This window comes from Bubalus bubalis, chromosome 16, assembly GCF_019923935.1.
Source record: "Bubalus bubalis isolate 160015118507 breed Murrah chromosome 16, NDDB_SH_1, whole genome shotgun sequence".
Lineage (NCBI taxonomy): Eukaryota > Metazoa > Chordata > Mammalia > Artiodactyla > Bovidae > Bubalus > Bubalus bubalis.
Window position 1 is genome coordinate 5,024,959 of NC_059172.1, and position 72,089 is coordinate 5,097,047.

The 72,089-nt window shown below is 38.2% G+C and overlaps 2 protein-coding genes and 3 pseudogenes across 2 annotated transcripts; all 5 read right to left on the reverse strand.

Annotated features, from left to right (window-relative positions):
• Positions 1 to 16,341: 16,341 nt before the first annotated feature.
• LOC102396535 (olfactory receptor 5W2-like) lies at positions 16,342 to 17,316 on the reverse strand. The gene has a single exon (XM_006072814.3). It carries the CDS (start codon positions 17,269 to 17,271, stop codon positions 16,342 to 16,344), a length of 930 nt encoding a protein of 309 aa, XP_006072876.2. The 5' UTR covers positions 17,272 to 17,316.
• A 17,449-nt stretch (positions 17,317 to 34,765) lies between these two features.
• On the reverse strand, positions 34,766 to 37,624 carry LOC112579609 (annotated as a pseudogene).
• A 2,607-nt stretch (positions 37,625 to 40,231) lies between these two features.
• On the reverse strand, positions 40,232 to 41,167 carry LOC112579413 (olfactory receptor 5I1-like). Its single transcript, XM_025265855.3, has one exon. It carries the CDS (start codon positions 41,165 to 41,167, stop codon positions 40,232 to 40,234), a length of 936 nt encoding a protein of 311 aa, XP_025121640.3.
• Positions 41,168 to 55,532: 14,365 nt separating this feature from the next.
• LOC102408002 lies at positions 55,533 to 56,492 on the reverse strand (annotated as a pseudogene).
• Positions 56,493 to 68,545: 12,053 nt separating this feature from the next.
• On the reverse strand, positions 68,546 to 69,494 carry LOC102408969 (annotated as a pseudogene).
• Between the last annotated feature and the right edge of the window lie 2,595 nt (positions 69,495 to 72,089).

Consider the following 72,089-nt stretch of genomic DNA (forward strand, 5'->3'; position numbering starts at 1 on the left):
GAGCACACAGAAAGGACTTGCCTCAGTAGCCCTAAAATAAACCCTACTCCGGTCACAACTAGCAAATCTACAAACCAAGACTCAGACGGAGCAAGCAATTTCCAAGCCACTTAATGGTGTTCCAGAGCAAAGCCCAAGAATATTTATAAGTATATGAAGTTTTATATATATACTTTATCATATAGTACATTTTATACTTATACCATAAAAGTCTATGAAAATACCTATAATTATATGAAGTTTTATATATATACTTTATGTATATAGTACATTTTATACTTATACCTATAAGTCTATGAAAATACTTACAAGTATATGAAGTTTTTAGAGAAGGCAATGGCACCCCACTCCAGTACTCTTGCCTGGAAGATCCCATGGACGGAGGAGCCTGGGAGGCTGCAGCCCATGGGGTCGCGAAGAGTAAGACACAACTGAGTGAATTCACTTTCACTTTTCACCTTCATGCATTGGAGAAGGCAATGGCAACCCACTCCACTGTTCTTGCCAGGAGAATCCCAGGGACGGTGGAGCCTTGTGGGCTGCTGTCTATGGGGTCGCACAGAGTTGGACACGATGGAAGCGACTTAGCAACAGCAATATGAAGTTTTATATGTATACTTTATATATATAGTACATTCTATAGTTATAACATATCAGATCAGATCAGTCGCGCAGTCGTGTCCGAATTTTGTGACCCTATGAATCGCAGCATGTCCATCACCAACTCCTGGAGTTCACTCAGACTCAAGTCCATCGAGTCAGTGATGCCATCCAGCCATCTCATCCTCTGTCATCCCCTTCTCCTTTTGCCCCCAATCCCTCCTAGCATCAGAGTCTTTTCCAATGAGTCAACTCTTCCCATGAGGTGGCCAAAGTACTGGAGTTTCAGCTTTAGCATCATTCCTTCCAAAGAAATCCCAGGGCTGATCTCCTTCAGAATGGACTGGTTGGATCTTCTTGCAGTCTAAGGGACTCTCAAGAGTCTTCTCCAACACCACGGTTCAAAAGCATCAATTCTTCGGTGCTCAGCCTTCTTCACAGTCCAACTCTCACATCCATACATGACCACAGGAAAAACCATAGCCTTCACTAGACGGACCTTGGTTGGCAAAGTAATGTCTCTGCTTTTCAATACGCTATCTAGGTTGGTCATAACTTTCCTTCCAAGGAGTAAGCCTCTTTTAATTTCATGGCTGCAGTCACCATCTGTAGTGATTTTGGAGCCCAGAAAAATCAAGTCTGACACTGTTTCCACTGTTTCCCCATCTATTTCCCATGAAGTGATGGGACCAGATGCCATGATCTTCGTTTTCTGAATGTTGAGCTTTAAGCCAACTTTTTCACTCTCCACTTTCACTTTCATCAAGAGGCCTTTGAGTTCCTCTTCACTTTCTGCCATAAGGGTGGTGTCATCTGCATATCTGAGGTTATTGATATTTCTCCCAGCAATCTTGATTCCAGCTTGTGTTTCTTCCAGTCCAGGGTTTCTCATGAGGTACTCTGCATATAAGTTAAATAAGCAGGGTGACAATTTACAGCCTTGACGAACTCCTTTTCCTATTTGGAGCCAGTCTGTTGTTCCATGTTCAGTTCTAACTGTTGCTTCCTCACCTGCATACAAATTTCTCAAGAGGCAGATCAGGTGATCTGGTATTCCCATCTCTTTCAGAATTTTCCGCAGTTTATTGTGATCCACACAGACAAAGGCTTTGACATAGTCAATAAAGCAGAAATAGATGCTTTTCTGGAAATCTCTTGCTTTTTCCATGATCCAGCGGATGTTGGCAATTTGATCTCTGGTTCCTCTGCCTTTTCTAAAACCAGCTTGAACATCAGGAAGTTCATGGTTCACATATTGCTGAAGCCTGGCTTGGAGAATTTTGAGCATTGCTTTACCAGCATGTGAGATGAGTGCAATTGTGCAGTAGTTTGAGCATTCTTTGGTATTTCCTTTCTTTGGGATTGGAATGAAAACTGACCTTTTCCAGTCCTGTGGCCACTGCTGAGTTTTCAAATTTTCTGGCATATTGAGTGCAGCACTTTCACATGCTCCTCTTTCACTTTCATCAAGAGGCTCTTTAGTTCTTCTTTGCTTTCTGCCATAAAGCAGGTGTCATCTGCATATCTCAGATTATTGATATTTCTCCCGGCAATCTTGATTCCAGCTTATGCTTCCACCCGGCCAGCGTTTCTCATGATGTACTCTGCATATAAGTTAAATAAGCAGGGTGATAGTACACAGCCCTGACGTACTCCTTTCCCTACTTGGAACCAGTCTCTTGTTCCATGTCCAGTTCTAACTATTGCTTCCTGACCTGTTTACAGATTTCTCAGGAGGCAGGTCACATGGTCTGGTATTTCAGTCTCTTTCAGAATTTTCCACAGTTTGTTTTGATCCACATAGTCAAAGGCTTTGGAATAGTTAATAAAGCAGAATTTTTTTTTTTTTTTCCTGGAACTCTCTTGCTTTTTCTGTGATCCAACGGATGTTGACTATTTGATCTCTGGTTCCTCTGCCTTTTCTAAATCCAGCTGAACATCTGGAAGTTTATGGTTCACGTACTGTTGAAGCCTGGCTTGGAGAATTTTCAACATTATTTTGCTGTCATGTGAGATGAGTGCAATTGTGCGGTAGTTTGAGCATTCCTTGGCATTGCCTTTCTTTGGGATTGGAATGAAAACTGACCTTCTTCAGTCCTGTGTGCACTGCTGAGTTTTCCAAATTTTCTGGCATATTGAGTGCAGCACTTTCACAGCATCATCTTTCAGGGTTTGGAATAGCTCAACTGGAATTCCATAACCTCCACTAGCTTTGTTTGTAGTGATGCTTTCTAAGGCCCACTTGATTTCACATTCCAGGATGTCTGGCTCTAGGTCAGTGATCACACCATCGTGATTATCTGGGTCGTGAAGATTTTTTTTTGTACAGTTCTTCTGTGTATTCTTTCCACCTCTTCTTAATATCTTCTGCTTCTGTTAGGTCCATACCATTTCTATTCTTAGTAGAGCCCATCTTTGTGTGAAATTTTCCTTTGGTATCTCTGATTTTCTTGAAGAGATCCCTAGTCTTTCCCATTCTGTTGTTTTCCTCTATTTCTTTGCATTGCACTGAAGAAGGCTTTCTTATCTCTTCTTGCTATTCTTTGGAACTCTGCATTCAGATGTTTATATCTTTCCTTTTCTCCTTTGCTTTTCACTTCTCTTCTTTTCACAGCTATTTGTAAGGCCTCCCCAGACAGCCATTTTGCTTTTTTGCATTTCTTTTCCATGGGGATGGTCTTGATCCCTGTCTCCTGTACAATGTCACGAACCTCATTCCATAGCTCATCAGGCACTCTATCTATCAGATCTTATATGGTATCTTATACAAGTCTATGAAAATACCTACAAGTATATGAAGTTTTATATATATACTTTATATATATATATATATATATATATATATAGTACATTCTATACTTATACCATATAAGTATATGAAAATACCTAGTAACACACTTGTTAAAATTCACATGCCTGTTAGCTAATACAAAATTGCCATACATGCCAAAAACCAGGAAAACATGCCATAAGGAATACAAAATTCAATTGTCAAAACCGACCAAAATTGCCAAAAATGTCAGAATTATCAATCAAGGACATAGAAACAATTATTCTAACTATGTTCCATATGTTCAAAAAAGACAAGTAGAGATGTGAAGGACAAGCTTGGAGCCATAGTGTCTGATGATTTTAAAAAATCAATTGCATTGAATGGGATTAACTAGAGATTAGACATTCCAAAAGAAATGGCTAGTGATCTTGAAGACCTAGTAATTGAAACTATTCAAAATAAGAGAAAAATGACTCAAAATGATAAATGAACAACAGAGCAGAGAATCGTGGAACACCTTCAACAAGGCACATATGTGTATAATTGGAATTCCTGAAGGACCAGAAAAACAGGTTTGGTATAAAAAAATTTTTTAATTAATGCTGAAAACCTTGAAATTTGATGAAACTATAAAACCACACATTCAATAATCACACACACACAAAAAAAATCTCAAGCAAAATAAACAGGCAAAAACTACACCAAGGCACATCATAATCAAATTTTCCAAAACCAGAAATAAAGAGGAAATCTTAAATGCATCTAGACGGAAAAAAGACACAGTGTGAACTATAGAATAAAAGTAAGGATAAAAACAGATTTTCTCTCATAATCAATGCAAGTGAAAACTGGGCTGCGCAGCATCTTAAAGTGCTTAAAGAAAAATATGCTTTTATAATAGACTAAATAGTTTCATATCCATCCTTTTTTTTTTAACACTCGTGCACACCCATGAATCCTTTTGACTTTCAGTGAGCTGGAAAAGTGCCCATATAATGTTAAATCACTTTTCACCTTTTATTTAAGTTGTTGTCCAGGTAATTGGTGGCTCAGTGGTAAGGAATCCACCTGTCAATGCAGGAGACCTGGGTTCAATCCCTGGGTCGAGAAGATCCCCTGGAGAAGAAAATGGCAATCCACTCCAGTATTCTTACCTGGGAAATCTCATGAACAGAGCAGCCTGGAAGGCTAGAGACTGGGGTCACAAAAGAGTCAGACACAACTTAGCAACTAAATGATAAATAACAGGCCAGGTGGCTTAATTTTGGAATCATTAAAAGCAAATCAAAATGATTGACAATGTTTATGTCATTATCCCACCATGATTAAAGCAAATCTAGTCCTTGATATTCTGGTATAACATCTTGTCCTGCTTCCCACTATCTTCAAAACTGCTTGAAAGAAGATACCAAACTTTATTCATTTATATACATTATAAACTTTTCTCAATGAAACATCTTGCATAAAGGTTGAATTGAAGCTAAATTATTGCTTATTTTCTTGCTGAAAGGTTACTTATAGCTGTGTCTTTATTTATCAAGATATTTGAAAGAAACAGAGATGACTTAGTTTGCCTTATGCCCCATTGACCAAATTCTTATTCTGACTTTAATAATAGAATGTCAGTTATAAGGTTATTGATGTTCATGAAGATAAGACTTCTAATGATTTATCAAATCAATGTATTGTTTTCTCATCTACAGGCAAATTCCTAAGCTGCCCATTGATACCCTAAAGCTATTTGTCAGAGCCAGACAGGAGAGGCTATAAGTGTGCTCCCATCTGAAGGTTTAGCAGTTCCTACTACAGTACGTAAAAATAGTAAACATTGCTAGTCAGCCCCAGATTTGGACATCATAACTCCTAGAACAACAGGTAAACCGCCATTATGAGCAGGGAGCACAACCTACTGGATATGCTGACCGCATAGAGCAAGGGGCTGCTGATGGCCTTGTACCGGTCATAGGCCATCACTGCCAGCAGGAGACACTCACAATCTATAAAGTTAGAGAAGACCAAAAATTGCAGAGCACAGCCATAGAAGGAGATTGATCTCTTTTTGGCTAAAAGATCCAACAGCATCTTGGGGCCAATAGATGTGGAATAGCAGAGGTCACAGAAGGAGAGGTGGCTGAGGAAAAAGTACATGGGTGTGTGCAGCTGGGGATCCATTCTAATCAAAATAATCATTCCAAGATTTGCCAAGAGGTTAATGAGATAGACAATAAAAAACATGATAAATAAGATAATCTTGACTTCAGGTTTATCTGTAATTCCCCACAATATGAACTCAGTTAAGGAGGAGCAGTTTCCTCTTTTCATTCTTCTGTCTTCTTGTCTAAACCTTTGAGGAAATGACCAAGAAAATGATACACATAAGGGAACCACTTTGGGGTTTTCACAAAATACCTACAGGGAAGAACACAATTTATTTCCGCAATGGTCTTTTTTTTTTTTTTTTTTTAATATTTTCAGCCTGGTTTCTCTAACATCAGTGTTTTTTGCACACTGTTTTGAAGATGTGATGAGATATCAGTTCATCCAAATATCCCTCTTGATACAAGGGAGGTAGTGCTCAGAGGAACTGAAGAGTTCATGACAACAACCAGTCAATCCCTAAAGGAAATCAGCCCTGATTATTCATTGGAAGGACCACCTGATGCTGAAGCTGAAGCTCCAATATTTTGGCCACCTGTTGCAAAGAACCAACTCATTAGAAAAGATCCTAATGCTGGGAAAGATTGAATGCAAAAGAAGAGGGAGCAGAAGATGAGATGGTTAGATAGCATCACCAACTCAACTGACATAGATTTGAACAAACTCCAAGAGACCGTGTAGGACAAGGAAGCCTAGAGTGCTGCAGTCCATGGGGTCACAAAGAGTCAGACACGACTTTGTGACTGAACAACAACAACACAGGCAGTAACATACCTCAGAAATTACATCTAGATTTACACAGAAGTTTCTCAACTGCCTATCTCAGGTATTTTTATTATTATCAGATTGATAGCAATACCTCTTTAAAGAATGCCCATTGATCAAGTCATTTTCTGAGTGTGTGCCTGCATGCATGCTCTGTCGCTAAACTCTGTATGACTCATTGCATTCTCATAAACTGTAGCCCTCCAGGCTCCCTATCCATGGGGTTTTGCAGGCAAGATTCTTAACCCATGGAGATTTTGTCTATTTCTAGATGTTCTTCCTGACTAAACTACTGCCATAAACTCTATAATTTCTCTGAGCACTGTATTCTTTGTATCGAGAAGGACATTTAGATGAATTGACATCTCATTACATTGCCAAAGCAGTGTGAAAAAAACACCGATGCTAGAGACAGCAGGCTGAAAGTATATGAACAGCCATTTACTATGCTGAAAAAATTCCTTGGATACAAAATTTTATTTTCATTATCATGTTGCACATAAAACATAATTTAAAATATTTATTATTAGTTTTATAATCTATTAGTATACCATGCACTGGTAGCAATGAAAATAATTGTTATTGATCCTAGTCTTTAGTATTTAGTGAGACATGAAATAAATAACATTGAAATCTTTCTCTAAAAATTCATCACTGCTTTGACACATGACTTATTACCTATTTATAGAGTTTCTGCTGCCAAAGGAGGAGTCTCTTGAACAAAGAAAAATACTAAAATGAAGTGAAAACCACAGAATCTAACCCCTAATATTACATCTCTTTGGATTTTAATGGACTTTTATATTATAAAAGTGGAAATAGGTTTAGGGACAATAAATGCTCCTGCGATACATAGGTTTCTCTGTCTAGTATGTATGCACTATGTGTCTGTCATATGTTTGCATGCAGATTACATGTCTCTGATGTATATAAAAACAGTGAGTGGGTAAGGAATTTTTTCTTTTGACTTTAGTAGTTATGGGGCTTCACATGAAGATGAATCTGCACATTTTAATTTTTAAATTCACTTGTACAGTATATTTTTAAATAAAAGAGAACAAACCCACCAAGCCCCCTTTAAATTCACCTATATGCTACTCTGATTATAAAAGAAGTAATATCTTTCCTATAAACCAGAATCAAAATAAATTAACTTAATAGTTATATTATGGATATTAACAAGTACAGAATCTGCCAGTTCTGAGAAGAAAATATTGTTCTTGAACATTAAATTACAGAATGTATTTAACTGAGTAAACAGGTATAAAATGTTTTATTTATAAATTGATTTTCCTCCAAATGGGAATGCTTTTGTCCTATGTTCTTTAAATCAGGACCTCAAAACCTACCTGAGATGAGCTGGTCTTAGGTAGCTGAACAGTAAGCAGATAGCATTTTATTTTACTATGTACATTGGGATTTAAATCCCTGGGCCACTGCCTTTGGGTTTTGGTGTTGTACAAACATGTCATTAACTATGGTTCTGCTTCTGCATATTGGCTCATGGATTCAGGGACAAATTTATCACAGGATGACCTTGTATACATCAATTATTTAGTGACCTTGTCACTAAATTAATCTAGCATACGGGGGGCTTCCCTCATAGCTCAGTCGGTAAAGGATCTGCCTGCAATGCAGAAGACCCGGGTTTGATTCCTGGGTCAGGAAGATCCCTGGAGAAGAAAAAGGCAACCCACTCCAGTACTCTTGCCTGGAAAATTGCATGGATAGAGGAGCCTGGCAAGCTACAGTCCATGGGGTCCCAAGGGTTGTGCACGACTTAGTGACTAAACCACCACCACCAAGGATTAAGCAGTATGAGCGCATATAGAGAGAAATGTTTCCATAATATGTGATGAAAATATTTGAAAACCATACATTTGTATATATGACAAAGAACTTGTACCCAAAATATATGAACTTTCATCAATAGTAAAAAAAAAAAAAAAAAAGTGAGCAAAAAAAAAAATTGAACAAATATTCTCAACAAGATAAATAAGCAAAAGGTTAATGCTTAAGAATTTCATTCTTATATGAATCAGTAGGTATTAAGGCAATGGCATGGAGAAGGCAGTGGCACCCCACTCCAGCACTCTTGCCTGGAAAATCCCATGGGCGGAGGAGCCTGGTGGGCTGCAGTCCATGGGGTCACTAAGAGTCAGACACGACTGAGTGACTTCACTTTCACTTTTCACTTTCATGCATTGGAGAAGGAAATGACAGCCCACTTCAGTGTTCTTGCCTGGAGAATCCCAGGGGTGGGGGAACCTGGTGGGCTGCGTCTATGGGGTCGCATGGAGTCCGACACGACTGAAGCGACTTAGCAGCAGCAGCAGCAGCAGCAAGGCAGTGGCAATAAAGCCACAATAAGATAACATGACCTAAATGTTAATGGACTGAAATTAAATACTGATCATAACTAATTTTCTGTTTCATCTGAATTCTCATTTGAGAAATACACAGGCTTTCTTATCAGTTTGGGTGTTTTCTCAGTTCTTTTCAATTTTTTTGTTTGTTTTTCTACTTTTTTTCATTATAAATCTGAGAAATTATTTATGCTAAAATTCATAAATGTAGTACATATATAATTTTGTAAAAGTGATTCTCAATTTTTTAAAATGCCTTTATATATGTCATTGTCATTCTTGCCTATGAGGAGCTCAACACTAAAATGTTACCTGTAACCTGTGGAGACACCATTGAGGCAAATCTCAAACCACAATATGATTGCTAATAATTCCCCACTAAAATTTAGAAGGGCTCCCAGGTAGCTCAGTGGTGGAGAATCCAACTACCAATGCAGGAGACTCAGAAGACAGATGCTCGATCCCTGGGTCAGTAAGATCCCCAGAGGAGGAAATGGCACCCCACTCCAGTATTCTTGCCTGGAAAATTCCATGGACAGAGAAGCCTGGCAGGCTACAATCCAGGGGTTGCAAAGAGTCGGACATGACTGAGTATGCACACACACATACACACACACACATGTGCACACACACACACACACACACAATCAAGAAACTGATTATGTTTCAAAAGTGTTTTGCTACCATTACTTCTCTGTTACACATATGGTGTATGTAAAATTGTTCTCAATCCCCTAATTCTACTCCTATCCACATTAATTTTTCCCTCAGGTACATCCCTATCTTCAGGGATGCAAAAATCCCTTGGGTTACATTTTGTTCAGCCAGAAGCAAGTGTTAATTTTTTAACAGGCCTGCTCCTCAAAAACATGTGAACTAACATCGTTTCTATCTTCCCCCACCTAACAATTTAAACCTGAGTTTGGGCAGCTACATTATAAATTGCAAGGTGGGTAACCTAAAATATCTCCCAATGGGGTTGGTGCTTCGTTAAAAATAGAGATTTTAAGTAATCAAAAAACATCTGAAGTAGAAAATGTATGCTTCAGACACAAGAGAGGAAAAAAAGTGATTAGGTTTTTCCCGTTGCCTCTGCTGACACGAAAACAATTTTATGTCGGCAAAAACTACCCAAAGGTGATCTTTTTTTTAATATAATGGTCAGTTCCTCAAACCTCGAGTAGTATGACACAGAGCTCATTGCATGGTCTGGTATTAAAGTACATTTGAGCTTCCCGCTGCTGTGAGAGTGACCAGGAGAGTCAGTGGGTGGACGAACGCAGTGCTGTTCTACAAGCAAGGCAGCGCTTTCAGTGATATAAAGATTAATAATGTATTGAGATACTCTGGTACTTATACTCTATATCAATTTCATAAGTCTATATGAATAATCATTTTATATAAGAAAATTTTAGACTTAAAAATACATATTAATATTTTTATAATCTCATAGAAAAAATAAAGACAGTGATTTTAAAGTATAATATACGTACAGAAAAAATTTCCATCTAAAAATATAGATTGCAAAAAATCTTTCAAAAATGGAAAGATTCATGCACCAAGAACCAAATAAAAAGAAAATTATTAGATTCTCAGAAACTGTCTCTACATCCATCAGAAATTGATTTTCCATATGATATGTGGGTTTATTTTTATTTATTTTTTTATATTTTATTTTATTTTTTAAGTTTACAATATTGTATTGGTTTTGCCATATATCAACATGAATCCACCACAGGTATACACGTGTTCCCCATCCTGAACCCTCCTCCCTTCTCCCTCCCTATACCATCCCTCTGGGTCATCCCAGTGCACCAGCCCCAAGCATCCAGTATCGTGCATCGAACCTGGACTGGCGACTCGTTTCATATATGGTATTATACATGTTTCAATGCAATTTTCCCAAATCATCCCACCCTCTCCCTCTCCCACAGAGTCCAAAAGACTGTTCTATACATCAGTGTCTCTTTTGCTGTCTTGTGTACAGGGTTATCATTACCATCTTTCTAAATTCCATATATATGTGTTAGTATACTGTATTGGTGTTTTTCTTTCTGGCTTACTTCACTCTGTATAATAGGCTCCAGTTTCATCTACCTCATTAGAACTGATTTAAATGTACTCTTTTTAAATTTTTAAGGTACATAGTAGTGAAATCATACAGGTTTTACACTCTTATGTCTGACATTTTTCACTCAAGATTATGTTTGTGAAGTCTTCTCATGCTCTTGTATGAGGATGTAGATATTCATCCTCATTGCTGTGTACTTTTCCAGCATACAAACTTATCATAAAGTCATTTGTCTAATCTAAAGCAGGAGTCAGTGAACTTGACCTGTTAATTTTTATTGGAGCTGTGACATACCATTTATTCATGTATTATGGATGGCTGCTTTTGTGATACAGGACAAAACAGTTCAGATGTACCAAGATTTTATGGTCTACAAACCCTAAAATATGCATTATTAAATACTTTCAGAAAAGTATGTCAAGTCTTGATCTAATGTATTAAAAGAAATGAGTTGCTTTTGATGTTATACTACTGTAATTAATACAATGGTGAACATTTCTATGAATGTCTTTTGGGTACATATTCATTCTATATGCTTGGGCATGCTTCTAGGAATGATATTTTTGGTCTTAGGACATTTATTTGTTCAGCTATAGGAGACTCAGACATAGAATTTTGCTAAGTGCAGTATCAAATCTCAATCTACTGTCAATGCATAAAAACCATGGTTGTTTCACATCCTCAACAATAGTAGATACTTGTTTACTATTTGGTGTGCAAACAAGTACTTTTGCCATTTGGTAAATGTCAACACAACTCTTAACATTTTATTTCACTTCCATTTACTTCAGCACTAATAAAGTCAGATATCTATCTGCTTCTATAATTGAAAGTTTGCAGCCTCAAGCCATGAGCTACTCCAGAATTTGTGACCTCCAGAGGAGAGGATTTTGATCTGGAGTCAGAGAGGAGGCTTGATCACTTGAAGTTTTTGTGTAACAAAGTTTTATTAAAGTATAAAGGGATAGAGGAAGGTCTGACATAGACATCAGAAGGGGGCAGAAAGAGTGACCCCCTTGCTAGCTTGTAGCAAGGAGTTATATATCTGTTAAAGGTACACGTGTATACGTGTGGTGGATTCATGTTGATATATGGCAAAACCAATACAATATTGTAAAGTTAAAAAAAAAAGAGTAAAAAAAAAAAAAGAATCACCTCAAAACGGAGAGAGTTGTATCAGGCCCCTCTCCCACAATACGCATTTTGAGACAGACCGGGGCACAAGGTGAGTCATCCCCGGCCATAAAACAATTGACATGAACCTTAAAGAAAAGCAGATTTCCAAGCAACTGCATAGTTTCATTAACATAGCTTAAGAGAACATTCCCATGAATAAGACATATGGATTTGTTGAGCCATTATCAGTTCAATGTTTGAGAAAAGTTAAGTCCAGGCTGAACCAGGGGTCTTCCTGACAACACAGAATTTTTTTTTAATATAAATTTATTTATTTTATTGGAGGTTAATTACTTTACAATACTATATTGAACAAACCTTCTTTTAATTTTGTACAGAGAAGGAACAAACAAAACAAACATACAAAAAACACCTGCCACTTGCAGTCTATTTCCTCTGGCTGGGGATCCCTAGCCTTCCTGCCTGTTATCCTCTCATAAGGAGTCCATGAGATATTGAAATTGGATAACAGGGCATGTAAAACAGCTGTTTTTAAAAGTTTTTGGCCTCCTAAAACTCACACTGTCTTAATGACTTCATGTAACTGACATTTCAGGTTGAGTGAATGAGTGAAAGTCACTCAGTCGTGTCCAACTCTTTGAAACCCCATGTACTATACAGTCCGTGGAATTCTCCAGGCAGAATACTGGATTGGGTAGCCTTTCCCTTCTCCAAGGGATCTTCCCAACCCAGGGATTAAACCCAGGTCTCCCGCATTTCAGGCAGATTCTTTACCAGCTGAGACACAAGGGAAGCCCTAGAATACTGCAGTGGGTAGCCTATCTCTTCTCCAGGTGATCTTCCCGACCCGTGAATTGAACTGGAGTCTCCTGCACTGCAAGTGGATTCTTCACCAACTGAGATACCTGGCCTATATGTTCAGATCAATTCTTTGACTGAATCTGAAGTGACTCTTTGTTTTTTCTTCATATTCTTTCCACTGATACGGATGGATTTACACTAGAGTTTTGGAGAAGACTCTTGAGAGTCCCTTGGACTGCAAGGAGATCCAACCAGTCCATTCTGACGGAGATCAGCCCTGGGATTTCTTTGAAAGGAATGATGCTAAAGCTGAAACTCCAGTACTTTGGCCACCTCATGTGAAGAGTTGACTCTTTGGAAAAGACTCTGATGCTGGGAGGGATTGGGGGCAGGAGGAAAAGGGGACGACAGAGGATGAGATGGATGGATGGCATCACTGACTCATTGGACGTGAGCCTCAGTGAATTCCGGGAGTTGGTGATGGACAGGGAGGCCTGGCGTGCTGCGATTCATGGGGTCACAAAGAGTTGGACACGACTGAGAGACTGAACTGAACTGAACTGAAAGCCATATTTTATAGAGGCAGATCATATCACCTGAAAAGAGCCTTGGAGGTAATATAGCTTAAATCCCTCTTCTACACAGGGTGATCTGAGGGATAGAAAGCAAGAGTGAGGTATTTAGAGTGGTGTTCCTGCCTGGTTTATAGCATGGTTCTAATGAAAGAGAAAGACATCCAGGGTGGTTAAAGATTTCTGCCTCTAGCTTTAACCCAGATCCTCCTACTTACTGGTGTGTTGAACATTACTGCTTTTCTATTTGTAACGAGTATACTTGTACAGCCTGTAACAGGTATGAGTCTATCTGCCCTCTGCATTAGACATTTACCAAATCTAACATTGTTTGCCATGATTCAGTTCAGTTCAGTCTCAGTTCAGTCTCTTTGCGACCCCATGGGCTGCAGCACGCCAGACTTCCCTGTCCATCCCCAACTCCCAGAGCTTGCTCAAACTCATGCCATTGAGTTGGTGATTGCCATGTTTATGCTAAAGTATTTCAGTGGCAAGGATGAAGAAAGAGGTCAAGATATAGGAATTTGACTGTAATATTAAAACATTACATATGTCATTGATAAATTGCATTTGCACCATGATATTTTCCATGAGTCATTCGTGCATGTATGAGGATAATGTGATGTGAAGACATTAAAATTGTAAAGAACAAAGAATACTGAAATTGACAGGCTAGAATAAAGTTTTTGATGTTTTGTTCCCTTTTTTTCACTGATTACTGTCAAGAAAGAAGAATCATTTTGTCCAAATTCCTATCTGAAATTCCTGTTTAGAAATTATCTAAAAATTTTTTTCCATAATTTCTCATTAATTTCTTCAATTTGAGGAGAGGAAGCCTACAATTAACTGAATCAGTCAGTTCTATTTTTGGAATTCCATTTAATGGGCTTAAAATATTCTTCTATTTACATATTCCCCACTAGATACAATAAAATGGGCTAGTATTCACGTTGAATTAGTCTTTAGATGGTGACATAAAACTGATCATATATATGAGGATGGATTAATTAGATCCATGTTTATTAATCTCTGAATTAATGGTAGTCCACTGACACCCTATTTTAACTATATTTCTGACTATATTTGTTGCCATTTTGCTGCTCATCAGCAACAAGTCAAAAGAAGTCTGGGTGAATTGATGAGGTATGCCAGGAGTATACATATTTAAGTCTTTTTTATTATGTAAGAATTATCCTAATTTTTTCACTATGAGAATTTTTCTTAACATAGCATAGTACTTTACAAATACCACCCTGAACAACAGAGGAATTATGTAGGCTTTATTTTTCCATTCTGAAATATTGTCACATAAGGTCATTTTACAATGGCAGCAAGAAAATTGAAGACCATCAGAGGCTTTTAATTTTATAATTGCAATGGATAAATATGTCTCTTTCAGTACATTATGGTATTTTAAATACATGGTCACATCCTAGCTTTCTCAACAAACTAATTTAGTGCTTTAGCCTTCAGGAAACCAGATCAAAAGCAGATGAAATAGTCAAATAGCAAGAACTTAGAGCTTATTCTTTCTAGTGAAATTAATAAGCATGTCTTTATAGTATATTATCTTAATGTCCAAAACTATTTTATGGACCTTCCAAACAAACATGTGTATATGTGTTCAATATGTTAACTATATTCTGATATACATTTTTAAGCTACTTATCAAACCCTCATTTAATTTTGTACTACTGACACATAATTAGCAGTGAAAAAGTGTTGTCTTTTATTTTTAGTTTATTATATATTTGTTTATTTGATCTTCCAGACAACATGTAGTGCTTTGTTTATATAATGCAATGCTCAGTCTTTAGCAAAGAACTCTGATAAACAGGGTGATATAAAGTAATATTTTAAATAGGTGGTTTTTTTGTGAACCACAAAGAGACAAAGAGGGGTATTTCATCAGAGCTAAGAGTAAGGAAAATGGGAAGGAAATTGGTGTGCAGAGAGTCACAGAAGAATCAATAGCTGATAATGAAGCACAATTATGTACTTTACCATGATTCTGTCCACTGTCCCTTAACTTCTTTTACTCTTTTTTTAAACTGTATTCAGATAAAATTGACAAATAACATGCTTATGATATACAGCATGAAGATTTAATATATGTGTACATTGTGAAATAATTACTACAATAAAGTTAGTTAACACATTCATCAATTTACGTAGCTATCACTTTGAGTGTGCATACCATGGAAACCCTTAAGAACTACTCTCTCAGCAAATTTCAGTCTTACAATACACAATTGTTAACTAGAGTTACAGTGCACATTAGACCCCCAGAACTTATTCATCAAGTAACAGAAAGTTTGTAAACTTTGATCATCACCCATTGCTCCCACCTTTCAGCCTGTAGCAACAGCCGATCTACTCTCTATTTCTATGTGCTTGACCAGTTGGATTCTATGTGTTTGTGAGACCGTGCAGTACTTGTCTTCCTCTGTATGAATTATTCCACTTAGCATATGCCCCTCATGGTTCTTCCATGTTGTAGCCAATATAACTTCTTCTAACAGGCATGGACTCGTACACTTCAAGATCTGAGTAACTGTCAGATCCTCTGCCTGCTATTTTTTCATCTCCCAAATTGAATCCTTTTCCGAATATCCAAAGATACCTTTCCTTTAGACTGGTTTTAGATATTTTTTACTTTTGAATAATAGACCACTATGTGTTATCTCATGATTAATTTCAGGCTTATTATGAATTACTTGACTGTTTAGTTAATACATTATTAAAACCAGCTTATATTTAGTAGTATTTAAGCTACAAGATGTATTGTAGTACATAAAGAACTGAAAAGCTCAAAGATCAATGAACAAAATGCACTATATATCTTAGTGTAATTTAAATAGTGCTTGACTAAAAACTGAACAAAATTAACATATTGAAAAAGTCAGAAACGTTTTTCCCAGAAACTAATACCACATACAAATTCTGGAAATATAAAGAAGCATGACAGGTGGGGGAAATAGAAATATACTTCAAATAGAAATTATGTTTGTCATGTAACCTCCCATTTAATTTTAATAAATCAACAATCACCATATATGCATGGATGTGTGTGTGTGCACATACACAAAATATAAATTTTTAAAACCATTTATCCTTCAATTTTTTCAGAGTCTGTTTCACATCCTTATTCCTTAGGCTGTAAATCAGAGGGTTTAACATGGGAATCACAAAGGTGTAAAACAAAGAGGTCATTTTTTCTTCATCTAGCGAGTAGGAAGAACTCGACCTGAAATACATGAAAATCATTGTTCCCTGGAAAATTGCCACAGAAGTTAGGTGAGAGATGCACATAGAGAAAGCTTTGAACCCCCCTTTGGCAGAGTTGATCTTCAAGACTGATAGGATAATATAACAGTAAGAGACAAGAACTCCTGAAATTGTACTCAGTTCAATGAAGCCAAAAGCAGTAAATATCAGTAACTCATTGACCTGTGTATCTGAGCAAGATAGCAATAGAAGAGGAGCAACATCACAAAAAAAGTGATTAATCTCATTTGACCCACAGAAACATAATTGGAATGCTAATATCATGTGTATCAAAGTCTCTGCTATACTCACCAGATAAACCCCAGCCAGGAGCAGGGAGCACACCCTGCTGGACATGCTGACCACATAAAGCAAGGGGCTGCTGATGGCCTTGTACCGGTCATAGGCCATCACTGCCAGCAGGAGACACTCGCAATCTATAAAGGTATAGAGCACCAATAATTGCAGGGCACAGCCATAGAAGGGAATTGATTTGTTCTTAGCCAATAGATCCACCAGCATCTTGGGGCCAACTGCTGTGGAAATGCTGAGGTCACAGAAGGAGAGGTGGCTGAGGAAAAAGTACATGGGTGTGTGCAGCTGGGGATCCATCCTAATCAGGGTGATCATTCCAAGATTTGCCAGAAGAGTAATGAGATAAACAAGGAGTAACATGGTAAATAGAATCACTTTGGTCTTGGTGTTATCAGTAATTCCCAAGAAAATGAATTCAGTTAAGGAGGAGCAATTCCCTGTGTCCATTCTTCTTTGTTCTTGTGTAAACTTTTGAAGAAAATGATACTTGCATGTGTGACACTTTTCAGCATCTACAAAATGTCAAAAGACAGAATATTTTTCCTGTAAATGTCTTTTTATACTTAGAAAACTATTCAGTATGCACCCACTTTTTAAAGAGGCATGGCTCTCTATTCTGCAATAATAAGAAAGTCTCTGAGAAAGACCTTTGAGAAATTGGATGTAAATCTAGATGTCATTCATGAGGTTTTTTTTACTTTCTATAAGCTCTTCTCTGGGTGTTAGTTTCTTCATCCCAGGGATCAGATTTAGAGAAATTTAACTCTTTAGCTCTTGAGAGAAACCTAGAAGAGACAACAGTGTTAGAGAGACCAGACTGTAAGACATAAGACTGAGCATTTATGAGGGCTGACAATAGCCACTTAGATACAAAGAATGATAACAATTTTTATGCTTCTCAAAAAAGCATGATTGGTTTCAGAAAATTTGATTTAATTCCAGAAACAGTGAGTATATCAATGACTAGTAATAAAAAATAGTTATATTCCTTGTTTTAGCTTATGTTATGATCAGTATTTGCTTGGACATGAATTAAGTATTATTGACCTGATTTTCTAGAAATTTATTCTTGCTTCCCCGCAATGCTCATTACCTCTTTGTGGAGTGGCAGTTGTCAAAAGGTGAATCTCTTTTAACGAGTGGGAAAAAAAGAGCTAAAAGGAAGTGAAAACAACAGAATTTATTGTCTGATTTGCATCATTTTAGATTTTAAATGGCCTGTTAGTTACTAAAGTGGAAATAAGATGAGGAACAATAATGTTTCTAAAATGCATAGACTTTCCTCTTTGTTATATGTGTATATGTGTATATGTGTTAACGTTTATAAGAATAGAATGGAAGCAATGAACTTTTTTCCCCCTCAGACCTAAGTAAACATGGCATGTGGTTCACATGGAGATGAATTTGTACATGTTTTTATTTTTACTGCGATACCTACTCTATTTTAATAAAGTAAAACATACTTTAAATTCATGTATACATTTTTCCAATGATAAAAAGAGTAAATATTTCCTGTGAAGAAAAAGCAAAATAAAATAAACAGTTGCATTCTGGATATTAACAAGTTCAGATTCTTGTGATTCTGGGATCGAAATATTTCTAGCCATTGATTTCAGATTTTCATGAGTAGGCAGGCACAAAATGGTTCATTTACAATTTTTTCCCTCAAAATGTTACATATTTTCTTCTATATTCTTTAAGTCAGGAACTGGAAACCTACCTGAGATGAGCAGGTCTTGGCTAGCTGAACAATAAGCAGATGGCCTCTTATTTTACCAGGTACATTGGGGCTTAAATCCCTGTGCTACTGCCCCTCTGCTTTGATCTTATGCAAACATTTCATGAATTATACTTCTGCTTCTGTATTTTCCCCTGAGAATTCAGGAGCCACTTAGCACAGGCTGCATTTTCATACTTCCCTGTTGTCATCAAATTGATCTATGGTAAAAAGAAAACAGCAAAATTTTTTTTGTATGATGTGCTTCACAGTTATCCTGAAATGGTTTCGTCCTTCTTTAGTTACAGAGTAAAGCTACTGAAACTCAAAAAGATCCTCCCTCCATTATTTCCATTTTGTTAGATTTGTTCATAGTGTTTTAGAGTCTCCTTCACATCTCATTTAAGGATATTACCACACTTGGTTCATGTTTTGTTTTTTGCTGAAATGTAATGTGTACATGGTTACATTCACCCTTCTAATGTATACAGTTCTTTGTTTTAACTATATTTTTAAGGTTTTTAGGTTATCACCAGTATTTACTTCCACAACATTTTCATTATTACAATAAGAAATCCATATTTATTAGCTATCACTTTCCCTTCCTTCCTCCCTGAGCCCTGGCAACTACTAATTTACTTTCTGATTCTTTGTGCTTTCCAATTCTCAGCCTCCTTTTAAACAGAAATATGCAACATGCTTTTTGTTAGTTTGTTTTTGTTGTTGTTATTCTTTTCATCAGCCTTCTTGTCTTCATTGAAACATATTCAAGGTTCATCTATATTGCATATTTATCCTTCTTTGAAATTTTTCCATACTTCACCTATTTTGACAAACAAAATTAGTGGAAATATTATAAGTCACTTCTGGGTCTTGTCTTGAAGAAGACAGTATGTGAAAGCCATGAATTACTGTTACAACTAGCCATCTGATTAAGCAGTGTGGCACGTTCTGAGATTACATGAACTGAAAGGGGAGAATTTGGGTTCATCTTTCTAGACATTCTCATCTAATGTCAATTATTAAAGTATTTGCAACCTAGCCAGTCTTTCCACTGAATATTTCATGCAACCTCAGTAAACACGAGAAAGAACAAAATAAGGAGTCAGTGGTCATTCTGTTAAGTTATTTAGTTTTGAAATACAGTTTATGTAGGAAGAGACAACTAGAACAGTGTGCAAAAATAAATAAGAGAAACATGCTTTTGAATATATATAAATGCATGTATATTCAAGGGTTTCCAAGGCGGCTCAGCAGAAAAGATTCTGACTGCCTAACAGGAGATGTGAGTTCCATCCCTGGGTCGGGAAGAACCCCTGGAGTAGAAAATGGCAACCCACTCCAGTATTCTTGCCTGGGAAATTTGGGTAGAGGAGCCTGGCAAGCTAACATCCATGGGGTCACAAAGAGTCAGACATGACTGAGCACACCTGGTCAGTGGTCCTTCTCAAGTTATCTAGTTTTGACATGCAGTTTATGTAGCAAGAGATTAGTGGAAGAGTGTGCAAAAATAAATCAGAGGAGCAAGCTTTTGAATATATATATAAATGCATGTATATTCAAAGATTGAGGGAAAATGTTTGAAAACTATCTATCTACTTATATATCTGACAAAGAACTTGTAGCCAAAGTATATGAACAGTCCTCATAGACATTAAGACAACAAGCAATCTAATAAAAATTGAACACATTTTTCAGGGAATGTTTAACAGGAGGATTCCTACGTGCTGTTTCTCACAAATCCTCTGTTCCTTAGTTTCTATTGTCAGAAACCAGTGGAGCAGCAAGCTGCTCCCAGGACTGAGGTCATGATATGAGACAGGCTTGAATCTCCTTCAGTAAACATTCACTTTACGGCAAAACTGCTTAGTTTCAACCTCTTTCTTGAGATATGGATTGTCTCCTGACCTTGTGACCATTATTAATCCCTTGTTCCCTTGGTAAAGGTTGCTATACATTTGGTTTTCTGATCTTTATCATTGTCAAAGAAATTTCGTGTACAACAGCCTATATATATCACAGGAAGATCATTAAAGCACCTTTGCTCCATCAGAGCTTGGGTCCCCATATATTTCCTTCTTTCTTTCTTTCTCTCTCTCTCTCTTCCCCTCCCTTTGGCTCTCTCTTTCACTTTCTTATCATCAACTCCAGACCACCAGGTTCCAGTCCATTAAATGACCCCAACACAAATTAAGTCTCATCAAGAAGATATACACAAGGAAACTCACTTCAGATCTAGAGACACATACAGACTGAAAATGAGGGGATATAAGAAGATACTCCACATGCAAATGAAAATCAAAGGAAGCTGGAAAAGCGATATTCATATCAGACAAGATAGACTAGAAAATAAAGAATGTTAAAAGAAACAAAGAAAGACACTACACAATGACCAAAGGACCAATCCATGAAGAAGACATAGCAATTGTAAATATATATGCACCCATCACAGGAACACTTCAATATATAAGGCAAGTGCTAATATCTATAAAAGGGGAAATTAGCAGTAACACAACAATAGTGGGGAGCTTTAACACTCAAATTGCACCAATGGATGGATCACCCAGGCAGAAAATTAATAAGTAAACCAAGTCTTAAATGACACAACAGACAGATAGATTTGATATTTGTAGGACATTCCATCTGAAAGAAGCAGAATACACATTCATCTCAAGTAAACACAGAACATTTTCCACAGTAGGTCATATCATGGATCACAAACCAAGACTTGGTAAATTTTTAAAAATTGAAATAATAACAAGCATCTGTTTCCAATGACAATATGAGAAATCCATTACAAGATAAAGCTGTAAAAAACACAAACATATGGAGGCTAAACTATATGTGACTTAACAACCAATATCACTGAAGAAAACAAAGAGGAAATCGAAAAATACTTAGAGACAAATGACAACAAAAACAAGACAATCCAAAACCTAAGGTGCTCAGCAAAAACAGTTCTAAGAAGGAAGCTTATTGCAATACAATCTTACCTCAGGAAACAAGAAAAATCACAAATAAACAACCTTACATTACACCTAAAGCAACTAGAGAAAGAATAAACAAAACCTGAAGTTAATAGAAGGAACCAAAATATAAAGATCAGAGCATAAATAAATGAAAAACATAAAGAAAATAATAACAAAAGTCAGTGAAACTAAAAGCTGGTTCTTTGAGAATATAAAGTTGATAAACCTTCAGTCAGACACATCAAGAGAAGCAAAGAGAAGACTCAAGTCAATAAAATTACAAATGAAAGACGAGAAGTAACAACTGACATTACAGATATTTTCCATCAGTCATTGGTGATGTGTAAGAGGGATGTGTTATGGAAAGAAGAAGAAAAGTTAGTGATGAGGACTGAAGTAGACAGCCTAGAATACGTCAGAGTCTTTTGATATGCTGTTCCCTGTTTTTGTGGAATTTCAAGAATTTTCACGGAACAGAAGCGTAACTCCATGCCATTGCCACAACTTGGATTTGAATTGTGAATTTCCTAAAAAACACTCAATTCTTCTTTAAGTTATCCAATTTCAGATGAGGAAGTCTATTTTAATCAAATGTTGTCTGCTGCAATACTATTTTTGACTTCCATTTAATTGGCTTAATTTTTTTTTCTTTTTTTTTCGTATCATATTTATTTGGACTAATATGTAGGTCACATCACTCTTTAGATGCTGTAATATACATCTTTTTGGGGTGTTAGTTCTAAAAGGTCTTGTAGGTCTTCATAGAACCGTTCAACTTCAGCTTCTTCAGTGTTACTGGTTGGGGCATAGACTTGGATTACTGTGATATTAAATGGTTTGCCTTGGGAACAAACAGAGATCATTCTGTTGTTTTTGAGATTGCATCCAAGTACTGCATTTTAAACTCTTTTGTTGACTATGATGGCATATCCATTTCTTCTGAGGGATTCCTGCCTGCAGTAGTAGATATAATGGTCATCTGAGTTAAATTCACCCATTCCAGTCCATTTCAGTTCACTGATTCCTACAATGTCGACATTCTCTCTTGCCATCACTTGTTTGACCACTTCCAATTTGCCTTAAATCATGGACCTGACATTCCAGGTTCCTATGGAATATTGCTCTTTACAGATTTGGACCTTGCTTCTATCACCAGTCACATCCACAGCTGGGTATTCTTTTTGCTCTGGCTCCATCCTTTCATTCTTTCTGGAGTTATTTCTCCACTGATCTCCAGTAGCATATTGGGCACCTACTGACCTGCGAAGTTCCTCTTTCAGTATCCTATCATTTTGCCTTTTCATACTGTTCATGGGGTTCTCAAGGCAAGAATACTGAAGTGGTTTGCCAATCCCTTCTCCAGTGGACCACATTCTGTCAGATCTCTCCACCATGACCTGCCCATCTTGGGTTGCCCCATGGGCATGGCTTAGTTTCATTGAGTTAGAAAGGCTGTGGTCCTAGTGTGATTAGATTGACTAGTTTTCTGTGAGTATGGTTTCACTGTGTCTGCCCTCTGATGCCCTCTTGCAACATCTACTGTCTTACTTGGGTTTCTCTTACCTTGGGCATGGGGTATCTTTTCATGGCAACTCCAGGAAAGAACAGCCGCTACTCCTTACCTTGGACAAGGGGTATCTCCTCACTGCCACCCTTCCTGACCTTCAACATGGGGTAGCTCTTCTAGGCCCTCCTATGCCCGCACAGCCACAGCTCCTTGGACGTGGGGTTGGTCCTCCTGGCTGCCGCCTCTGGCCTCGGGTGTTGGGTTGCTTTTCCTGGCCGCCGCGCCTGGCATGGGGTAGCTCCTCCCAGCAGCTGCCCCTGGTCTTGGGCTTGGGGACGTGGGGTAGCTCCTCCCAGGCACCGCCCCGACCTCAGACTCATGGTAACTCCTCTCGTCGCCACCCCTAACCTCAGACGCGGGGTAGCTTTTCATTATAGGGACTGAAATGCAAAAGTAGGAAGTCAAGAAACACCTGGAGTAACAGGCAAATTTGGCCTTGGAATACGGAATGAAGCAGGGCAAACACTAATAGAGTTTTGCCAAGAAAATGCACTGGTCATAGCAAACACCCTCTTCCAACAAAACAAGAGAAGACTCTATACATGGACATCACCAGATGGTCAACACCAAAATCAGATTGATTATATTATTTGCAGCCAAAGATGGAGAAGCTCTATAGAGTCAGCAAAAACAAGACCAGGAGCTGACTGTGGCTCAGATCATGAACTCCTTATTGCCAGATTCAGACTTAAATTGAAGAAAGTAGGGAAAACCACTAGACCATCCAGGTATGACCTAAATCAAATCCCTTATGATTATACAGTGGAAGTGAGAAATAGATTTAAGGGCCTAGATCTGATAGATAGAGTGCCTGATGAACTATGGATTGAGGTGTGTGATATTGTACAGGAGACAGGGATCAAGACCATCCCCATGGAAAAGAAATGCCAAAAAGCACAATGGCTGTCTGGGGAGGCCTTACAAATAGCTGTGAAAAGACGAGAAGTGAAAAGCAAAGGAGAAAAGGAAAGATATAATCATCTGAATGCAGAGTTCCAAAGAATAGCAAGAAGAGATAAGAAAGCCTTCTACAGCAATCAATACAAAGAAATAGAGGAAAACAACAGAATGGGAAAGACGAGAGATCTCTTCAAGAAAATCAGAGATAACAAAGGAACATTTCATGCAAAGATGAGCTCGATAAAGGACAGAAATGGTATGGTCCTAACAGAAGCAGAAGATATTAAGAAGAGATGGCAAGAATACACAGAAGAACAGTACAAAAAAGATCTTCATGACCCAAATAATCATGATGGTGTGTTCACTGACCTAGAGCTAGACATCCTGGAATGCGAAGTCAAGTGGGCCTTAGAAAGCATCACTATGAACAAAGCTAGTGGAGGTGATGGAATTCCAGTTGAGCTATTCCAAATCCTGAAAGATGATGCTGTGAAAGTGCTTCACTCAATATGCCAGCAAATTTGGAAACCTCAGCAGTGACCACAGGACTGGAATAGGTCAGTTTTCATTTCAATCCCAAAGAAAGGCAATGTCAAAGAATGCTCAAACTACCACACAATTACACTCATCTCACACGCTAGTAAAGTAATGCTCAAAATTCTCCAAGCCAGACTTCAGCAATATGTGAGCCATGCACTTCCTGATGTTCAAGCTGGTTTTAGAAAAGGCATAGGAACCAGAGATCAAATTGCCAACATCCGCTGGATCATGGAAAAAGCAAGAGAGTTCCAGAAAAACATTTCTGCTTTATTGTCTATGCCAAAGCCTTTGACTGTGTGGATCACGATAAACTGTGGAAGATTCTTTAAGAGATGGGAATACCAGAACACCTGATCTGCCTCTTGAGAAATTTGTATGCAGGTGAGGAAGCAACAGTTAGAACTGGACATGGAAAAACAGACTGGTTCCAAATAGGAAAAGGAGTTTGTCAAGGCTGTATATTGTCACCCTGTTTATTTAAGTTCTATGCAGAGTACATCATGGGAAACGCTGGACTGGAAGAAACACAAGCTGGAATCAAGATTGCTGGGAGAAATATCAAGAACCTCAGATATGCAGATGACACCACCCTTTTGGCAGAAAGTGAAGAGGAACTCAAAAGCCTCTTGATGAAAGTGAAAGTGGAGAGTGAAAAAGTTGGCTTAAAGCTCAACATTCAGAAAATGAAGATCATGGCATCCGGTCCCATCACTTCATGGGAAATAGATGGGGAAACAGTGTCAGACTTTATTTTTCTGGGCTCCAAAATCACTACAGATGGTGACTGCAGCCAGGAAATTAAAAGATGCTTACTCCTTGGAAGGAAGGTTATGACCAACCTAGATAGCATATTGAAAAGCAGAGACATTACTTTGCCAACAAAGGTTAGTCTAGTCAAGGCTATGGTTTTTCCTGTGGTCATGCACAGATGTGAGAGTTGGACTGTGAAGAAGGCTGAATGCTGAAGAATTGATGCTTTTGAATTGTGGTGTTGGAGAAGACTCTTGAGAGTCCCTTGGACTGCAAGGAGATCCAACCAGTCCATTCTGAAGGAGATCAGCCCTGGGATTTCTTTGGAAGGACTGATGGTAAAGCTGAAACTCCAGTACTTTGGCCACCTCATGTGAAGAGTTGACTCATTGGAAAACATTCTGATGCTGGGAGGGATTAGGAGCAGGAGGAGAAGGGGACGACAGAGGATGAGATGGCTGGATGGCATCACTGACTCGATGGATGTGAGTCTCAGTGAACTCCGGGAGTTGGTGATGGGCAGGGAGGCCTGGTGTGCTGCGATTCATGGGGTCACAAAGAGTCGGACAAGACTGAGGGACTGATCTGATCTGATCTGATCTGATGATGACGGGGAAAATGATACATATATGTGAACCACTTCTGGACATTCACAGCATATTTATAAGAAAGGACATAATTTATTTGTGCTATTTTCTTTTTACATTCAGAAAAGTCTTGATTAAAAGTCACTCTAAAGAGATATTGCTATCTATCTGATAATAATAAAAATATCTGAGATAAATGGTTGAAAAACTTCTGTCTGAATATACATGCTTTTCCCGAAGTATGATACTATCCATATAAGCTCTTTATCAATAACCTCAGATATGCAGATAATACCACCCTTATGGCAGAAAGCGAAGAAGAACTAAAGAGCCTCTTGATGAAAGTGAAAGAGGAGAGTAAAAAAGCTGGCTTAAAATTCAACATTCAAAAAACTAAAATCATGGCATCCTATCCCAACACTTAGCAAATAGATGGGGAAAGAATGGAAACTGTGACAGACTTTATTTTCTTTGGCTTCAAAATCACTGTGGACAGTGACTGCAGTCATGAAATTAAAAAACACTTGCTCCTTGGAAGAAAAGCTGTGACCAAACTAGACACCATATTATAAAGCAGAGACATTACTTTGTCAACAAAGGTCCATCTAGTCAAAGCTATGGTTTTTCCAGTAGTCATGTATGGATATGTGAGTTGGACAAAAAGAAAGCTGAGCACGGAAGAATTGATGCTTTTGAACTGTGGTGTTGGAGAAGATTCTTGAGAGTTCCTTGGACAGCAAGGAGATCCAACCAGTCAATCCTAAAAGAAACCAGTCCTGAATATTCATTGAAAGAAATGATGCTGAAGTGAAGCTCCAATACTTTGGCCACCTGATGCGAAGAACTGACTCATTGGAAAAGACTCTGATGCTGGGATAGATTAAAGACAGGAGGGGAAGGGAACGATAGAGGATGAGATGGTTGGATGACATCACCACCTCAATGGACATGAGTTTGAGCAAGCTTCGGGAGTTGGTGATGGAATAGAAGCCTGGTGTGCTGCAGTCCATGGAGTCCCAAAGAGTCAGATGTGTTTGAACAACTGAACCGAACTGAATTTTGGAATAGTGTTTATGTAGCAAAATATTCGGAGAAGGCAATGGCAACCCACTCAGTACTCTTGCCTGGAAAATCCCACAGCAGAGGAGCCTGGTAGGCTACAGTCCATGGGGTCCCTAAGAGTCAGACATGACTGAGAGACTTCACTTTCACTTTTCACTTTCATGCATTGGAGGAGGAAATGGCAACCCACTCCAGTGTTCTTGTCTGGAGAATCCCAGGGACGGGGAAGCCTGGTGGGCAGCCGTCTATGGGGTCGCATAGGGTCGGACATAACTGAAGCGACTTAGCAGCAGCAGCAGCAGTAAATGATTGGTTCTGGTGACACAGATAGTAAAGAATTCTCCTGCAATGTGGGAGAACTGGGTTTGATCTCTGGGTCTGGAAGATCCCCTGTAGAAGGGAATGGCAACCCTTTCCAGTATACTGGCCTGGGAAATCCCATGGTTAGAGGAGCTTGGGAGGGCTACAGTTATGGATCACAAAGATTCAGACATGACTGAGCAACTTTCACTCACTCACAGAAAAAAATAAATATAATCAGAGAGAAATATTTCCATAAAATGGAAAGTATTTCAAAACCATTTATCCATATATATGACAAATAACTTGTATCCACAATATACTAATAGCTTTCTTCAATAGGGTGGGACTTAAACAAAAAATGACCCCCCCCCCAAAAAAAAATAAAATAAAAATTAATCAGAAACTGTCAAAAAAAAAAAAAGAAGACACATAAGCAACAAGTTAATGCATGAGAGTTTGCTCAGCACCATTAATTTTTATGGTAATGAGGATAAAGCCACAACACAATAACATAACACAAATGTCAAATGGACTGAAATTAATATACTGAGCATAACAAATTCCCTAATTGATTGGAAATCTCATTTGGGAAATAACAGGGACTGGCTTTCTTATCAGTTTGGGTGTTTTTCTTTGTTCTTTTCCTTTGTTTGTTTTTCTACTTTTATTTTCTACAAATCAGTGAAATCATTTAGCTTAAATCCATATAATTATTTCATATTTAATTTTGGAAATGAGATTCTTAATGGCAACTTTTGACACCTTTTTATATGTCATTTTTTTTCTCCATTCTAAGGATCTCAACACTGAAATACCAATTGTACTCCTGTGGAGCTATTGGTGAGGCAAAGTTCAAACCAAAACTAATTGCTAATGTTTTCTCAGTAAAATCAAGAAATTGATGCATTTATTTTTCAGAAGAATTTTACTATCATTCCATTTCTCTGTTTCACATATGGTGTATGTAGAATTGTTCTTGGTCACCTAATTATGGTTGTTAGTTGCTCAGTTGTGTCCGACTCTTTGCTACCCTGTGGACTCTATTTGCCAAGCTCATCTGTCCATGGGATTCTCCAGGCAAGAATATTTTAGTGGGTGGCCATTCCCTTCTCCAGGGGATCTTCCTGATTCAGGGATCAAACCTGGGTCTCCTGTATTGCAGGAAAATTCTTTACTGTCTGGGCCACCAAGGAAGCTCTAATTATACTCTAATCCAAATTAATTTTCCCTCAGGAATCCCTGTCTTCTGGGGTGCAACTATTTGTTGCAACAACTATTTTGTTCAGCCAGAACCCAGCTTTAGCTTTTTAACAGGGCTGTTCCTCAAACACATGTAGATTAACATCCTTTCAGTATTCCCCAACCTAACAATTTAACTGAGTGTGGGTAACAACATTGTTATTACAAGCTGGGTAACCTAGTAGGGGGGAAAAGTCTTCCAAGGCATTTGTGTTTCATTAAAAATTAAGATCCTAAATAACTCTGAAACATCTCTTAAAGAGAAAGTATATTCCTTAGATATAAGCAAGTGAAAGAAAGGATCTGTATTTAGAGTTTTCCTGGTGCTTTGCAGACACTAAAGCAATTTTAGTCAGACACATACTACCCAGATGATCTTCTTCAAAATACAGCTGTCTGTTCTTCAAACCTATTATGACAGGGAGTTCATTGCATGGTATGGTACTGAAGTATTTTATAGCTCCCAGGTGCTGTAAAAGTGAGGGGAGAGCCAGTGGGTGAAAAAATACAGTGTTGTTTTACAAGCAAGGCAGCACTTTTAGTAACATAAAGATTAATAATGTACTGAGATACTCTAGAAAGTATGCACTATATCCATTACATAAACATAAACATTTTACAAGAAACTTTTAGAATTAAAAATAAAAATTAATAGTTTCCTACAATCTCATAGTGAAGCTACTGTGTTTATGGAATGCCATTTTAGATTATAATATACACAGAGAAAAATTTCATCTAAATCAGTACTATTTTTGTAATTCCATTTAATGGGCTTAAATTCCCTTCTTTTTATATCATTCCCACTAGATCCAATAAAATGAGCTGATATTTGCAATGCAGTCTTTAGTTGCTGAAATAAATACATATCATAAGCATGAAAGATGATTAATTAATGTGTTCATTAATGCTTAATGAATGGCAATCCATCGATTCCCTATTTTGCTTGACTTTAATATATTCCAGTCAATGTTTTATGCCATGTTTCTCCCCATAAGCAACAATTCAAAAGACATTTGGTTGAACTGATAAAATATACAAGTAGAAAATTTCAACCTTTTTATATTGTATAATTATTGTAAGGTGTTTCCACCTTGAGAACTCTTTTAAACATGCTATCAGTTCAGTTCAGTTCAGTTGCTCAGTCGTGTCTGACTCTTTGCGACCCCATGAATTGCAGCACGCCAGGCCTCCCTGTTCATCACCAACTTCCAGAGTTCACTCAGACTCACGTCCATCGAGTCAGTGATGCCATCCAGCCATCTCATCCTCTGTCATCCCTTTCTCCTCCTGCTCCCAATCCCTCCCAGCATCAGAGTCTTTTCCACTGAGTCAACTTTTCACATGAGGTGGCCAAAGTACTGGAGTTTCAGTTTTAGCATCATTCCTTCCAAAGAAATCCCAGGGCTGATCTCTTTCAGAGTGGGCTGGTTGGATCTCCTTGCAGTCCAAGGGACTCTCAAGAGTCTTCTCCAACACCACACTTCAAAAGCATAAATTCTTCAGTGCTCAGCTTTCTTCACAGTCCAAGTCTCACATCCATACATGACCACAGGAAAAACCATAGCCTTGACTAGATGGACCTTTGTTGGCAAAGTAATGTCTCTGCTTTTGAATATGCTATCTAGGTTGGTCATAACTTTTCTTCCAAGGAGTAAGCATCTTTTAATTTCATGGCTGCAGTCACCATCTGCAGTGATTTTGGAGCCCCCAAAAATAAAGTCTGACACTATGTTTCACAAATACCACTCCGAATAACAAAGGAATTTTGTAGGCATTGTATTTCCATTCTGAAATATTTTCACACAAGGGCATTTTACAATGACATCTAGAAAATTTAAGACTATCAGAGGTCTTTTAACCTTACACTTTTAATGGATAAATAAGAGTGTTCTTCAATACTTGATGGTATTTCAAATATATGTTTTTATCTTCACTTTCTGTGCTTTGGCCTTCAGTAAACCAGATTCAAGGTATACGAAGCATCAAATACCAAGAATTTATAATTTATTACATCTAGTGCAATTAATAAATATGTATGTCTTTATAAAAGTCTGTTAACTTTTTGTCCACAACTCTTTCTACACCTTCCCCAAACTGTTGTTATATGCATACAATAGGTATACTACATTGTGATATATAGGGCTTCCCTGGGGGCTCAGCTGGTAAAGAATCCACCTGCATATTGTGATAAATAAATAAATAAATATATATATATATATATATATATATATATATATATATTTAAGGCACTTAGCAAACTCTCAGTTAATTTTGTGTTTCTGAGATATAAGTAATAGCCAAAAAAGTTTGTCTAGTATTTTTTATTTATTATTATTATTTTTTACTTTACAATATTGTATTGTTTTTGCCTATATTTGCTTATTTTATGCTTCAGGCAACTGTCAGTGCTTTGGTTAACAAGGATGGAATGCTTTGTTCTTTACCAAAGAATGAGCACAAACAGTGTGGTATAAAAAAATGCTTTAGGTAAGTGGGTGTTTGTGAACTACAAAGAGACAAAAAAAGGAGCACTTAGGGCTGAGAATGAGAGAGAAGGAAGGAAAATCTTCTTGGAAGAAGTGTAGAAGAATTGATAGTTGATCATGAAAACACGACATTATATTTTAACAAATCTCTTTCTATATTTTCCATAGTGCTTTATAATCTAATCTTTAGACTTCTTTCCTTCTCATTTTTTAATATAGCTACTTCAAATGTAATTGATATATATAGTTATATATATATATAGTTATAAGGTATACAAAATGATGAAGTGATATATGTATACTTTGCGAAATGATTATCACAGTAAGGTTAATTAATATATGCATAATCTCACATAGTTACCATTTTGAGTGTGTGTATGATGAGGACAGTTGAAATCTACTCTTTTAGCAAATTTCAAGTTTATAATACAGTATTTTTAACTGGAGTCATCATGTAGATTAAATCCCCTAAACTTGTTCAATAAATAATACAAAATTTTTGCACTTTGACCAACATCATCCTTTCTCCTGTCTTTCAGCCCCTAGCAACAACCAATCTACTCTCTACTTCTATGAAATTTATTTACTTACTTAGGCTGCACTACAAGGCTTGCCAGGATCTTAGTTCCCTGACCAGGAGTCAAACCCAGGCCTGGTCATTGAAAGCACCAAGTCCTGTTCACTGGACTTCCAGGGAATTCCTGACATTTACCTTTTAGATTCTATGCATATGTGAGATCATGCAGCACTTATCTTCCTCTGTATGGATTGTTTTACTTAGTATGTTACTTCACGGTTCTTCCATGTTCTAGCACATATGACTTCTTCTAACAAACATGGTCTTGTATATTTCACAACCTGAATAACTGTCAGATCCTCTATCTACTATCCTTTCATCTCTCAAATTGAGTCTTATTTAGATTTCACTGAATATCTCTATTCAAAGATTATTTTATTTTGGACTAGATTTAGATATTTTTGCTTTGAAATTATACCCTGTATGTATATTTTCATGATGAATTTGAGGTTATAATGAGTTCAGATCAGATCAGATCAGATCAGTCGCTAAGTCATGTCTGACTCTTTGTGACCCCATGAAACACAGCACGCCACGCCTCCCTGTCCATCACCAATTCCTGGAGTTCACTGAGACTCATGTCCATCGAGTCAGTGATGCCATCCAGCCATCTCATCCTCTGTTGTTCCCTTCTCCTCTTGCCCCCAATCCCTCCCAGCATCAGAGTCTTTTCCAATAAGTCAACTCTTCACATGAGGTGGCCAAAGTACTGGAGTTTCAGCTTTAGCATCATTCCTTCCAAAGAAATCCCAGCTGATCTCCCTCAGAATGAACTGGTTGGATCTTCTTGCAGTCCAAGGGACTCTCAAGAGTCTTCTCCAAAACCACAGTTCAAAAGCATCAATTCTTCGGCCCTCAGCCTTCTTCACAGTCCGACTCTCACATCCATACATGACCACAGGAAAAACCATAGCCTTGACTAGAGGAACCTTTTTGGCAAAGTAATGTCTCTGCTTCTCAATATGCTATCCAGGTTGGTCATAACTTTCCTTCCAAGGAGTAAGTGTCTTTTAATTTCATGGCTGCAGTCACCATCTGCAGTGATTTTGGAGTCCAAAAAAATAAAGTCTGACACTGTTTCCACTCTTTCCCCATCTATTTCCCATGAAGTGATGGGACCAGATGCTATGATCTTCGTTTTCTGAATGCTGAGCTTTAAGCCAACTTTTTCACTCTCCACTTTCACTTTCATCAAGAGGCTTTTGAGTTCCTCTTCACTTTCTGCCATAAGGGTGGTGTCATCTGCATATCTGAGGTTCTTGATATTTCTCCTGGCAATCTTGATTCCAGCTTGTGTTTCTTCCAGTCCAGTGTTTCTCATGATGTACTCTGCATATAAGTTAAATAAACAGCATGACAATATACAGCCTTGACAAACTCCTTCTCCTATTTGGAACCAGTCTGTTGTTCCATGTCCAGTTCCAACTGTTGCTTCCTGACCTGCATACAAATTTCTCAAGAGGCAGATCAGGTGGTCTGATATTCCAATCTCTTTCAGAATTTTCATTTTCCAAATTTTCTGGCATATTGAGTGCAGCACTTTCATAGCATCATCTTTCAGGATTTGGAATAGCTCAACTGGAATTCCATCACCTCCACTAGCTTTGTTCGTAGTGATGCTTTCTAAGGCCTACTTGACTTCACATTCCAGGATATCTGGCTCTAGGTCAGTGATCACACCATTGTGATTATCTGGGTTGTGAAGATCTTTTTGTACAGTTCTTCTGTGTATTTTTGCCACCTCTTCTTAATATCTTCTGCTTCTGTTAGGTTCATACCATTTCTGTCCTTCATCGAGCCCATCTTTGCATGAAATGTTCCTTTGGTATCTCTGATTTTCTTGAAGAGATCCCTATTCTTTCCCATTCTGTGGTTTTCCACTATTTCTTTGCATTGATCACTGAAGAAGGCTTTCTTATCTCTTCTTGCTATTCTTTGGAACTCTGCATTCAGATGTTTATATCTTTCCTTTTCTCCTTTGCTTTTCACTTCTCTTCTTTTCACAGCTATTTATAAGGCCTCCCCAGACAGCCATTTTGCTTTTTTGCATTTCTTGTCCATGGGGATGGTCTTGATCCCTGTCTCCTGTACAATGTCATGAACCTCATTCCATAGTTCATCAGGCACTCTATCTATCAGATCGAGGCCCTTAAATCTACTTCTCACTTCCACTGTATAATCATAAGGGATTTGATTTAGGTCATACCTGAATGGTCTAGTGGTTTTCCCTACTTTCTTCAATTTAAGTCTGAATTTGGCAATAAGGAGCTCATGGTCTGAGCCACAGTCAGCTCCTGGTCTTGTTTTTGCTGACTGTATAGAGCTTCTCCATCTTTGGCTGCAAAGAATATAATCAATCTGATTTTGGTGTTGACCATCTGGTGATGTCCACATATAAAGTCTTCTCTTGTGTTGTTGGAAGAGGGTGTTTGTTATGACCAGTGCATTTTTTTGGCAAAAGTCTATTAGTCTTTGCCCTGCTTCATGATTTACTTGACCATTTAGTTAATTTGTTATTTGTTTTAGCTTATATTTAGTATTATTTAAACTGCAAGATCGGAGAAGGCAATGGCAACCCACTCCAGTACTCTTGCCTGGAAAATCCCATGGACAAAGGAGCCTGGTGGGCTGCAGTTCATGGGGTCGCTACCAGTTGGGCACGACTGAGCGACTTCACTTTCACTTTTCACTTTCCTGCATTGGGGAAGGAAATGGCAACCCACTCCAGTGTTCTTGCCTGGAGAATCCCAGAGATGGGGATCCTGGTAGGCTGCAGTCCATGGGGTCTCACAGAGTAGGACACGACTGAAGTGACTTAGCAGCAGCAGCAGCAAAATGCAAGATGCGCTACAATAAACCAATTCAATATTGTAAAGTACTTAGCCTCCAATTATAATAAATAAATTTATATTAAAAAAAAGAATCTACATGCTCAAAGATCACTGAATAAATGCACAATAAGTCTCAGAATAATTGAAACAATATTTGAATAAAAACTAAACAAAAATTAGCATAATGGAAATGTCAGAAATGTTTTCATTTAAACTAAATGCCATGTACAAATTCTAGAAAGATAATTAGGCATCACATGTGAGAGGAACAGTAATAGATTTAAGATTGAGATTTAGTGTAATACTACTTTAAGAAAGTGAAAAATTATGTTTGTCATGTATTCTACCATATAATTTTAATAAATCATCTGTCACTATAGGCATGTTTATTCACATATGCCTAACATAAATATTTAAAGCCATTTATTTTTCAATTTTTCTGGGGCCACTTTCACAGCCTTGTTTTGTAGACTGTAAATCAGAGGGTTTAACAAGGGAATCACAAGGGTGTAAAACAGCAAGTTCATTTTGTCTGGATCTAGAGAGTAGGAAGGAATGATGCTAAAGCTGAAATTCCAGTACTTTGGCCACCTCATGCGAAGAGTTGATTCATTGGAAAAGACTCTGATGCTGGGAGGGATTGGGGGCAAGAGGAGAAGGGGACGACAGAGGATGAGATGGCTGGATGGCATCACTGACTCGATGGACGTGAGTCTCAGTGAACTCCGGGAGTTGGTGATGGACAGGGAGGCCTGGCGTGCTACGATTCATGGGGTTGCAAAGAGTCAGACACGACTGAGCGACTGATCTGATCTGAGAGAGTAGGAAGAACTTGGTCGGAAATTCATGAAGAGCAGAGTTCCCTGGAAAATTGCCACAGCAGTTAGGTGGGAGGTGCAGGTAGAGAAAATTTGAATCTCCCGTCAGTGAAGTGGATCTTCAAGACTGATAAGATAATATAACAATAAGAGACAAGGACTCCTGAAATGGTACTCAGTTCAATGAAGCCAAAAATCATGAATATCACTAACTCATTGACCTGTGTGTCTGAGCAAGATATCAACAGGAGAGGAGGAACATCACAAAAAAGTGGTTAATCTCATTTGACTCACAGAAGCATAAGCAGAATGCTAATGTCGTGTGTATCAGAGCATCTGCCATCCCCACCAGGTAAACCCCAGCCACGCGCAGGGAGCACACCCTGCTGGACATGCTGACTGCATAGAGCAAGGGGCTGCTGAAGGCCTTGTACCAGTCATAGGCCATCACTGCCAGCAGGAGACACTCAGAATCAGCAAAGATACAGAAGGCCAAGAATTGCAGAGCGCAGCCACAGAAGGGGATTAATTTGTTCTTGGCAAATAGGTCCAAGAGCATCTTGGGGTCAACTGCAGTGGAATAGCAGAGGACACAGAAGGAGAGGTGACCGAGGAAAAAGTACACGGGTGTGTTCAGCTGGGGATCCATCTTAATCAGGAATATCATCCCAAGATTTGCCAACTGGCCAGTGAGATAAACAATTAGAACCATGGTAAATATGGTCACTTTGTCCTCAGTGTTATCAGTAATTCCCAGGAAAATGAATTCAGTCATAGAGGAGCAATTCCCTTCATCTATTCTTCTTTTTTCTAGTCTAAACTTTTAGAAAATGATCAGGAAAATGACATATGGATGTGTAACACTTCTGCACATCTGCAGTATATCATAAAACAGAACACATTTCTATACACAATTGTCTTCATATTCAGAAAATTATCCATTCATGCACCCACTCTTTAAAGAGGCACAGCTATTATTATTCAATAACAACAAATACCTGGGATAAGAAGTTGAGAAACTGAACCAAATCTCAATGTCCTGTTTGAGGCATATTACTTTCTACAAGCTTGTCTCTGAGCCTTCCTTTCTTTACTTCAAAGAATGCATTTGATAAATTTACCTGTCTTTTCCTCTTCAAAATAATGGGGGTGAGACTCTAATGTTAGAGATACCAGGCTGTAAGAGTCAGGATTAAGCATTTTCTATGAATATTCATGTGGATACAAAACAAGATAACAGTTTTAATATTTCTCAAAACCATCAATGTTTTAAGAGTGTCTGTATCAGTTCCAGAAATAATGAGCACATCATGGATTGATCAAAATAAAATAACTATGTTTCTGGTTTTGGTTTATGTTATGTTCAGTATTTGGTGAGACATTAGCGAAAGTGAAGTCACTCAGTCGTGTTCGACTCTTAGCGACCCCATGGACTACAGCCCACCAGGCCCTCTGTCCATGGGATTTTCCAGGCAAGAGTACTGGAGTGGGGTGCCATTGCCTTCTCCGTTAACAGCGGCTAGGCATATTATATTTACTTGGAGCTGGTATACTTGGTGACAGCCTTAGTGCCCTCGGACATGGTGTGCTTGGCCAGCTCCCAAGGTAGCAGCAAGCTCATGGTGGTCTGGATCTCCCTGGATGTGATAGTCGAGTGCTTGTTGTAATGTGCCAGGCATGATGCCTCGCCAGCGATGCACTCAAAAATGTTGTTGACGAAGGATTTCATGATTCCCATGGCCTTGGACGAGATACCAGTGTCCAGATGGACTTGCTTCAGCACCTTGTACACGTACACGGAGTAGCTCTCCTTGCGGCTGCACTTGCGCTTCTTGCCGTCCTTCTTCTGGGCATTAGTCACAGCTTTTTTAGAGCCTTTTTAGGGGCAGGAGCAGACTTAGCCGGTTCAGGCATGTCTATAATGACAACACCCAACAACACAAACATTAAGCAAGTATTAATGAGCAGTTCTCTAGATGTGTATTTTTGTTTTGTCATAATATTAATTACCTATTTGTGGGAATTGTCTGGTGCCAAAGAAATAATCTCTTTGCTCATTGAAGGAAACATTTCTACAACCTTATGTAACACATATATTTTTATCTCTTGAGCTACCCTGTAGCTCAGCTGGTAAAGAATAAACCTGCAATACAGGAGACCCCAGTTCAATTCCTGTGCCAGGAAGATTCCCTGGAGAATGGGTAGGCTACCCACTCCAAGATTCTTGTGCTTCCCTGGTGGCTCAGATGGTAAAGAATCTGCCTGCAATGTGGGAGACCTGGGTTTGATCCCTGGGTTGGGAATAAGCTCTTGGAGAAGGAAATAGCTACCCACTCCAGTATTCTAGCCTGGAGAATTCCATGGACTGTATAGTTCATGGGGTCACAAAGAGTCAGACATGACTGAGTGACTTTCACTTTCAATTGTTTCTGAAATACATAGACTCATCTCCATTGTGTTTGCATGCATTTATATGTGTGTCACATGTTTGCATGTGTGTGTGTCTTGGATAATATGTGAAAATTGGAATGTGAGTGATGTGTATATTTTTTAGACCTAAAGAATATGACATATTGTTCACATGAAGTTCAATTTTTCACAGATTGTTATTTGTAAGATGGAACCTCAACTACTTCTGAAATAAAGCAACAAGAACCTTCAAACTAATGTTTATACTTGGTTGTTGTTGTTGTTTAGTCACTAAGTCATGTTTGGGACTTTAGCAACCCCCTGGACTGTAGACCACCAGGCTCCTCTGTCCATGGGATGCTGTATGGTTCAATATCATCTGACCATGGTCAACATGAAGAGTAACAGAATACAGCCCAGTTATTTAACCTGTGCCATTTTGAGATAGTGTTTATATAGCAAACAAAAGCTGAAGCAGTATGAATAGAATATAAGCAGGGGGGGAATATTTTGTTGATTATTAATTATTCCTGTTACATAATTTTATGAAGTGATGTGTACATGTTTTGTATTATTATCTAATGCTATGCATTATTATGTAATATAGATGTTAGATTTATAGATGAAGTGAAGAAAATATTTGCAAAACATTTTTGCAACAAAGAATTTGTAGCTAGAGTATACAAAAATGTTTATAAATAATAAAAACACAACCCAATTTAAAATAGGGACATGATTTGAACAGATACCTCACCAATAGATATATAAATGACAATTAAATAATGATATAATAAATAATGATGATGAAAATAATAATAAACATCAAAAACATAAGTTATAGAAATATATTTTGCAATTATATGTGTCCTTTTATGTCCAGGCTTCAAGTGAATGTTCTCTGTGGTGCTTCCCAATGTCACGTCAGTTGACCGGCTATTGAAGACACAGGTTATACATTCAGTAGCTCATTGTGTTTCTGAGATATCAGAGAAGGATGTTCCATATTTTCAGTAATACTTACACACATAAACATAAAAGATATGGAGGAAAACAAATACTTGGCTTGTAATTAACCTTTAGTGTGCAAGATGCCACTTAGAAAAAGTTTTCAAATTAATTTGAATTAGATTGGGTAGAGAAGGTTCTTGACTTGTTATTGGACAACACTTGAGAAAAGGTATTTGATTTTGTATTATTGCTTTCCTAGCATCCCTGCCTCACACCATCTTGTTGCACTATATGTATTTTAATTGATTAAAGAAATATGTGTATTTAAGATCTATCAAGTGGTTAAAATGATTCAAGCATGATTCTCAGCATTTAGTCCAACATGCAACAGTCACTGATGTAGGTACTATACTCTCCTCATTTTACAGGTCAGACAATTGAGACAGAAATATTAAGTAACTTGATCAAAGTGCAATTAACTAGTTGGGTACAAGAGCTAGCACAGAAACCAAAGGAATCTGGCTTCCTCCCTAATCCAGTAATTTCATAAATGAAATCTTAATGAGATATTCTACACATGAAAACAAACACAGACACAATGTCTGAGGTTCTTTCTATATCTTTTAAGACAACCTAATACAATCTGTTCTAGAATTAACTCCCAGCTCCTTATGGTTGGGAGTGACAGACTTTATTTTCTTGAGCTCCAAAATCACTGCAGATGGTGACTGCAGCCATGAAATTAAAAGACGCTTGCTCCTTGGAAGAAAAGGTATGACAAACATAGCATATTAAAAAGCAGAGACATTACTTTGTCAACAAAGGTCTGTCTAGTCAAAGCTGTGGTTTTTCCAGCAGTCATGTGTGGATGTGAGAGTTGGACTATAAAGAAAGCTGAGTGCCAAAGAATTGATGCTTGAACTGTCGTGTTGGAGAAGACTCTTGAGAGTCCTTTGGCCTGCAAGAATATCAAACCAGTCAATAAAAAAGGAATATTCATTGGAAGGACTGATGCTGAAGCTGAAGCTCCAATACTTTGGTCACCTGACATGGAGAACTGACTCATTGGAAAAGACCCTGCAGCTGGGAAAGATTGAAGGCGAGAGGAGAAGGAGATGACAGAGGATGACATGGTTGGATGGCATCACCAACTTGATGCACATGAGTTTGAAGAAGCTCCGGAAGTGGTGATGGACAGGGAAGCCTGGCGTGCTGCAGTCCATGGGGTTGCAAAGAGTCAGACATGACTGAGTGACTGAACTGAACTGAATAGTTGGAAAACTATTCAACTATTACATTGCAGCAATTTTGAAACTTTTAAATGTTTCCTTTATCTTGGGGCTATGAAATGTGTTTGGCTCTTTGAAAACAAGTGTTTGATAAAATGTTTGTGTGAGAAATTGTGTATATGCTGGCAAGGTTGTTGCAGGCTCTTAGCTACAGTTTGTCCCAGGCATTGAAAGGGTAAAGAACCTGCTTGTCAATGCAGGATAAGCAAGAGATACAGGTTCCATCCCTGCATGGGAAAGATTCCCCGGAGGAGGAAATGACAACCCACTCCAGTATTCTTGTCGGGATAATTCCAAGGACAAAAGAGCCTGGCGGGCTATAGTCCATGGGGTCACAAAGAGCTGGACACGACTGAGCATACATCCAAATAGAGTTTGTAATCAGGGATTTAGATGAAGCCTGGAGCCTTATATCTCAGGAGGAATTTATCTTTGGTTCTAAGACTTTTTTAGCAGCGTCTTTTACATCTTTGTTTCTCAAACTATAAATCAAGGGATTCAGCACTGGAATGATGGTGGTGTAGAACACTGAGATGATTTTATCAGTGTTGGGAGAATACAGGTAGCTGGGTCGTGAGTAAATGAAGAGCAGAGTTCCCTGGTAGATGGCCATGGATGTCAGGTGAGAAGCACAGGTAGAGAAGGTCTTCTTCCTCCTGCTGGAAGAACGGATCTTTAAGACTGAGAGGAGAATGTAAAAGTAGGAGATGATGATGACAATGAAGCAGATAATTTCCACTGAGCTGCCGTATGTGGAGAGAAGCCACTCATTAAGTGATGTGTCTGTGCACGATAACTTAAGCAAGGGAGGGAGGTCACAGAAAAAATGATTAATGACATTTTTATCACAGTATTTCAGAATAAATGCAAAGGATGTGTGCACCGGGGAACTCATATTGCCTCCAAAGTATGACAAGACGATCAACCATATGCAGATGCCCCGAGACATCACAGCCGTGTACAGTAAAGGGTTACAGATGGCGACATAGCGGTCATACGCCATGGCAGCCAAGATAAAGGATTCGGTATCTGCAAAAGTACAGAAGAAATAGAACTGCAGGGCACAGCTGTGATAGGAAATGGACTTGTTCTGAGAGAGGAAGTTGGCAAGCATTTTGGGAATGATGACTGAAGAATAGCAAAAGTCTACAAAGGATAGGTTACTAAGGAAAAAGTACATGGGGGTTTGAAGGTGCAGATCAACCCTGATTAACATCATCAACCCGATGTTCCCCATTAAAATCATAGAGTACAAAGTCAGAAACAGGAAAAACAGGACAATCTGCAGTTCAGGGCAAGTTGGAAATGCTAACCAAGTCACCAAGGTATAGTTTCCATCTAAAAAGTCCATATTCTGTGTTGTTTTCTTCTTACGAGAATTCTAACATCCTAAGATCCTATGTTGATGGAAAGAGAAAAAAAAATAGATATAATTATAAGGTTATTTTATTGTTTCAACAAACAAGCAATCAAGTCAAGAGTCCCAGACCAAATCTCCTTCCAAATATAAATTCTGAGAAGCATGTTTCAGAATTTAGTAGCTTTATATCATGGTTGATAGTTTTATTTGTTTGATTAATAGCTAGTTCTTCCACTGGACAGACATGTGCAGAAAAATCTCATATTTCTTACTTTTTTTAATTCTCAAGTATAGTACTATAGCTAGTACAGAGGATTAAATGAATAATGAAGTAATAAATGAAATGATGATAAGAGGAAAAATACATCTGTTATTAAAAAAATGTTAACTTGAGTACATGTTGTAATGATAACTCTAGAACAGTGTACTCCTTCTGCCCAGTATTTGATAGTAGTGTGTTGTACTCTTGACTGTAAATAGAGTGGTGTAATGAGCTATACTTCATCTATTTAAAGAATAATAATGAAAGCAAAAGTGATTTTAGTGAAATGAAAGCAAATGTCAGTAAACATCAGCTAACAGCATGTTTTAGACAGGGGTGAGTTTAAGGCAATTCCTTAAATCCTGTCAAGATACCAAGTCAAGGAGATTAAAATAATTAACTGCTTTTCTCTTTGGCATTCTTTATCATTCTTGGCTTCTAGTAAGCACAGCATAAATATTAGATGACTGAGTGAAGTGGGCAAAAAATTAGTAAGTTAACTTCTCATCTTTAAAAATCACTCTATATAGCCTCCTCACTAATTATATTTGTGAGCAAACACAAATAGCTGCCTTTAATTTTTATGCTAGTATAATTCAGGATGTTGAGTCCAAGAATTTTGTCAATTTTTGTTTCTGTAATCTCAGAATTTTTCTGGAAGCAAGGAGAATTTGAACCTGACTTTGAAATATAAGATGTTTTATTGTAACCTTGAGGGATGACTTGGAAATCTATAAAACAAGCAAGTGAAACCTCCAGTGGGCTTTGTTACTACTGCCACAGCCTGCTAGAACAAATGGTTGGGGTCATTCTCTCACTTATATAAAATTATTGAGACCACTACAGGGCTAAGAACTTCATTGTTGTAATATCATCTAATCACTAAAAGTGTGCTATAAGATAGGCACAGAAAAATCTAAGAGAATTAGAAGGGTTAGGATGCTGTCTTATGTTATTACCTCAAAGAGTGAGAATGAGATGCAGTACCTTGTTAGGACAGTAGTTAATTTATTCTTATTTTGCCTGTTTTCAAAGTAATCAGAGTGTTCAGAAATGATAAGACCTACATTTAGAGTTAATAAGCATTTGGTTAGAATCTCATATTAGCCACATGGACTGTATGACCTTGCACAATTATGTGTGTGTGTGTGTGTGTATATATATATATATATATATATATATACACACACACATATATATATCGAGAGAGAATCTGCTATACTTAATACATATATTATATGTATATTATTGTATATAACATTATATATATGTAAAATATTACTATAATAATGACAATAATATTTCACATGGTTTCTCTGCCAGGTTAAATTAGGAAAACTATCTATCTATACTTTCTTGCTGTCTCACTTTAGATAAACTGGCACATAATAGGTAAAGAGTGAAGATTAGTTTCAATTATTCCACTGCTCTCAGCTCAGCAGTAAATAATCCATTTGCCAATGCAGGAGATGTAGGTTCAATCCCTGATCTGGGAAGATCTTCTAGAGAAGGAAATGGGAACCCACTCCAGTATCCTTGCCTGGAGAATCTCATGAACAGAGAGGCCTGAAGGGCTACAGTCCATGGGGTCACAAAGAGTTGGACATGGCTTAACGACTAAACAACAACAGAAATAACCTCACTGCTCTTGCTTATCCCTAGCTAATAATTAGAACTACGTCACTAGATTTTTTAAATAATAGTTATCATTTATATAATGATTGTGATGTGAAATACAATATTCTAAACACTTTACATATAATTTATTTAATTGTCACACAGAAATATACTAACAACATTTCAGTTAGTTGCTATCACTGTTATCTTTCTCTTACAGTTGAGGGAGCTAAAGCACAGAGAGCTGGAGAGCTAAGACGTGATGAAAATAGGATTGGAGCCCATGTTCCCACCTCCAAAACGTCAAGACAGATTGGGTGTAAGATTCAAGACAGATTGGTAAGCTAGATTCTCATTATTGATTCCGTATGTTGCATGGGAATATTGAAGCTTAATGTTCCAAGTCACTCCGCAAGTAGTTGACAGGTATAATTCAAATTCAGGTATGTGTGAAGTCAAATCTCATGAGGATAACCATGAAGGTGGTTAGAGAATTAATAGTGTGGCCTCCATGAGACAGGCTGTGGTGCGGACTTGCTGAAGGCAGGGCAAAATGACTCAGTTATTTACTAAAAACAGACCATTACTCTCGGGGACCCACAGAAAGCATCCTTCCAATAGACTAAGAAGGGTTTCCCTGTGCCTCAAGCCTTAAAGAATCTGCTGTCAATGCAGGAGAATGCCTACAATTCAGGAGACCTGGGCTTGATCCCTGGTGGAGAAGATTCCATGGTGAAAGAAATGGCAACACATTCTAGTATTCTTACCTGGGAAATCCGATGGACAGAGGAGCCTGGCGGGGCTAAAGTCCATGAGGTTGCAAAGAGTCGACACGACTTAGTAACTAAATCACCTCTACCACCACCACCACCATCCATGTAGAGAAACGTGAATGTAGAGAAGCATGAGGGGAAAAGTTGGAGATGAGAGTGAATCTTGGATTCTTGCTTTCAATGGGAAGGACAAAAAAGATTCAATCAAACTGAAGTGATTCACTAAATTTTTCATTAGATATAGCAAAACAATGTTAGAACAGAAAATAAGTTAATTGAAACTATCAGGTAGCCAATCATGTTCCAGCTTATTTCTGTTAACAACAAAGTTTATTTAAACAAGGTGAGTGTCTCAGATCCCTGTAGAAACTATAGAAGAATGACACAGGGAGATCTATTTGTGGGTAATATGCTAATACATATGATTTTGTAACTATTTTGACACATGTCAGTGGTCTCAGATCCATAAAAGTCTATTTTTGCATCAGTAAAGCCAGTCTGGTAAACATAGAAGCTACTTACCAAATAAGGAGACATTTTCCTATTACCCAGATGAATAATTTCACCAATAGGATCAAGGACTTTTATATACACTCTAAAGTCATTAAGGACCTAATAACTGAAGACTCCAAACATGTTCATTTCCAAGAGATTCCTAGGGAATAATTAGTAGGTTATTGTGAATTATTATTTTGAAACAACTGCATAATTATAATAGCAATTCTGTTAGTGTTAGTTTGAAGAGGCAATTTTTACTCTCAGTAATATTGTGGGTTTTCTTTTCTGACACTTGAAATCCCACTAGAGTCCTGCACTCTAATATTGTAGTGGAAAGTGAAGTTGCTCAGTCGTGTCCGACTCTTTGCGACCCTGTGGACTGCAGCCTACCAAGCTTCTCCGTCCATGGGATTCTCCAGGCAAGAATACTGGAGTAGGTTACCATTTCCTTCTCCAGGGGATCTTCCAGACCCAGGGATTGAACCCAGGTATCCCACACTGGAGGCAGACTCTTTAACCTCTGAGGCACCAGGGAAGCCCTAGAGGTTCTTTAAATAGTTCATATATTTTAAAATGTAGCTCTCATTTAAATTATTTCAAAAACCACATGGAAGTTCCTAAAAATGTTACTTGATATCCTCAGCACTAAAATGTAATATTTTTTGTTTCACTGAAGGGTGAGTCCAGTGGAGGCTACTATAGAACCTCTTATAAGTAGGTGCTTTCTGAAAAGATGAAAGGACTTTATTTTTAAAAATTATCTATTGACCTATCTATTTACTTTTGGCTGTGCAGGGTCTTCCTTGTTGTGGATGGCCTTTCTGCAGTTGCAGAGTGTGGGGGTACTTTCTGTTGCAGACCATGGGCTCTAGAACTTGGGCTCTAATATCACAGGCTCAACAGTTGCAGTGCATGGCTTAGATGGCCTGTGGCTTGTGTTTATCTTCCTGGACCAGGGATTGACCCCATGTCCTCTGCAGGGGCAGGTGGACTCTTAACCACTGGACCACCAGGAAAGTCCCAGAGGATTTTTAAATAAGAGTCTTATGCCTGAGAGCATCAAAAGGAGGCAAAACCATCCCAGTTAGTAAATACAGTTTTCCATCATCAACTTGATTGTTCTTATGTGCGTTTTGTATGACACTTTCACTAAAACAATGATATTTCAGCTGCTTTCAGAAAAACTTGCAGAACTTTTGGTAATTACCCTCTACTAGAGCACCCAAACTGGAAATTTGCGTGGCTACAAACACAGAGCCATCTTCCCTTCATAGCATTTGCCAAATATTAAATTGCTTGGAGTGGGGGGTTAAAGATATATCAAAAACCTCTGAAATACAAGAGTAGACAATTCTATATTACTTTGTGCTGAAGAGACTCAAGTACTTATGTGAAAGTCCTAGATCGCCACACCCTAGTAAGAGGGGTGAACTGGAGATACAGTGCATGTTGTCAAAACCAAAAGAATCAGTTTTCTATTGAATGGAGCTTATCACTCTTAATTGCATCAGAAAAATAGTTGAAGCTTCCTTGATTTGAGAAATCCTGTAGAACATCTTTGTAGTCTGTATGGCATGCAATAAACAAATTACTAAGCATGATAACAGGAAAGATTTTATGCCCATACAAGAGGGAAAATGCCAAAAGCAGATACATATTGAATCAAAATTGGAGTTGGCAAGCAAGAATTTTAAAATAATTCTAAAAACATCCTAAAGAAAATTGTCAAAAAAAAAAATTGAAAATGCCAAAGTTGGGAGACATTCCTCAAATGATTGGAAACCTTAGAAAACAAAATAGAATTTAAAAATACATCTAAATTGGCAACTTGTTGTATGGATTTATTGATATATTGAATTTTTAAAAGCAAAGAATTGGATGAAAAGTGACAAGGTCAAAAAGATTTGTATTAAGGATCTTTGGTTTGAACTTGCAACTAATGTGGTAAAGGAGGTCATCAGGAAAATCTATGCTACTTCCACTCAAATACTTAAATGCTCACCATGAACCACCTTAAGAAAGCAGACTTTCCTAGCAAATGCTCTTTCACATTGGTACTGCTTGAGAGGAATGAACTTAAAAGGTGTTTTCCATTTACCTTAGAGCCTAGAGTTCTTACATCTTTCAGACAATAGATGGCACCAGAGACAACTATCTAATCTAATTAGTATGCCTCTGAGTCAGTTCTGAAAAAGAAACTTTCAGTGTTCTTAAAGATTTTTGTGTAATTGAGATTTCCAATTATGTTAGTACTCTGTTTCTCACTGTGTATTTTTTTTTTTTTAGAAATTTAAATTTTCTTTTAAGAAATTCTCCCATTACTCGGTAAATTGATAACACTCCTCTCTGTGCAGGAAAGAGTGACTCTCAGGTTCCAGTAAACCATGATCAAAAAAAAAGTACTGATTCTTCTCATCCTTGGTGTCAACATCCAGATATTCTTGTTGTTGTTTAGTCTATAAGTCATGTCCAACTCTTTGCAACCCATGGACTCTAACCCACCAGACTCCTCTTTCCATAGAATTCTCCGGGCAAGAATACCAGAGTGGGTTGCCATTTCCTCCTCCAGGGGATCTTGCTGACCCAGTGATCAAACCTGGGTCTCCTGCACTGTAGGTGAAGTCTTTATCACTGGACCACTGGGGAAGCCCGGAAATCCCAATCAGATCAGATCAGATCAGTCACTCAGTCGTGTCCAACTCTTTGCGACCCCATGAATCGAAGCATGCCAGGCCTCCCTGTCCATCACCAACTCCCAGAGTTCACTGAGACTCACGTCCATCGAGTCAGCGATGCCATCCAGCCATCTCATCCTCTGTCGTCCCCTTCTCCTCCTGCCCCCAATGCCTCCCAGCATCAGAGTCTTTTCCAATGAGTCAACTCTTCACATGAGGTGGCCAAAGTACTGGAGTTTCAGCTTTAGCATCATTCCCTCCAAAGAAATCCCAGGGCTGATCTCCTTCAGAATGGACCGGTTGGATCTCCTTGCAGTCCAAGGGACTCTCAAGAGTCTTCTCCAAAACCACAGTTCAAAAGCATCAATTCTTCAGCACTCAGTGCTCTTCACAGTCCAACTCTCACATCCATACATGACCACAGGAAAAACCATAGCCTTGACTAGACGAACCTTTGTTGGCAAAGTAATGTCTCTGCTTTTGAATATGCTATCTAGGTTGGTCATAACATTCCTTCCAAGGAGTAAGCGTCTTTTAATTTCCTGGCTGCAGTCACCATCTGTAGTGATTTTGGAGCCCAGAAAAATAAAGTCTGACACTGTTTCCACTGTTTTCCCATCTATTTCCCATGAAGTGGTGGGACCGGATGCCATGATCTTCATTTTCTGAATGTTGAGCTTTAAGCCAACTTTTCACTCTCCACTTTCACTTTCATCAAGAGGCTTTTGAGTTCATCTTCACTTTCTGCCATAAGGGTGGTGTCATCTGCATATCTGAGGTTCTTGATATTTCTCCTGGCAATCTTGATTCCAGTTTGTGTTTCTTCCGGTCCAGCATTTCTCATGATGTACTCTGCATATAAGTTAAATAAACAGGGTGACAATATACAGCCTTGACGAACTCCTTTTCCTATTTGGAACCAGTCTGTTGTTCCATGTCCAGTATGGTAGGTCAGTAAAATACAATTGAATTAAAGTTGAACTCATGTTCTAGAATAAGCATCAAATTATTGCTTATAGTCTCACATATAGGGCTTTTCATGGGAAGCTGTGAGGCAAGTAGATCTCAACAGCCATCAGTCAGAACTTCAAATATTTATGTAGAGGTGTGTCAGACCGTAAAGCATCTGCTCGCGATGCGGAAGACCTGGGTTTGACTCCTGGGTTGGGAAGATCCCCTGGAGAAGGAAATGGCAATCTGCTCCAGTACTCTTGCCTAGAAAATTCCATGGATGGAGAAGCCTGGTGGGCTACAGTTCATGGGGTCGCAAAGAGTCAGACACGACTGAGCGACTTCACTCACTTAACCAGGTTCAAGCATGTATACTGTCCAGATGGTCTCAACATCAAGTTTCTCTCTCAAGACTGCTTGTGTGGTCTTTGAAAATATCTCTCACTGAAGGGATGACGGACAGAATGTACATTCTATAGACAAGGGAGAGGGTGAGGAGTACCTAGTTCCAGTTTGCCAATCAACCAGATGTTGCCTTCTCCAGAGGACCTCCTCCCATGGTCCCAAATGAATCTATCAAATGAATCCCTTTATGTGCATGAATCCTAAGTTGCTTCAGTTGTGTCCAACTCTTTGTGACCCTCTGGACTGCAGCTCACCAGACTGCCCTCTCTATGGGATTCTCTAGGCAAGAACACTGGGGTGGATTGCCATACACTCCCCCAGGGTATCTTCCTGACCCAGGGACTAGACTTGTATCTCCTGCAGCTCAGCAGGCAGACTCTTTACTGCTGAGCCACTGGGGAAGCCTGAATTCGTTTATACACCATGTCATATCCACATTTCCAGAAAGAGTTGAATGCAGTTAATATCTTGAAAAAATTGTATGAGATGGCCGAGCTACTGAGATACCCTATGAGTAGTCAAGTAAAGGTGTCTTGTGTCCCTTTAGAGGTGAAAGCAAACTTCCTCTGAGAGGCACTGAACAGTGCCTGAAATAGGCACTGAACAGAGCATATTAGCTAAATCTACGGCTGCAAAATATTTAATACTTGCTGGTGGAATGAAGTCAGTAATGTCATTGTTATTGCCTGTGGAGCCTTCACGGCTGGGGCTATGGCATTAAGGTTGTGATCATATGGTGTCATTCATTATTTCCATTTTATGGACCGGCCAAACTGGGTTGTAAAATGGAGGACTATTGGGGGTTAATCACCCCTCTTCCTGAATCAACTTGAACTGGAGAAAGGGGATGGATGAAGGTCGAAGACAAAGCAAGGCCACAAACAAAGGGCCCCAGGGCATTGCGTGGCTCCTTGGTGCTGGTGGGGGGATGGGTGGGTAGGGGTTGGAGTCCTTCATCCCTGTTCCCTGCAGCTTGTACCCCGGGACTGGGAACACGCTGCCTCTGGACCAGCCTGTACTCTCTGAGCCCAGACAGCCTGACCAGAGGCAAAGCAAAGGTCCTCCTGCCTTTCTGGGGAGGCCAGGGCTGCTGGGGGCTCCATCATCTCCGACTACAGGAGGGTCCAGCTTATGGCCATTCTCTCCCAGGTGAACCCCAGCCTGAAGCTGGGGCTGTGCAAGGCCAGCCCTCAGGAGGGGGCTTACACTGCAAGCTGCCAGGGTCATCCTGGAGAGTCTGTTCCCCAGGGATGGGCTGCAGCGGCCTGTGTGGCTACAGAAGGATGGGGAAGACCAGAAGAGGAAGGTGCTTTCTGCCCCTAATTACTAAAAAAAAAAAAAAAAAAAAATTCCCTTCTCCTTCAAATAGTTTTTGTTTAATGAGTTTAAGTCTTAGATGACTTCATTTTATTTTACACTGGGCCTTTTCAACTTTTCTAAGTGTGTGCTTTAAAAGCTGTCCATAGTCAGATATCAAATATGGAGTCAGACTCCTTGTTACATGTCTCTTTTCATGAATCGTAGCATACATCTGCAGCTGACCAGCCCTATCAGCTTAATTCCTGCCAGTAAAATTTTTGGATAATGGCCTTCTTTCATTTTGCGATCTATCAATGAATATTGTTGTTGTTTAATCCCTAAGTCATGTCTGACTCTTCTGCAAGTTCATGGAGTATAGCCCGCCAGGCTCCTCTCTCCATGGGATTCATCAGGCAAGAATACTGGAGAGGATGGCCATTTCCTTCTCCAGGGGAGCTTCCCTGCCCAAGGATTGAACCCTTATATCCTGCTTGGCAGGTGGATTCTTTACCACTGGGCCTCCAAGGAAGCCTGCCAGTGAATATAAATATATACAGATACATATGCATTGCATATATACTTTATGTATTTACATATAAATATATAAAACTCTTATAACTCAGTAGTAAATCAACAGCACAAGTACAATGTTAGAAAACAATTTGAGCAGATAATTCATCAAAGAAGATATAGAGATGACAAGTTACACCATGAAAAACTCAGTGTTAAATTACTGAGTTTGATTAGGGAAATCAAAATTAAAAAATGAAATATCAGTAGACATGTTCAAATTGAAAGAAAAATCTAATGAAAACAAATTAACAACAACAACAAAAAAACAATGCACAGATAATGCTGGTGAGGATTTAGAACAAGTAAACATCTGTGCATTTCTCGTAGGAATGAAAAATTGAGACAGCTTCTCTGAAGGTTTGTGGTTCATTATAAAATTAATTACACACTTACAATTATTATAAAATTATAATAAAATGAAATAATACAAAATATAAAATTATACATTATAAAATTAATTACACACTTACATTTATCCAGAAGTCTCACTTTATATAGAAATGAAAACTTGTATTTACACAGAACTCAGTTACCAAACATTCAGGGCAACTATAACAGTGACATTCTGGAAACAGCCCATGTGTTCTTCATCCAACAAATGGGCGAACAAACTCTGGTACATTACATAGTGTGAGACAGTACTAAGAAATATAAATAAACAAACCATATTGATGCAGTCAGCAATATGCTAAATGCTTTATGCAAAGTGAAAATTCAGACTTAAAAGGCTTTATGATTCCATTTGTATGACATTCTGAAGAAGGCATATGTAGAGAGGACTGGTCAGCTGGTGGTAAATTGGTAGGGTATGAACTGCTGCTGCTGCTGCTAAGTCACTTCAGTAGTGTCCGACTCTGTGTGACCCCAGAGACAGCAGCCCACCATGCTCCCTTGTCCCTGGGGTTCTCCAGGCAAGAACACTGGAGTAGCTTGCCATTTCCTTCTCCAATGCATGAAAGTGAAAAGTGAGAGTGAAGTCGCTCAGGTTGTCTACTTGAAAGTTACAGAGTCGTGTCCGACTCCTAGCGACCCCATGGACTGCTGTCTACCAGGCTCCTCCATCCATGGGATTTTCCAGGCAAGAGTACTGGAGTGGGGTGCCATTGCCTTCCCCAGGATATTAACTAGAGAGACAAAAAATGAGAACTTTGGAAAGTTATTAAGCTGTTCTGTATTTTGATCATGTTTTTGGTTACATAACTTTGTGGATTTGTCAGACTTCTCAAAAAGTTTACAACAAAAAAATACATTTTCATTTGCATGCAAATTTAAAATGTTATAGAATATATTTTAAAATGCTATCAATGAATGAAAACATCACTATGGTATTATACATGTCCATTCCCCTGATACAGTCTAAAGAAGACCTTTTATCCTCATTTACCAATCAATCAACTTTGAAAACTACACTGCCATGGTCAGCCTGTGGGTTGAGAAATAATCTCAGTTAGATGCTGGCAGGAGGTCTTTGTCATTCCTGAGTCACTTGTTTGTCACAGACACTGTCATACACCTAGTCAATACAGTTTGCAAACAGAAACACACAGATGATGACAGTAAATAATGTGAGAACAAAACACGTTTGTTATGTCACAATTGTTCCAATGATACATGCACAATACTGTTAAAATTGTGCTATATTTCAAATACAAAAAAGTGATCCTTTCCAAACTAGAGGACAACCCATCTTCCTTATAGGCTATTTATAAATATTTAATTAATTTAATTTTAATGATAAGATTTAGTCATAGGAACTTATTATCATGATTGTGTGAACATTCAAAGGAAAGGTAGATTGAAATGTAACTATAAGTCAGTACCAATATAGGTATTATTAATTAGAAGCAGAATATATTAAGAAAAGTTGGCAAGAATACACAGAAGAACTAAATACAAAAGATCTTCATGACCTAGATGACTACGATAGTGTGATCACTCACTTAGAGCCAGACATCCTGGAATGCAAAGTCAAATGGGCTTTAGAAAACATCACTACAAACAAAGCTAATGGAGGTGATGAAATTCCAGTTGAGCTATTTCAAATTCTAAAAGATGATGCTCTGAAAGCACTGCACTCAATATGCCAGAGAATTTGAAAAACTCAGCAGTGGCCACAGGACTGGAAAAGGTCAGTTTTCATTCCAATCCCAAAGAAAGACAATGGCAAAGAATGTTCAAACTACCACACAATTGCATTCATCTCACATGCTAGCAAAGTAATGCTCAAAATTCTCCAAGCCAGGGTTCAGCAGTATATGAGTTGTAAGTTTCCAGATGTTCAAGCTGTATTTAGAAAAGGCAAAGGAACCAGAGATCAAATTGCCAATATCTGTTGGATCATGGAAAAAAGCAAGAGGGTTCCAGAAAAAATCTACTTCTGCTTTATTGACTATGCCAAAGCCTTTGACTGTGGAGATCACAACAAACTGGAAAATTTTTAAAGAGATGGGAACACCAGACAATCTTATCTGCCTCCTGAGAAATCTGTATGCAAGACAAGAAGCCACAGTTAGAACTGGACATGGAACAACAGACTCATTCCAAATCAGGAAAGGAGCGTGTCAAGGCTGTATATTATCCCCCTCCTTGTTTAACTTATATGCAGAGTTAAGTGAAATGAAGTGAGAGTCTCTCAGTCCTGTCCGACTCTTTGGGAACACATGGACTGTATAGTCCATAGAATTCTCCAGGCCAGGATACTGGAGTAGGTAGCTTTTCCCTTCTCCAGGGGGTCTTCTCAACCCAGGGATGGAACCCATGTCTCCTGCATTGCAGGTGGATTCTTTACCAGCTGAGCAACAAGAGAAGCCCGAGTACATCAGGCAGAATGTGAGGCTGGATGAAGCACAAGCTGGAATCAAGATTGCTGGGAGAAATATCAATAACCTCAGATATGCAGATGACACCACCCTTATGGTAGAAAGTGAAGAAGAACAGAAGAGCTGCTTGATGAAAGTGAAAGAGGAGAGTGGAAAAGTTGGCTTAAAACTCAACATTTAGAAAACTAAGATCATGGCATCTGGTCCCAAGACTTCATGGCAAATAGATGGGGAAACAATGGAAACAGTTACAGACTTTATTTTTTTGGGTTCCAAAATCACTGCAGATGGTGACTGTAGCCATGAAATTAAAAGACCCTTGCTCCTTGGAAGAAAAGTTATGACCAACCTAGACAGCATATTAAAAAGCAGAGACATTACTTTGCTGACAAAGCTGTCTAGTCAAAGCTATGGTTTTTCCAGTAGTCATGTATAGATGTCAGAATTGGACCATAAAGAAAGCTGAGCACCAAATAATATATGCTATTGAACGGTGGTGTTGGAGAAGACTCTTAAGAGTCCCTTGAACTGCAAGGATAACCAACCAGTCAATCCTAAAGGAGATCAGTCCTGAATATTCATTGTAAGGACTGATACTGAAGCTGAAACTCCAATATTTTGGCCACCTTGTGCGAAGAGTTGACTCATTGGAAAAGACCCTGATGCTGGGAAAGATTGAAGACAGGAGAAGGAGATGACAGAAGATGAAATGGTTGGATGGCATCACAGACTCGATGGACATGAGTCTGGGTAAACTCCGGAAGTTGGTGATGGACAGGGAGGCCTGGTGTGCAGCAGGCCATGGGGTTTCAAAGAGTTGGACACGACTGAGCGACTGAACTGAACTGAACTGAATCATAAGCTGTGGAAATAACTTTCCCCACTCTGATTTTACCATTATTTCAAATAATGATGACAGGGTCATATTCTTTGTAAGCCAAATTTCAAATAAAATCTGCAAAGTCTGCATGTTCAACAATGCTTTTTAATGTTAAAATCATATAAAAGTAGTAACAAACTGGATGACAAAATAAAACATTTTTTAAATAGTAGATATTTATGAAAAAATGCTCTAAAATATCTAGCTATAGGATATTTTAATTATGAAATCTACACCTACAGAAGCATGCAATTCTTTTCTTTAAAATAAGACCTCTTTTACTACTCTCCCTTTGACACCATGAGTATATTAAATTCTTGCAAAGTACTAATGAGGTATGTCTGTAGTAACAGATGATTATATTCATAAAAGTTCATACATCAGATGAAGGTGTGTTGAATACATACATAGCAGAGGAAAGCACTCTTTAAACATTGAAGTGCTCAATCATAACACACACATTAAAATATAAAAACTTTCAGTTCAGAGAAACATTTCCTACCACAAAAGAGCTTCTGCACCAGCTAAAAAGTCACTAAAGAGGTACTATCTACCACCACAAAACACTGTGAAACATGAGTGTGTATTTTCTCCTTTAGAATCATATTCAAGCCTCTGCAATAAAACATACATTTTTTTTTTTTAATTTCACATAGCAATACTTCTGGTGGGATGGTGTAGCTAGCCATGTGCTTTTAAATAAGCTTCATACTCATTTTAATTTTGTTCTTTAAAAGAATGAAAGGAAAAAATAATAGCTAAATGACTAGAGAAGATTAGTGATTGAACTTCTGGGACAGCAGTGTTCCATGATTTTGTAAAAGTTTCTTTACTAAGGAACACAAATATATGTAATTTAAAAAAATGATACTGATGAAACTTTGCAGGAAAGGAATGGAGACATGGATGTAGGGAATGGACTTATACAGTACGGGCGGGAGAGAGTGAGATGAATGGAAAAGTAGCATCAACATATTTACACAGTCAGGTGTGAGATGGATAGCTGGAGGGAAGTTGCTGTGTAGCACGGGGAGCCCAGTCTCAGGTGATGACCTGGAGGAATGGAGTGGGGGAGGGGAGGGAGGTTGGGGAGGGAAAGGATATAGGGATAATCATGGCTGATCTGTGTGGTGTTGGAGAAGACTCCTGAGAGTCCCTTGGACTGCAAGGAGATCCAACCAGCCATCCTAAAGGAAAGCAGTCCTGAATATTCATTGGAAGGACTGATGCTGAAGCTGAAACTCCAATATTTTGGCCACCTGATGTGAAGAACCGACTCATTTGAAAAGACCCTGATGCTGGGAAAGATTGAAGGCAGGAGGAGAAGGGGACGACAGAGGATGAGATGGTTGGATGGCATCACCGACTCAATGGACATGAGTTTGAGTTAAACGCTGGGAGTTGGTGATGGACAGGGAGGCCTGTCGTGCTGCGGTCCATGGGGTTGCAAAGAGTTGGACACGACTGTGAGACTGAACTGAACTGAATTGAAAAATACAGTATAAAAAGAAGTGGTTAACTTCTAAACTGGGAAATGTAGAGATCTTTAAAAATTTCTTTGATAACCCTGTGGCCAGTATTTAAAGCATTTTTAAATAAACTCATCACACTACTTTTTTCAGTAATAATTTTCTCGTTGCTGCAATCGCATCCTTGTTCCGAAGGCTGTATATCATGGGATTGAACATAGGAGTCACTATGGTGTAGAAGAGAGAGAGCAGTCTGTCAGTTCCTGCAGAATGTCTGGATTTGGGCCTTAGGTATGCAATGGCAGCAGATCCAAAGAATAAAAGCACAACCAACAGGTTAGACGAACACGTGGAGAAGGCTTTAGCTCACCCTCTGACTGTTGGCAACCTCAGAATAGTGGAAATGATTTTGCTGCAAGAGGAAAGGATCAACATGAAAGGTACAGCAACAAACAACACAGCTAATGCATAGACTGACAGCTCATGTGCAAAAGTGTCTCCACAGGCCAGCTTCAGAATGGGGGGAATGTCACAGAAGAAGTGGCTAATCTCATTCAAATGACAGAAACGCAGAGAGAAGATCTGGCACCTTTGCCCTATCTGCACTGGGATTCCACTGACCCAGGAGCCCACAGTCAGCTGGAGGCACATCCTTGGGGTCATGACCACGAGATAGTGCAGAGGGTCACAGATGGCCACACAGCGGTCATAGGTCATCACTGCCAGGAGGAAGCACTCAGTGGCCTCCAGCATAAGGAAGAAGCACACTTGGGTGGCACAGTCCAGCACAGAAATGCTTCTATCCTGAGTCCAAAGGTTGACCAGAATCCTAGGGAGAATGACGGGCACATAACAGATTTCCAAGAAGGAAAAATTGGCCAGGAAAAAATACGTGGGTTTGTGCAGTGCAGGGTCAAGCCAAGTTATTATTATTAAGAGACTACTCCCAATTAAAATAATGATGTAAGTGATGGTGAACACCCCAAATAATATCCCTTGGTGGTTTGGAAGATCAGAAAACCCTGGTAGTGCAAACTGTATCACTGTGGACATACTGTCTTCTGCTTGCATCTCTTTATATTTCATCTGTGGGAATGATTCAATCAGAGAGGTACTGTCATTTCATTTTTATTCACTCTTTTTGTGTGTGTGTATAAACTATATTATATGTTTTCTTACTTTTCATTTCCCTATAAAAACCAAACTTATAATGCCAGGTGCTCTAAAAGTACAGAGAAGTATACTTTTATTTATTTATTTATTTATTTTTCCTGTGTAAATTTTATTTTATTTATTTTTTTTTGCAAAGAATATTTTTTTTTTTAATTTTTTAACTTTACAATATTGTATTGGTTTTGCCATATATCAACATGAATCCGCCACAGGTATACATGTGTTCCCCATCCTGAACCCTCCTCCCTCCTCCCTCAACTTCAGTCTCTGTTTTCTCTACCATATATTATTATATTTCTTTGATTCTGAAGACATGATATTGCAATTTTGCTATTCATCTGAACACTTAAAAATTCAAATTGCAAATTATGTTCAATTGTAACAATGATTTAATGTTTCAACAGACATGCTATTTTCACCTCTCTATTCTGTTTTCCTATTATCAATTCAAAATTAATTTTATTGTTCCTGTACATATTTTGTAAGCCACTTAAAATTATTTTGGGGATAAAGATAGTTAATTTTTAAAATGATGATCTTCCAGTGGTATTTCTAAATCCTGTTTGTCTTTGACATTATGCATATTTAGCTCTTTTACTATAAAACCAAATTAATGAGCTGACCATTGAGTATTATGCGATACTATTTATTTTTTAAAAGGGTGTATTTCAATGTAATGTCTACGAAAGCAACAGTCAGAGTTTATTTTTAATATATAATTTCTGTTTTTATTCATGTATTTATTTTAGTTTGGCCACATGGCATATAGGATCCTAGTTCCCAGACTAGGGATCAAATCTGGACCCTTGCAGTGGAATCAGGGAGATTCAACCACTGGACTAACAGGGAAGTTCCAGTAGTCATAATTTTTAATTCAGATTTTCCAACTTGGAGAAAAGAATCATTAAGCTGATCTTTCTGTCCAGGAACACCCAAGAGATAAGAAGTAGGTATTTCTGGCCCTTATGTTCCAGCTAGGAGTTCTAACTAGAATGCTCACCCCTCACACACTTACTGCATGAAAGAAACATCAGCCACAATTCATCTCTGATCTTCCTAAATTACTCACATCCTTGATAATTGTTGTTGTTCTGCTGGCCCCATTTAATCCATTCATTCTTGTGTTTTTTTGGTTTTTTTTTTTGCATTTTTGTGTGTGTTTGTTTATGTGAATGAGAATATGTTGAATTGAGGTTGCCCATCTTTGTTAAGTACTTGTCCTTTACTATAGTTAGATTTTAAGATTCTTATGATATTCCAGATGTTCAAGCTGGTTTAGAAAAGGCAGAGGAACCAGAGATCAAATTGCCAACATCGGCTGGATCATCGAAAAAGCAAAAGAGTTCCAGAAAAACATCTATTTCTGCTTCATTGACTATGCCAAAGCCTTTGACTGTGTGGATCACAGTAAACTGTGGAAAACTCTGAAGGAGATGGGAATACCAGACCACCTGACCTGCCTCTTGAGAAACCTATATGCAGGTCAGGAAGAAACAGTTAGAACTGGACATGGAACAACAGACTGGTTCCAAATAGGAAAAGGAGTATGTCAAGGCTGTATATTGTCACCCTGTTTATTTAACTTATATGCAGAGTACATCATGAGAACACTGGGCTGGAAGAAGCACAAGCTGGAATCAAGATTGCTGGGAGAAATATCAATAATCTCAGATATGCAGATGACACCACCCTTATGGCAGAAAGTGAAGAGGAACTCAAAAGCCTCTTGATGAAAGTGACAGAGGAGAGTGAAAAAGTTGGCTTAAAGCTCAACATTCAGAAAACGAAGATCATGGTATCTGGTCCCATCACTTCATGGGAAATAGATGGGAAATAGTGGAAACAGTGTCAGACTTTATTTTTCTGGGCTCCAAAATCACTGCAGATGGTGACTGCAGCCATGAAATTAAAAGACGCTTACTCCTTGGAAGGAAAGTTATGACCAACCTAGATAGCATATTCAAAAGCAGAGACATTACTTTGCCAACAAATGTCCATCTAGTCAAGGCTATGGTTTTTCCAGTAGTCATGTATGAATGTCAGAGTTGGACTGTGAAGAAAGCTGAGCGCCAAAGAATTGATGCTTTTGAACTGTGGTGTTGGAGAAGACTCTTGAGAGTCCCTTGGACTGCAAGGAGATCCAACCAGTCCATTCTGAAGGAGATCAGCCCTGGGATTTCTTTGGAAAGAATGATGCTAAAGCTGAAACTCCAGTACTTTGGCCACCTCATGCTAAGAGTTGACTCATTGGAAAAGACTCTGATGCTGGGAGGGATTGGGGGCAGGAGGAGAAGGGGATGACAGAGGATGAGATGGCTGGATGGCATCAGTGACTCAATGGACATGAATCTGAGTGAACTCCAGGAGTTGGTGATGGACAGGGAGGCCTGGCATGCTTCGATTCATGGGGTCGCAAAGAGTCAGACACGACTAAGCGACTGAACTGAACTGAACTGATGATATTCTGTACATCTTTCTATGGAGTATATGGGTATATTTTCCCACAAAAGCAATTTCTTAATTTATTGAATAAATTAAAATGAATCAAATTGATTGTTTCTTTATAATAGTCCCCAAGGTGTAAGTGAGGATTTCTACCCAAAATTCAGAACAACCTCCTGTACCCTCCTGTTTTATTTACTTATTTAATTCAGTGTAGACCGTAGTACTTGTATACTGATTAAAATTGCTTGTTGAAAGAATCATCAATCTTTTTAGACCAATACAGTTCAATTGTACCTTCTGTAGAGTGTGTGTGTGTCTAGAAATTATACTCTTTTCACCCACTCTTGTAGCAGTTGCAAATTACATCGTTTTCAGTATCATACATAACTTCCATGGTATGTGTTAGCTAATTTGAAAGTTCACAGAGACAAAGCCACTGCAAAGAAGAGACACACCTATATTCCATATTCTCACAGTTTTAAGTGAGGACGAGGGTCAACATTTCAACTACAGAAGTGTAGACACACACATGGGGTAGCAGGAACAGTCCATCCAACACTTGAGCACCCCGGGGAATTCCTTTCCCTAGGATAAGGCAAGCTGAACAGGAATCTATTTTATCAGCTACAATATTTCAGACTACTTATATGTATTTATATTTTACATATTATATATTAAGGATCAGAAGGTATTTAAACTTAACTCATTATTATAGAATTTTCCCAATGAAAATGTGATTTTAAGAAATATAAAAATGCTTTAACTGTGTCTTTAGAATGATCAGAAATGAGGGTCTGATAGGTGACATTATTAAGATATGATACTATGTGTATAAGACTATGAAACAGTGCCTATATTTTTCACTACCTTATCCTAACACCCTTTTCCATGTTTATTCCCCTATTTAATTCAAATTAGAGTGTAATACTTGGATACTGTTTAAAACTGCTTGTTGAATGAGCCATCAACGTTTTCAGTTTAGTATGCATCACGCCCTACATTTGGTGAGTTAACCTCTGCCTTCAAAAACCACCGTCAGTTTTTTTTTTTTTTTTAATTGAATCTTCTTTTGATATAAGGTCTTCTCTCATTTTTTGGACTTCTATCTAAATTATTCCTTTCTGTTGAAGTAGGATAGTACATTTGAATATCCCTAGGTCAAGAAGATTTCCTGGAGAAGGGAATGGCTACCTGCTCCAGTATTCTTGCCTGGAGAATTCCATAAACAGAGTAGCCTGGTGGGTTACAGTCCATGGGATTGCAAAGAGTCTGACATAACTGAGTGACTAACACTTTCACTTTTTCACACAGGGTAGTACATTTGGAAATCATACTGAAACTCAGGTTCAAAAAATAGCCAGAAGAAGTAAAAAAAAAAACAGAACTTGCAATAAAAAATACCATGTTCTTAATTTACTGAAACCTTTTTTTATTCTTAACTTTGCTTTTCTTTGTCAAATGGAGCAAGATTTTATGAATCTTAAGTGGAATTATCAATGTAAAATCATATTTAAAGTAAGAAATATTAAAGTTATTCAAATCCTACCCAAGTTACTCTTAGTTTTATAAACTCAATCTCATCAAAATTTTTCTTCTCAAATCTTGCAATGTTTCTGCTGGTTTCCAACTTCTGGAAACTTTCAGATAGTACTACTACTACACTCAGAAAGAAGAGCCACAAAATTGTTCAGGTTATGTAGCCACTTTTGTTTTTATCCAAATAATTCATGTTTGCTTTTCTGGTCTTTCAACTGTGTAAGGATTATAATAAGCATGTACATCATGTATCATTAAAATGTATGTGGTGCTATTGAAAGCAGGTTTGTAAAATCGAATTGAAGATAGGAAGTAAAAGTCCAGAAGTCTAATTCCTTGTGTGCTGCCTTCCATGGGTTCACAAAGAGTCTGTCACAGCTGAGCGACTGAACTGAACTGAAATGAATTCCTTATTTGAAGTTTCTAAAGATTAAAATGAAAACATACCAAAATCTCTTTTGTATTGTCAGATTCAGTTACCATAAAAGTTATTTTTAACAAACAGTATTTGATGTTAATAGGGTGCAAAATCCTTTTAACAAAGTTCATTTGCTATCTTATTCCTTAGTTATATACATTAACTTTAATGAGATATCTCCAGGTTTAATGCATGCAAACTTTTTAAGTACATACTTAAAACATAGCAGTCACTTAATAAAGGTTAGTGTTTAAATGATTATGATAGTGATGATGTAGAGGTTGGTAAACTTTGATATAGTGGCCCACTATATTATAAAGTACTTTTGTAATTTTTTATTTGATAATATAATGATGTGGGTCAGAAAAGTAAAAAGGCTATCTGAATCAGGGTTTTGAAATAAAAAAACAATAACAACAAAAGTTTCCTTGCTAAATTTTCTGAAATGAGTGTTTTTTGCTTGATGCTACATATAAATAGGTACATTTCAAACTAAATTCTACATTGGACAAAAATGAATCATGCTTACCTGTTTAGATTGAAGTTAAATATAATGCTTACCTTTATTAATTGAGCTATTGAGTTAAAAGCTGATAGAACTGTGAAAGGTTTTTTTTTTGGTAGTTAGGTAATTCTTGACACCAGGTATTTGATAACAGGCTTAACTACCCTCTAAAATATCTTCTATCTTCATAACAAATAGTGCTCTTTAAATAGGAATTATTCTTACTCTTGGGATCAACTTCTTCCCCAGGTCACTTTCTAATTGAACTAAACCTTTCTGCCTGCCACTCAAGAAGTTTGGTACAACAAGCAAAACCATTCCTGTCTATACCACGCGTTCTCTAAATTCTCTCTCTTCCTGTATTTTGTAATTACTAAGAAATATAAGCATTGTAAAACAATAATTTATGATGATATATTTTTATAAAATAAAGATGGTCTAAAAAGATGTAAATATACACTGTCTTCAGAGAAGGCATTGGCACCCCACTCCAGTACTCTTGCCTGCAAAATCCCATGGATGGAGGAGACTGGTGGGCTACAGTCCATGGGGGTGCTGAGAGTCAGACACGACTGAGCGACTTCACTTTCACTTTTCACTCTTATGCATTGGAGAAGGAAATGGCAACCCACTCCAGTGTTCTTGCCTTGAGAATCCCAGGGACAGGGGAGCCTGGTGGGCTGCCGTCTATGGGGTCGCACAGAGTTGGACACGACTGAAGTGATTTAGCAGCATACACTGTCTTACAGGGAATTTTATTTCTCTTTCATTAAGTGTTCTGCAATAAGAAATCCAGGACTATCGGGGCAGCTGTGTCATCTTCAATACAGATCTTCCACCTCTCCATCCACATGAGCTGGGTAGTCCTCACCACCTCCCAGACTACAGGGGATGCAGAGGAACGTTCACTCACTCCTTTTCAGATGTACAAACCAGAAACAGAATACTGAATTTCCAGGCATGACCCCTCATATCAACATTAGTTACAACATCACGCTAAACTGGAAGAGAGGACGCAAATATTTCTAGCTGTGCTGCCGTGTGTCCAGCCAAGACTCCCATTTCTATCAACTGCCCTCAGTTGTCATAAACTATAACTTCAAGAAGTTACTATATTGTCTCCCCAGCCAAGGATGCCCCCAAGTTAATTGTGGCAACTCTCAGTATAGAGACTATAAGGTAATAGAACAGTATTTTCTGTACCACACTCTACAAACAGACACACACAGACACAAATTCACAAAATACAATGGAGAAAAATATTAGATTTAACTATAGGAAGTAGGAATAGATTTATACTCTTATGAAGATTAATAGTTAAAGACATAGTTTAGAAATTTGATGCCCATGCATTGAAAGCTATTCAAGTGTTATATATGTACACACCACTTTTGAATTATACCATTTTGTGATTTGTTTTATTTTAATTCTAACAATTGAAATACATGTGTAGCATAATCTCAGTTTTGTTTTCATTTGCATTTTGATGACTAATGGTAGTGACTGTCCTTTATGTCTTATTTGACTTCTGCTATCTGCTTTAGTAAAATATTTATTTAAGAGTTTTGTACATTTAGTGGACATTTAGATTATTTCCATGTCCTGGCTACTGTAAATAACAGTCCAATGAACATTGGGGTGCATATGTCTTTTTGAATTATGGTTTTCTCAGGATATATGCCCAGTAGTGGAATTCTTGGGTCAATGGCAGTTCTATATTAGTTTCTTAAGGAACCTCCATACTGGTCTGCACAGTGGCTGTATCAATTTAAGTTCCCACCAACAGTACAAGAGGGTTCCCTTTTCTCTATACCTTCTCTAGCATTTCTTGTTTGTATATTTTTTGATGATGGCCAGAGAGCTAGTGGGAACCTGTTTTAAAGCACAGGGAGCTCAACTCAGTGCTCTGCGCTGACCTAGATGATGGGATGTCAGGGGTCGGAGGGAGGGGACATATGTATACATATAGCTAATGCACTTCATTATACAGTAGAAAGTAGCACAATATTAAATAACAATGATACACCAATGAAGAAAAAAAAATCTCCTACATTGTTAGGAGATCCTGATGTTAGATTGCTTCTTTTCTTCCTGTTGGCTTTGAGAATTATTCACATAATCTTTCTATATATTTTTATTTGATATATGCAACTTTCAAATGTTTTTCCTTTTTAGCTTGTATTTTCTATTAGGGCTTCCCTAATAGTTCAGTTGGTAAAGAATCCGCCTGCAATGCAGGAGACCTCAGTTCCATTCCTGGGTGAGGAAGACTGCTGGAGAAGGGATAGGCTAACACCTTCAATATTCTTTGGTTACCCTTGTGGCTTAGCTGGTAAAGAATCTCCCTTTCAGGAGACCTGGGTTCAATCCCTGGGTTAGGAAGGTCCCCTGGAGAAGGGAAAGGTTACCCACTCCAGTATTCTGGCCTGGAGAATCCCATGGACAGTATAATCCACAGGGTCCCAGAGAGTAGGAAACAATGGAGTGACTTTGACTTTCACTTTATATTTGTGAAGGCAATTGGGACAACTTACTCTTCCTTTAGAGACCTTTTATAAACATTTTGCTGATTTTAGATGTAGGAGCTTATTAAGACTATGAAAATTCACAACAAAAATAGATTGAAAATAAGTACAGATCAGTACAGATACAGGCATTATTAATAATATCTCTTGAAATCATTTTTATCTTTGGGCTACTATTTCAAGTAATGATGAAGGAGTTGTTGTGAACCAAGTTATAAGAAAATGTGCAAAGCCTGCAGGTTTAACAATGCTTTTACATGTTAGAATTATACAACAACAAAATAGATTACAAAATGAAATCTTATTTAAAATGTAAGATATTTGTCAAAAAACTGCTTTCAAATCATCAAATGTCTAGCTGTGGAATATCATAATTATGAAAGCCACACTCACAGAAACATACAATACTTTTCTTTGAAATATCAATAGGTCATTCCAGGGCCTTTCTTACTACTCTTCCCACTGACTTGTGAATATATTAAATTCTTGCAAGATGCTTATGAAATGCATCTATATTCACAGGTGTCTATGTCCACAGAAGTTCAGACATCATATGAAGTTGGGTTAAATGCATGCACAGAAAAGGAAAACACACTTCCCTTGGAACATCCAAAATGTCAATCATAACACACACATTAATGGTGCCAAGACCTGATATTCAGTACAGTTCAGTCACTCACTTGTGTCTGCTCTTTGTGACCCTATGAACTGCAGCACACCAGGCCTCCCTTGTCCATCACCAACTCCCTGAGTTTACCTAAACTCATGTCCATTGGGTCGGTGATGCCATCCAACCATCTCATACTCTGTCGTCCCCTTCTCCTCCTGCCCTCAATCTTTCCCAGCATCAGCATCTTTTCCAACGAGTCAGCTCTTCACATCAGGTGGCCAAAGTATTGGAGTTTCAGGTTAAACATCAGTCCTTCCAATGAACACCCAGGACTGGTCTCCTTTAGGATGGACTGGTTGGATCTCCTTGCAGTCTAAGGGACTCTCAAGAGTCTTCTCCAACACCACAGTTTAAAAGCATCAATTCTGTGCTCAGCTTTCTTTATAGTCCAACTCTCACATCCATACATGACCACTGGAAAAACCATAGCCTTGACTAGATGGACCTTTGTTGACAAAGTAATGTCTCTGCTTTTTAACATGCTGTCTAGGTTGGAGAAGGCAATGACAACCCACTCCAGTACTCTTGCCTGGAAAATCCCATGGACAGAGGAGCCTGGTAGGCTGCGGTCCATGGGGTCGCTAGGAGTCGGGTACGACTGAGAGACTTCACTTTCACTTTTCACTTTCATGCATTGCAAAAGGAAATGGCAACCCACTCCAATATTCTTGCCTGGAGAATCCCAGGGACAGAGGAGCCTAGTGGGCTGCCGTCTATGGGGTTGCAAGGAGTCAGACACGACTGAATCAACTTAGCAGCTAGGTTGGTCATAACTTTCCTTCCAAGGAGTAAGCAAGCGTCTTTCAATTTCATGGCTGCAATCACCATCTGCAGTGATTTTGGAGCCCCGGAAAATAAAGTCTGGCACTGTTTCCACTGTTTCCCCATCTATTTCCCATGAAGTGATGGGACCAGAAGCCATGATCTTTGTTTTCTGAATGTTGAGCTTTAAGCCAACTTTTTCACTCTCCTCTTTCACTTTCATCAAGAAGCTCTTTAGTTCTTCTTCACTTTCTGCCATAAGGGTGGTGTCATCTGCATATCTGAGGTTATTAGTATTTCTCCCGGCAATCTTGATTCCAGCTTGTGCTTCATCCTGCTCAGCGTTTCTCATGATGTACTCTGCATATAAGTTAAATAAGCAGGGTGACAATATGCAGCCTTGACATACTCCTTTTCCTATTTGGAACCCGTCTGTTGTTCCATGTCCAGTTCTAACTGTTGCTTCCTGACCTGCATACAGATTTCTCAAGAGGTAGATCAAGTGGTCTGGTATTCCCATCTCTTTCAGAATTTTCCCCAGTTTATTATTCAGCTGTTAAAAATATGAAATGATTCCATTTACAAGAACATGGATGGACCTAGAGATTATCATACTGAGTGTGGTCAGACATAGAAAGAGAAATATCATATTATATCATTTACTTGCAGAATCTAAAAAAAAAAAAAAAAAAAGTGACAGGTACACACTGCTGTATTTAAAATGGATGTCCAAGAAAGACTTGCCTATTGCACAGGGAGTGCTGCTCAATGTTATGTAACAATGTAAATGCGGAATTGTTTGAAACAGAAAAGGTACATGTATATGTATAATTTAATCATTTATTTTACACATGAAATGTCAACTTAGGGGACAGCACTATTTCCATGGTGCTGTGATTCCTGCTTTCCTAAATTTCAGAAACAAAACTACTATTGTTTTCTCCATCTAGATCATCATCTTTGTCATCTCTATTATAATCATCATTCTAGGTTACATTAGGGACTACATATAAAAGTATATAAGCATACTAAACATTTAACTAGAAGGTATATATACATATAGACACTGTGATAAACTGCATAAGTAACTAAACCTAGTACATCATCTTTACTACCTAGTTGGTAAAGGAAGCAAATGGACTAAGAAGTGAAACATAACTAGCTTCAAAACAGGAGCTAACATTGCCTTATACAGATGTGCACAATTATAACTAAAATAACAAAAGAGCATAACTGTCAAAAGAACTTCCAGCCAACGTATTCTCTAAATGAGTTGCTGATTGTGCTTATGTGCGTGTGTGTACTCAGTCATATCTGACTCTTTGTGAGCACCCACCAAGCTCCTCTGTTCGTGGAATTTTACAAGCAAGAAGACTGGAGTAAGTTGCTCTTTCCTATTCCAGGGAAACTTCCTAACCCAGGGATCAAACTCGTGTCTCTTGCCTCTCCTGCACTGGCAGGCAGATTCTTTACTACCGTGCCATCTGAATGGAATTGGGAGGATACCTGTTAATGATTCTATTGACAGATGCTCATTTTCCTGGTGAATATCAATTCAAAGGTTTAAAAATTATATCACTTAGAGTAGGTTAAAAATATAGAGGATTAGGCAAGGCACACTAATGTAAATGCAATTGTGGAAGTTTTGTGTAATTCTGAAAATAACTTCTAACATTTTCTTCACATTAAAAGCACATATATTTCCCCATCCCCGTGGCAGATTCATGTTGATGTATGGCAAAACCAATACAATATTGTAAAGTAATTAGTCTCCAATTAAAATAAATAAATTTATAATAAAAAATAATAAATGCAAAAAAGAAAATAAAAAAATAAAGTACTTATTATCAAAAAAAGCATCTATATTTTATTTTTAAAATATGAATTAGCATAGGGGTAGTTGGGAAGGCAGTGATGAAAAAAATGAAATAATTAAAAGCAGATTATTTTGGGGCCAAAATTGCTACATATAATATAGAAATATGTACAAAGTAAAAGTGTTGAGACAAACAGTGAGATCCTTCTATAATGTGCAGTTAGGAAAAGTACTCAGTACATGAAAATTTTTCTTTTGGTATGATGATTGAAGTAATTCCTCATGAGGGTATTGTGGGCTAAATAGACATATTCCTAGTGTCTATTGATTCTTTGAAGTCTCTAGATTTTTTTTTTTTCTGATCTAAATCTCTTTATTTTTTTTTTCTTTTTTTAAAAAATATAAATTTATTTATTTTAATTGGAGGTTAATTACTTTACAATATTGTATTGGTTTTGCCATACATCAATATGAAATGAAGTCTCTAGATTTTTCCAGGGCTCTGACATAGGGCATGGTAATATGCACTTGCTCATTCACTTGTTCAATTCCTCCTTCAAATAGTCATTATTTAACTGCTACTGGTCAGTTTCCATGCAATTGAAGCAAAAAGTGCCAACAATAAGAATGGAAAAATATAAGGAATCTTGCATGTTTTAAGGTATATTTAAGCCAAAAGTCTTAACAACTTGAATTGTTTTGTTTTTTCATAAAGTATGTAACGAACATTACTCTTTATTCGCAATAGAGGATTATTTAGGTATGAAATATTGAAGATCCTTTCACTAATTACCCCGCCAGGCTCCACGGTCTGTGGGGATTCTCCAGGCAAGAACACTGGAGTGGGTAGCCATTCCCTCCTCCAGGGGATCTTCCCAATCCAGGGATCGAACCTAGGTCTCCTGCATTGCAGGCAGATTCTTTACTGTCTGAGCTACCAGGGAAGACCAATAAATATTTAAGCATCATCAACGGTGGATTATTTTAAACTATCTAAAGTATCTTATAAGCTAGAAATGGTTAAGTTTTTAAGGGGAAATTATAGATATTTAAAACCTTTTTCTGATAACTGTGTGGCAAACAGTTAAAACATTTAAAAATATACTCATCACACTATACTTTTAGTGTTTCCAGTCACTCAGTGCAGTCCAACTCTTTGTAACCCCATGGACTGCAGCACGCCAGGCTTCCCTGTCCTTCACCATCTCCTAGAGTGTGTTCAAGCTGTTGTCCATTGAGTCAGCGATGCCATTCAACCATCTTGTCCTCTGTGGTCCCCATCTCCTCCTGCCTTCAATCTATATTTTAAGTAACAATTGTCTCAATGCTGCAATCACATGCTTGTTCCCAAGGCTATATATCATGGGATTTAACACCAGAGTCACTATGGGGTAGAACAAGGAGAGCAGTCTTTCAGTTCCTGCAGAGTGACTGGATTTGGGCCTGAAGTAGGCAATGGCAGCAGATACAAAAATAAAAGCACAATCAACAGGTGAGAAGAGCACGTGGAGAAGGCTTTGGCTCTTCTGGCTGTTGGCAACCTCAGAATAGTGGAAATGATTTTACTGTAAGAGGCAAGTATTAACATAAAAGGCACTGCAGCAACCAGCAGAACTCCTGCATAGACTGACAGCTCCTGCACAGAAGTGTCTCCACAGCCCAGCTTCAGAATGGGGGGTACGTAACAGAAGAAGTGGTTAATCTGGTTCGAATGACAGAAACGCAGAGTGAAGATCCAACACGTTTGCCCTATCTGCACTGGGATTCCACTGACCCCAGAGTCCACAGCCAGCTGGAGGCACGTCTTTGGGGTCATGACCAGGGGATAGTGCAGAGGGTCACAGATGGCCACACAGCAGTCATAGGCCATCACCACCAGGAGGAAATACTCAGTGGTTCAAGGCTAAGGAAGAAGCACATTTGGGCAGCACAGGCCAACATAGAAATGCTTCTGTTCTGAGTCCAAAGGTTCACCAGAATTCTAGGGAAAGTGACAGACACGTAACAAATTTCCAAGAAGGAAAAATTTGCCAACAAAAAATACATGGGTTTCTGCAGAGCTGGGTCAAGCCAAGTTATTATTATTAAGAGACTATTTCCAGTTAAGATAATGATGCAAATTATGGAGAACACTCCAAAGAGTAACCCTTGGAGGTTTGGAAGGTCAGAAAACCCCAGGAGAACAAATTGTATAACTGTGGATATGTTGTCTTCTGCTTCCATCTCTTCATATTTCATCTGTGGGAATGATTCAATCCAAAGTACCATTATTTCACTTTTTGACTTTTGTTTCCTTATGTATAAACAGGATTCTATGTCCTCTTATTTTTCCAATTCCATAAAGAAACAAAACCTATTACTAATAAGACCTGTGAAACTGTAGTGAAATATATTCTTCATTAATATTAAATATATTAAAAAATATATATATCTCTAATTTTCTTGAAGAGATCTCTAGTCTTTCCCATTCTATTGTTTTCCTCTATTTCTTTGCATTGATCAATGAGGAAGGCTTTCTTATCTCTCCTTGCTATTCTTTGGAACTCTGCATTCAAATGGATATATCCTTCCTTTTCTCCTTAGCTTTCCACTTCTCTTCTTTTTACAGCTATTTGTAAGGTCTCCTCAGACAGCCATTTTGTTTTTTTGAATTTCTTTTTCTTGGGGATGGTCTTGATTCCTGTCTCCTGTACAATATCATGAACCTCCATCCATAGTTCATCAGGCACTCTATCAGATCTAGTCCCTTAAATCTATTTCTCACGTCCACTGTATAGTCATAAGGGATTTGATTTAGATCATACCTGAATGGTCTAGTGGTTTTCCCCACTTTCTTGATTTTAAGTCTGAATTTGGTAATAAGGAGCTCATGATCTCAGCCACAGTCAGCTCCTGGTCTTATTTTTGCTGACTGTATAGAGCTTCTCCATCTTTGGCTGCAAAGAACATAACCAATCTGATTTCGGTGTTGACCATCTGGTGATGTCCATGTGTAGAGCCTTCTCTTGCGTTGTTGGAAGAGGGTGTTTGCTATGACCAGTGTGTTCTCTCGGCAAAACTCTATTAGCCTTTGCCCTGCTTCATTCTGTAGTCCAAGGCCAAATTTGTCTGTTACTCCAGGTGTTTCTTGACTTCCTACTTTTGTATTCCAGTCCCCCATAATGAAAAGGACATCTTTTTTTGGGTGTTAGTTCTAGAAGGTCTTGTAGGTCTTCACAGAACCATTCAACTTCAGCTTCTTCAGCATTATTGGTTGGGGCATAGACTTGGATTACTGTGATATTGAATGGTTTGCCTTCTGTCATTTTTGAGATAGCATCCAAGTACTGGATTTCGGACTCTTGTTGACTATGATGGCTACTCCGTTTCTTCTAGATATTCAGTGGTTTGCTGATGTTTACATATACTTTCAGTATGGAAATCCAATATGTGAGGCAGTTATTAATTGATTCTTTGTTTTGTCAAGTATGGCTGTCACAGAATAATGACCCTCAAAGACACATTTTATAAGGAAGGCTGAGTGCCAAAGAATTGCTGCTTTTAAACTGGGGTGTTGGAGAAGACTCTTGAGAGTCCCTTGGACTGCAAGAAGATCAAACCAGTAAATCTTAAAGGAAATCAATCCTCAACATTCATTGGAGGGACTGATGCTGAAGCTAAAGCTCCAGTACTTTGGCCACCTGATGGGAAGAGCCAACTCTTTAGAAAAGACCCTGATGCTGGGAACGATTGAAGGCAAGAGGACAAGGGGATGACAGAGTTCAAGATGGTTGGATGGCATCACCAATTCTATGGACATGAGTTTGAACAAGCTCCAGGAGATGGTGAAGAACAGGGAAGCCTGGCCTGCTGCAGTCTGTGGACTCACAAAGAGTCAAGCACAACTGAGCGACTGAATAGCAACAACTATATATATATATATATATGTGTGTGTGTGTGTGTGTGTCTGTGTGTGTGTGACAACCTTGTGTGTGCATGCTAAGTCACTTCAGTTGTGTCTGGTTTTGCCACCCTATGGACTGTAGATAGCCAGGCTCCTCTATCCGTGGGATTTTCCTGGCAAGAATACTGGAATGGGTTGCCCTGTCCTTCTCCAAGATATCTTCCCAATTCAGGGATCAAACCCACGTCTCCTGCAGCTCCTGCACCTCAGTCAGATTCTTTACCACTGAGCCACTGGGGAAGGCCATATATGGCAAACTTAATCATTCTAAATATAATTAGTTCAACGAATCCACCTAGAAAAGTTCTCATCTGTGTTGTCGCATGCACATACACAAACTTTTTATCTATGTATCTATCATCTATCTAAATGCTTTAAACACAAAATATAAATACACATATATAAATATGTATATCTTTTCTGTGTAAAGCTTATTTGGCAAAGCTCAATCATCTTCCTTTTTGAAATTTCAACATCATCTCTCTAAAAGTTTGTTTCATAATTTATATTTTTTCCAACTCTTCCCTTAGACCACATGTTCACTTTCTCTTTATCTTCCAATTCTATTATTCTATTTCCATATATGTTCTCTGTACTAATTATGCTAGTGAAATAAGCTTACATGCTTTCATGTCACAGCTAAAGAAATAGTTTATCAATAAGGTTACATACACCAATACACTATTCCAAGAAACAATTATTCATATGATACCTATATAAATATACAGATACCTTTCAAAGAAGGAAAGAAAGAGAAGATGTCTACCATTATTCCCTGAATATTCTTTTCCAGCAAAGAATCCATATCTATTAATACAATCCAGATGCACAATGAAGACATATTCACTTTTCACTTTCCCCGAATTAGGCTATTAATCTTGGAAAGACTTTGCACATGT

Excerpts from the sequence above, each read along its gene's own strand:
- LOC102396535 (XM_006072814.3), bottom strand. The coding sequence starts at position 17,271 with ATGGACACAGGGAATTGCTCCTCCTTAACTGAATTCATTTTCTTGGGA.
- LOC112579413 (XM_025265855.3), bottom strand. The coding sequence starts at position 41,167 with ATGGACTTTTTAGATGGAAACTATACCTTGGTGACTTGGTTAGCATTT.